A 71,854-nucleotide genomic window follows, 5' to 3' on the forward strand; every position below is an offset into this window, starting at 1 on the left:
CAATCATACTACATTTCATCACTTTATTTCATATGAAGACTTAAAGCTACAACTCAATTATCCGGATACAAGCATTGATGTCGATTTCTGGTAAGTTGTGCACTTGTGGTGACATCCAATGCTCTATAGAGCGGTAGACAGTACCACACAAGGTAAGTCCATTAACACCTTTGGTAAAGGTAAAACTCTTAGGCTAAGACCTCATACTCCTCTCTCGACATGTCCCATCTTCTCTATTTGAGAAATTGATGGTCATTAGAGCATTATGATAACTTTCCAACTGAACTCAGACATCAATGCTTACACTATAATTATCACCACTAATTCTCCTCGAATTAATATGCTCATATACTCATTCCTCATTCCTCAATCAATAATTTAAATAACATTCACAACAATTCAAATCATACTCAATTGACCAAATAAGGAATAATTCAAGTTATGACCTGCTCACCCAGCGAGTAATACTCACCCAACCACTACCCCATGCTTGCCTACCGAGTAGTACTCGCCTAGGTACTGTCCCAGGTTTGGAAATTCCTAACTTGGAAATTCGCCCAGTGAGAATTACTCGTCCAACAACTGCCCAAGTCTAGAAGTCCCTGACTTAGCAATTCGCCCAGCGAGAATTACTCGCCCAACGAGTTTGCGAATCTGCATAATTCTACATATCAGTATTCTGCAACCCATTCACCCAACAAGTTTGCAAAATTACATAGAATCTTATTTTTGCATAATTATACCTACTCGAGCCAGTCAAACAACACCATAACCTTTGCAAAGACAATTTAAGCATCATACATCCATTCTATCATACATATCCACATCAATTGCACTCAGATACACACATAGCACAACAGTTAGTCTTGTTTAGTTGGTAAAAAAAACATAATCCTCATAACTTACACATATACACATCATTTAATAGTACAGATAAAACAACCAATCACATGTCACAATACAAACATACAATTTCAATTTCAACATGCTTGTAACTTAAAAATAATGCAATTATCTTCCCTTACCTGATATCCTGCTTGAACAGCTCTATGAACGTCAAATACCTCTAACTCCACAAGATACTTTATCTACACATAGAAATATCATAAGAACGATCATGACATACCGTTATGATCACTGATCAATAGAGACTCATACTGATGAATAAAACGAGCATGCAAGCGAAAAAGAGCTCACATGCAAGTGAAAATAGAAATAGACCAAAAAGAGAGTGGAAGTTCAACTTACGCGAATAAAGAAACTGATCGATCGTCGAGAGGATCAATCCTACGGTCTTGGTTCTTCAATTAGACAACCAGAAAGACAAAACTCACAAAGAGAAGTCAGAAAGATTTAGAAAAGTGGTTCCTAGAGAGGTTATGTGTTTTAAAATAACGAAATTCTTTTATAACAATTCTATTTATGATAAAAACCTTCTAATATTAAAATAATGTCACTATTTTTAAACTACTGTCACTCTTAAAATATCATTTTCTAAGATTTTACACTCAATATCCATATGATCTGATTAAGATAGTAATGAATTTGGAGGTTTCTTCCTACACCTCCATACTCTTTTTTTCTACAACTCCCCATGGGCGATGAGGTTTCTAAACTTCCGATAATAATTCTTTTTCATCAACAAATTTTTAATCATCAATTTGTTTTGTAAAATACTTTTGGGAGAAAAGTTAATAAATTTTTATAAATATAATTAAGGTTGTTCTTTATTTAAATTTAAAATTGTATTTAAAAGTATATAATACATTTAATTATTTCTAACATGAAACTTAATTGAATTAATGAATAGCACATGGTATATACAAGATGTAGTTTATTTTATGTGATTTTGTGCTTTTTCATATTTTGTTTATTGTTTTTTTCAGTTATTATTGAAATTATAAATTCTTTTATTTTTTGATTATGCCTGTTTGATAAATTGTAAACTACATGTCAGATCTTGTCAGATTACTTCACTACCTACCTCTTAGACCACTTTTTCCTTCCTACATGTTAAATTACAAACTTTCTTTCTATACATTACTTTTAAAAACATAAATAATTTAAATTATGTTAGATAAAAAAACTTTTTTTTAGTCAATTTCAAAATCGTTATCAAACTAATTTGTAAAAATTAATTAACATTTAAAAAAATAATAATAATTTGCAATTTAATTCCGATCTAATGATTTGTATTAAAATTGGATTTTTGAAAATCAGATATATCCTATGTAATAATTTTGGAAATGTTTATGTTCGATCCAGAGCACTTCTGATTCTGATGTAAAAATAATGTTACCTTGTAAAAGTAAAATAAAAAATAAAAAAATCTAAGATTAAATAAGTGTTTTTCTGATTTTGTTATTAAATAAAGTGATTTGACCTACTTATATTGACCTACTTTAATTAATCCAAATCAATTTAATTTATTTATATTGACCTACTTTGTATGAACAATAGTTACTTGTTTACATTTCTAGGATTTGAAAACTAATAATGATGTGATTTTGAATCTGAAATAGACAGTATAAAAAATTCCTTTTGGTAGTGAAACAGACTATATAACTAAATATATTTTAATTATTATATATATGGATAAATATATTTTTTGTCCTTTTAAGTTAGTTTAAATAAAAAATGCGTAAATTTAATTTTTTAGTAAAATTTTGTTAAATTTATTTGACGTTTTAAGTATATTTCATAATAATATTTGAATTGTTTATCCTGTTTGATACATTTTTCTCAACTCAAATATTATTATAAAATGTATTTAAAATATCAAATAAATTTAACAAAATTTGATAAAAAAATTAAATCCATGTATTTACAAAGATAAAAGATTAAATTTGTATATAATTTTTAAAAGAGATTAATTTTAAATTCACTGAAATTTAAGCATCCAAAACATATTTAACCATATATTTAACCATATAATATATATATATATATTTTAAAAAATCACGCCAATTCTTCTTGTTGTAAAACAATGATTGGTGTTACTTATAAGGTTTAATTACTCGGATCATACCCATTTTGTTTCGAAAATTTCAAAATGATACCCACTTTGAACTTTGTCTCAATTTAGTATCCAATTTTGATTATTGCATCAATCTAGCCTCCGTTAAGTCTTCACAAACAGCGTTAACTACCTTGTCACGTGTTAGCCTCTAGATTTTTTAATTTTTTTTAATTTTTTTTAATTTTTTTTTAATTTTTTTTAATTGGCAAGGTATCGCCACGTGTCAAGGTACTTGGCAAATGTCATTGTCTTCATTTCAACTTAGTCCGCACATGTGTCTATTTGTTTCAATTTAGTACCCATATATGTTTATTTGTTTCAATTTAGTACCCAATTTATTTGTTTGAATTTTATTTAAATATTTTTTTAAATGGAGAAATATTGTATCTCTTTTAAGACAAAATTTATTATTTATATAAATGTTATATCGATATTTGTTACTAAAAATAAGTTATAAAATTAAGTATTGAAATTTATATTAAAGTTAATGGTAAAAGTCATGAATAACATAAGTCATTTTTTAATAACAAATATAAATATAACATTTATATAAATAATAAATTTGGTCTTAAGAGAGACATAATATTTTTCTATTTTGTAAAAAAATATTCAGACAAAATTAAAACAAATAAATTGGATACTAAATTGAAATCAATAAATATATATGAGTACTAAATTGAAACAAATAGACACATGTGGGGACTAAGTTGAAATGAAGACAATGACAATTGTCAGGTACCTTGACACGTGGTTGGGGAAGTAAATAAAGGGTAAATAGCGTAAGTAATAAGAAGGGCGAGCAGGATAAAGAAGGGCTAGACAGATATTGAATAAGAGAAGAAATAGAGGTATGCCAGTTTCCTTCTTGCTTTTGTCGGGGGTTTTGGCAGAATTGGGTTCGACTCCCATAGCCCCGCGGCATTCCCCCTGACCTCGAGATAAAATGAAAAAACGGACGATAAACTGATTGTTAAGGGTACCATTATTTCATTAGTAACGTAATTTTTATTCTATAAGAATGGGCTTCGATTCCTTTTGTCACATCAAGGATTTGACACGTGGCAAAAAAAAATTTATAAAAAAATTAAAAAAAATTAAAAATAAAAAAAAAATTAAATAAAAAATTAAAAAAAAATTAAAAAAAATTAAAAATCCAGAAGCTGACACGTGACAAGGTAGTTAACACCGTTTGTGAGGACTTAACTGAAAGTCCTACATTGATACAATAATCAAAATTGAGTACTAAATTGAGACAAAATTCAAAATGGATACCATTTTGAAATTTTCGAACTAAAAAAGGTATGATCCGAATATTTAAGCCTACTTATAATTACTTGTCATAGTATATTATTAGGTAACAATAAATAAATAAATAATGCTGATATAAATAATCTATCCAATAAATTATCCCCACCTTTTAATCAAATTTTAAAGTAAATAGTTAGATTCAATTTTCAAGCATGTAAAATAATAACACCAAGGATCTCTCTGTTTTTACATATTTATGGTAGGAGATGATGAAAAGGATAATCAAAACGCAAATAAGTCTTTCGTTTCTATCAACCAATTTTTACTGAAGGCTTAATTCATATTTTGGTCATGTGATTAAGATGTATGGTTCATTTTGGTCCCTTAATTTTGTGAGGTTCAATTTAGTCCTTCAGTTTTTTAAAACAGTTTAATTTAGTCATTTCCGTTATCTTTGGTTAAACGACGTCAGAATAGTGCAGCTGTGTCACTTTGGAATAAAAACGTGACAGGTTTTTTGATAGCTGGAGGGAGAATTGGTCAACCCTAATTTCACAATTCATCTTCTTTATGCAGGAGTTCTTCAACATTTGGTGTACAATGTCGAGGGGACACTCTTCTTCTTCTTCGTAGTGTAATTCACAGATAATGCAAAATCCAAGCTTATCCAGTCATGGTGGTGACTTTTCTTCTCACAGTGGTGGCTTTTCCTCTCACAATGGAGCACCATATTACAACTGTGGGCAGCAAACACTTCCTCTTCAAATCCACAACCAAGACGACAATGAACACTTCACCTTCGAATCTTTCTTCTTCGTTTGGTTTTTTTCGGGATTGATTATGCTTCTCCACCAAACCTCCCAATTTGATCTTCAATTCCCTATTTTCAAAGAACCCTAACCCTAATAAATTTACCCCTTTCAAAACAAAGTTAATTTTTTTAACTCAAGTCCACGTCACCCAATCTCAATACTGCCACCTAATGAATAGATGGCACAATATCACATTAAAACAATTTGCCGTTAATTTTTTTAACGATATTAACGTTGATGACTAAATTGAACATCTTTACAAAATCGAAGGACTAAATTAAACCTCAAAAAACTTAGAGGACCAAAATGAACCACGCACGCATCATAATTAGAGGAGGACCAAAAGATGAATTAAACCTTTACTGAAACAATGAAGAGATTTAAGTGAAAAATTAACTCATTCATCACTCAGTTACAATTGAAATATCCCAAAACACTAACACTTCAGAAATAAAAGTATAGAAAAGCAAAACAACATTCAGCATAAGCATCATCTCACTCCAAATCATCTTCATAACCAGACAATAACATCATTAATTACATCATGTTATTAACATTATCTGTTAGAACAAAGGAGAAATTCAACTTCTATAACCCATCACAGGGCCTTCCAAGACCAAAATCATCAACTTCTAGAACATGATCAAACACTTTCATCTCAACATAACAACTCAAAGTAACACAATCACGATTCAAACTCTGAAATGAAAAAAGAAGAAGATAACAGTCGTTTCTAACCCAGTAAAACCTTCCCTAAAACCCAGATTGTGATTATTACAGAAGAGAGCGAAAGAAAGAGAAAAAAGAAAAGAGTGAAAAATTCTAATCAGCACCTCCATAAGCCTGAAGAGCCTCCCCAGTTAGCCTGCAAATCCTCCACTCGTTCAAGAGATCGGCACCCATCTCTTCGTAAAACCTGATGGCATTCACATTCCAATCGAGCACCACCCACTCCACCCTCCCATACCCCATCTTCACCGCCTGTTTCGCCACCGCCGACAGAAGCATTCTCCCAAACCCCTTTCTCCTGTAACACTCCCTCACGAACAAGTCCTCCACGTAAAACCCTGGCTTCGCAAGAAAGGTAGAGTAGTTCGGGAAAAACAACACAAACCCCACAACCGTCACGTCATCCGAGGTCTTGAACGTGTCTCGCTCGGGGTCCTCAATGGGGAGACTCAGATTCACGAACTTGGTGATTGGTGTGAAGAAAGGGTTAGAGTCCGCGGTTGAAACGGCGAAGGGTTTGGGAGAAGCTTCCAGAAGGAAGACGGTGAATGAGTGGAAGGGCTGGGCGGTTGCGGAGAAAAGGGTGGCGGCGAGAGAAGACTCTGTGGCCGAGAAGAGGTGAGTTAGGCGTTCGAAGACTGCCATCTGGTGGATCAGTTTGTGGATGTGGGGAACGTCGAGGAGAGTGGCCAGACGAATGCGCGTGAAGAGAGGAGTGGTTTCCGGTAACGATGTGGCGGGCTCCGGAGCCGGAGTTGGGGCCGGAGGCGGCGCTGCTGCGGCCATTGGTTGAGGTTCGGTGGAAAAACTGAAGAAAGGGTTTTTGGTTTTTGATGGTAACCGTGCGAGAGTTCTAGATAGTGTGGATTTTGGTTAGATGGATGAAGAGCTTTTGTTTTTGTAATGATAACCTTTCAGAAAATGGAATATATTTTTTTATAAATTAAATTTAAATAAAAAATTATATGAAAGAAATTCTGTAAACTAATTCATATTCTACTCAAAAAAAATATACGTAAAACGTTATGTGATCATTTAAAAAAATGTATAATATACACTTTTGTCGAAGATAAAAGTTTTATTGGTTTAACTATGTTTTTTTTTTATGCTTAAATCATAACACGATTTTTATTTTAGTTATTAAGAAATGCATGTATTGAAATTTTTTTATCAATGTTATTTATTTTATTTGCCAAACGGTTATCTTTAGAATATTTACAGTTAATTAATCCAAATCAATTTAATTTATTTATATTACCTATGTTGATATAAACAATAGTTACTTACATTTCTAGGATTTGAATTTGAAATAGAGAAGATAAAATGTATATACATACATATTAATAGTTGAAATTTGGAGATCCTAACTAAATTACACGACGACACAACATATTCGAGTAGTTTCACTATTGTTCTCTTTTGTTTATATCTATCCTTTCTTGTGTTTCAAAAGGTTGATTGGTTATGAAGCAAGAATAATTGTTGTTTATAGAACCGCTTCCACGTGTCTCTTGCTACCTTATTCTCTGTTTTCTTTTTTCTCTTCTGGTTGAATCATCATCATCACTGTCACAAATTTTAGAATGTTTATAATTTATATCCACATTTTCTTTTTCACATTCCCTTTATCATATTTTTATTTTAGTTTTATAACAAATTTTTAGGCGAAGTGTATTTTTTCCCGATAAAATTTAAATAATTAATTTCTAGCTTCCGAAACTGTGTTTTTTTCTATACAAAAGTAAGATAGGTCGAATTTTATCTCAATTGATGACTTCTTTTAAGTAATGGCTTCTATGATAATTGGTATAATATATTTACTAAACTATAGTCAACATTAATTTTGTAAAATCTTAAAGAATGATATTTTAGAAGGCACACTAGTCTAAAAATAATGAAATTTGATTATTTTAATATTAAAATTTTTTAATATAGATAGAATTATTATAAAAAAGTTTTATTATTTTAAAACATACTATCTCTCTATTTCTTTAAGAATTCTGTTTTGTCTTTTTGGTCGTCTCATTGAAGAATCGAGATTGTAGAATTGATCATCTCGACGAGCTCTTCAATTTGGACGGTAAGTTTTCCATCCACAGAAATTAAGTTTTCACCCTCTTTCTGGTCTATTTCTTTTTCTATTGCATGTGAGTCCTTTTCCATTTGCACGTGTCATTTTAATCGTCAGTATGAGTATTTATTAATCAGTGATCATAACGGTAAGTCCTGATCATTCTTGTGATGTTTATATGTATAGATAGAGCATCCTATGAAGTTAAAGGCGGTTGACGTTTACAGAGTTGTTTAAGCAGGATATCCGATAAGGGAAGCTAATTATTTTTAAGTTACAAACATGTTAGAATTATAGATTATATTGTTATACTATGATTGATTGTTTTATCTAAATTGTTAAATGATTTGTGATATGTGATTGACATCTACAAAGGTTCTTGTGTTGTTTGGATTGGCTTGAGTATGCATAATTATGCATAAATCAAATTCTGCATAATTTTGCAAACTCGCTTAGTTGTTGGATGAGTTTTTGAGTCAGAAGCTCACTGATTTGGGAGTCGGTGGGCGAGCAATTCTCGTTGGGCGAATTTCAAGTCAGGGGCTCACTAACTTAGGAATTCGCTAGGCGAGCATTATTCGTTGGGCGAATTATAGGAAGATGTTTCCTCTAGACTCCCAATGATACACTCGTTGGGTGAGCAATCTCGTCGCTGGTCGAAAGTGAACTATTTGCCCAAAGAATATGTGTTCGTTGAGCGACTAGATCATAACCTTAGTAGTTGTTAATTGGCTTGTTTTAGAAGCTTTGTAATATGAGATTGTCTATATGAGGCTGAGTTGAGATTGGTTGATACTAATTCAAGGAGAAATATTGGTGGTGGTTGTAGTGTAAGCATTGATGTGGGTTCGGTTGGAAGTTATCTTAACGCTCTAATGACCATCAATTTCTCAAGTAGAGAAAGATGGGCATGTGATGAGAGGAGCAAGATATGAGTTTTACCTTACCCAAATGTGTCAATATACTAACCTTGTGTGATACTGTTTACCGCTCTGTAGAACACTGTATGCCACAAGTACACAACTTTCCAGAACTCGACATCAAGTACAAATCATAATAACACTACAGTTATTATTATTAATATTATAATGCGTTGTCTTAAAATACACAAGTAAAAATGAACATTTATTTAATAATATTAAAAAAATAATTTTGATGATTAAATTTAAAAAGGTAAATTTTGATACATATTAATTTTCATAAAATATTGCATTACCAATATTTTTAGTTAAAAAAATCAAATCTCTAATAAATATATATATATATATATATATATATATATATATATATATATATAATTATTTTTCACAAAATACCACTACAAGAATAAGCTGAATTACTCACGGATAATTATCTACAGAAAAAAGTTAGTCTGTAAATACTTATTACATACGGGATTTTTCACTGATTTTAATAATATTAATAAAAAATAGGAAAATTTGATGCATAATAAAGTTATTTACGATAATAGGGAGCATGGAAAAAAAATTCTTGGATAAGACTAATTAATCCATGGATAAAATAAACCTAAAATAAATTAAATTAAAAACAAAAAAAATAATATTCTTCTCCTAAAATCTATCCAAATTTCGTAAAATTTCTATTCAAACTCATTGCCTCCAAATATCTTGAAACCTAGCTCCCACTCTCCCAAAATCTCTAAATCTCTCAAAAATTTTGACAATGAACCCTAAATCTACAAAAAATGGGAGAATCTTGAATGGGGAGAACTATTTTTTTTTTTTGTTTTCGCAGTGCACAAGTGTTGTTGTGTGATTCTTTTGTCACAACAAAGTAAAAGGAAAAAGGGTCCTTCTCACATAAGTGCTACACCTCTTTTCCCTATTTGGTTTTTCACAACAGTGGGTGAATGATTTTTTGTTTTAGTTGTAAAGGATTGAAATATTTTATGTTTTAGCTATAAAGGAAGATTCTTGGTTTGAAAACTTTGATACTCCTTTGTAATTAACAGGTGAAAAGGTGGGAGAAGTAAAAGTTGTTATTAAGGTGAAAGTTGTTGTTGTGTTGCTGAAGTAAAGGTTGTTCCGCGTTATCAGTTTCGATTGCAAATAAAGGTTGCTCTGCGTTAAACAGACAGTGCAATCATTGCTTTGTGTTGTCCTCCTTATGCTTCCCATTGATGCTCGAAGTGCATTTGAAAAACAACTAGAACAACATCCTAGACAAAACCAAGAGCAACAACCACCACCCAACCAAGAACACAATGAGCATGCACAACACAAAGATGAAGATCATGATTATGCTAATTATTAGGATGGATATTTGACTTCATTTTGATTATGTTTAAACTTTGTTTACAATATATTTGGATGGATCTTTTATGTTAACTTTTGAATCTTAGATTGTGTTTCAATTTCATTTGCAATTTGGATGATGTTTTAGATTGATTGCATTTTGACATGTTATCTTTCATTTTAAATTTTATTATGTTTGATTTGGATAGTGTTTGAAATTAATTTTTAATTGTCTAATGATTGAACAATATTGTATTCAATAATATTTGAATATTAAAATGATTGTAATGATTAATGCATTATTTAGGTTTTTGAATAAATCCATATTAATCATCCACAGGTTTAAAATAGTCAATAATTTTACCTAATAAAATTTAGTAGTGGGAGATTACCCACAAACTGTCTGCAATGGAAATGGATAAAGATCTGTTAGCATTATTTACAAAAGTTAAATTGTAAAAAATTATCCACGAAAGATTATCGTATGTATTACCCACAGAATTTGAGTGGTGGGTAATTACTCACGGACTATGCTCCGTATGTATTACTCACGGACTAACATTTTTCCCGGACTAAAAATTCATCAAAATTTATATATGCTACTATTACATACGGATTTAGAGTCATCGGTAATTCATAAATAATTTCTAATTATCTACGGACTTTTGTCATTATCCACAAATTTGTGTGACATATGTAATTCCTATTTTTTTAGTATACCTTACTATTGTGTGTTATTCCTGTTATCATGTTAACTCTTAATTAGTCCCAAAATTTTACATTTCTCTTTTTCATCCACTAACTTATAATAATCAATATTTTTTTTCATCAAATAGTGATTATCCTATTAATCCAGATAATTAAAGAAACTTAAAAGATATTTTACCTTTATAAACAAACATATACAGAAAAGAAAACTGTACCATACACAATAAAGAAACTTAACCTAAAACGTTCAATTTATTAAGTATTAAACATAAAAATAAAAGTTATTGGATCCTCAACAAAAATTATTATACGTTAAGAAAACTACAGGTTGACAATAGAAAGAGTTAAATAGAATGTGATACTCTTAAGATAGACCATTTAACATTTAAACAAAATAATTCATATTACTTTACTTACAACTCAGTTATGGGTAATTCTTCTTAATTTTTTTTAAAAGAATTTCACTAATTTAAAATTTAATTATAAATAAAAACATATATTATTTTTAGTTACCACTGCTCATCTTTCTCGTAAAAAACAATTGATACTCGAACTTAAAACAATATATTTTCTAATACTTAATATCACAATCACAAATAATATATGATATAATTTGATGTTGTCTTAATACTAAGAACATAAGGTTGTAAATATTATAATAAGAAAATAACGCAAGATAATATTTGATAAAGTTTGTAACACACTCACTTAAAATCCATAGTTTTAAGTATAAATATTTAGATATTTCAATCGTTACCTAAATTTAAATTTCCTTATTTATAAGAAACCACTTTAAACATTCAGCAAAACAAATACAAACTTACTCATTATATTTACCTTTATGTAAATAAATTTTAAATTACAAAAAGTATATAAATTATAAAAGTAAGAAAAATTATGAGTTACAATAATATTACCAAATAAAATATGAAAAGAAAATGCTAAAAATATTTAAAAAGAATGAATAATTAATTAAAATATTAGAACAAAAATAAAAAAAGAAAAATTGGAATTACAAAATTATGAAAAAATAAAATTAAGATATAAAAAAAGAGATGCTAAAAATGTTTAAAAATAATGAATAATTAATCAAATTATTAGAAAAAATAAAACTATACAAAATTATGAACATATAAAACAATATATAAGTTGTATCAAAATACTTTGAAAATATATTTGTACCTCCATTTAAAATGGAGATTAAAAGTTGTAAATTAGTAAAAAGTAACTAAATTATAAATGAAAAAAAAATGTAAGTTATGATAACATTATGAAATAAAATTTAAATAATTTAAAGTAAAATTTTTTATTTTTATTTTAATTTTAATAAAAACAAAATTCAGTAGACTTAAAAATAATCCTATATTAAAATGTTCATTTACATAATAACATCATTATATTTATTAATATTCTGTAATTTAATACGCAAGTTTACAATATAATTCAATTATTCCGTAAAACGTGCGTATAACAAAATCTATACTATAGTTTAGTGAATCTAAATAATAGGTTCGAATACGGATATATACGCATAGTATGTAGAGACACATGCATTAAATAATCCACACAGATACAAATCTGAATACTGTTTTGAGGGAAAATCGTAATATCAAAAATTTAAATTCTAATTATATTCCTTCTATCTTTATAAACCTTCATTGAGAAAAAAAAGAAAAGAAAAGATCATAAAGCCATTCCTCAGTGATTAATTTCTATAAGCATTTGAAGTATTCCAAGTTGCTTGTGTACTTCAAAATGAATCCCTGCACTGTCTCTGTTGTATCTGTTGTAAAGTAGGAGTTTGCATCAGATTTGTAAAGTAATTTCACTCCTACAGTAAGAATCCTCATCTTGAAGATCATCTCTTGTGTTTTCTTTGCCATTGTTTCTCAATGTCCTTTAGAATATCCAGCACACCCAGAATACCCAGAAGGGGAAGACCACCGGAAAACTTACCTCCACCTCCTCCATTACCACCATTTCCATCGTCGTCTCGAGGTGGCAAACCAGGTCCATTGTTATCGAGTTTAGGGGACTTCACTTTGTCTGCCATTTCAGATAATGAAATGAATTAGCATTTTATACTCATATGGATAATGAATCATTTATGACAAAGGGTGTACTGGCATCTATAGAACATCTTAGGATATATATATATATTACTGTATAAGAGTAAAATACAATAGATTATAAGCTATAAGGTTTTACTTCAAAACAAACACAGCAGAAGAAAAACTGAAGAAGATCAGCACAACAGTCCAAAAAGTCTACTAGGAAACCCTTCTGCAACCTTTTTCCATAAATAAATAAATAAGAACACCCACAACTCTCTTCCTTTACCTTTCAGCAAAGAAGATAGCTTTGAAGCTTATAAAAGAAGTACATTTTTAAGCCTTCTAAATCCCTTAGACACTCCGAAATGTACTAGTTTGCCATAATAATCTAGTTTAGCCTTCTGCTCCTCGTACAATACATATTTGGAACGAAAGCTACCTTTTACCTCTTGACCAAAGCAAGAATTTGAAAATATATGCCGTAATTCTTAAATTATCTCAGTCCTCACCTTCACTCCTAATATAACCTAACAGTTTCACGTTATTTTAGTTATGTGGAAATTACACAGATGGATGTGCATGGGAAGAAAAGAAAAACGAAGATTACACATATAATCAAATGGTAGTGGCCAACACATTGAGAGGTTATTACCAGGTGTTATAGTCATTGACCGAGAATTGCGTGTTAGGGTCTGGGATGCACTTGCAGCTGCCGCAGCACATTTAGTATTCTGTTCACAATAAACAATCAGAGTCGTTAAAGATTTAAGCCCAGCATCAAGACTTGAACTGAAACTAGCGACAAAAATAACAATCCAAAAATCTTCTTTGATGTAAATCTCAAACTTTTTGTATTAGGATGAGAAATTCAAGATTTCAAATGATTTGAAATGCATAAGATTTGGGTCGCTTTGAGTTAAGTTTCCTTAATTTTCTAAATATTTTGTTTGGATGAATCAATTGAACTTTTTTTGAAGATTTCAAATTATTAATTTGTACAAGAAAATTTACTTTTCACTTTAAGTATTTCTTTAAAACACATATTTAAAAATTAAAATTTCAACATTAAAACTTAATATTAAGTAAAATTAGCTAATTTCTTAAATACTTGACAACATTTAATGATTTCAAAATACATTTAACTTAAATATTTAATAATTCAAAAATACAAATATTGTTGAGTGTTACATCCCTTATGATATATATATATATATAGAGAGAGAGAGAGGAGAAAGAAGTGATAGAGAAGGGAGAGGCAGTGAGTACCAACAATTTCAAGTTTTTATTTCAAATTCTATAATTTCAAGTATTTAGAAATGCTTCCACAAATTATTAGAATTTTAATTTTTTTAAAAATCATTATTTCAAAGAAAAATATTTCCAGACAAATAAAACCAAATTCCCACATAAGTTAAATTGCTGACTTAAATTTCCTCATCAAAGCATAGCATGAAAGATAAATTATTAACATGTATGAATAAATCAACACCATTTTTTGAAAACCTTACCAGACTAGAAAGTTCAAGTGGGAATCATTAACATAAAAAATAAAACAGAGCATCTCAAAACAGGTCGACAACCCAAAACTGGTTTGTATGCTGCAAACAGTTCGTACATTTTAGTTTCTCAATTTTTTATTTTAATTTAAATTAAAATAGTCTTAAGATAGAGATATAAAAAGCGTACTTAAAATTTTTACGTAAGTATACATTATTTAGTGAATTATTACTAATTTTTATTTTATTAAACATATAATCTAGTCATTTTTATTAATTTAAAATATTTAAAATCACCATTTCTCATTATTTTATTTTATTACCACAATATTGTATAATATTAAAAATCTAAATATAATTACTACTAGTTCTCTAATAACTATTACTACCGGTTTTACCACAATTAAAGCAGTTCAATCACCAGAATTATTGATCAACACAAAACACTAAGAATAAATAAACTTAATAAACAACTTAACCGACAACCAAGGGGAGTACCGAAATCACCTGTTACCCAATGCCTATCCATTTCCTTATCCCTCCAGTAGAAAAAAAAAACATCACAAAAACAAATCTTTAAATTCTCTCTTAATTAACAAGTTCTTTTGTTTCTCTGTTTTGATGTTACTTTTGAATTACAGGCAAGGAAACAGATGAGGACACGTGAATTTATTCTAGAAGGGGATGTGATATAGGATACACAATCAGAAAAAGGACTCAAAGGTGCAAGAGCAGATGTAGGAGTAGGAGGATGTTCCAAGTAATTGTTGGAAGAGAGGAGGATGGAGAATCGTATTTCAAAAGGGTGATTATTTACATGTCGGTACTGCATCATCTAGCGAAGGAGGTAGCAAAGATATATCAACACCCTCATTGTAGTGGAATGAAGGGGATACAAAGTGAATTTGTTCAGGATTTTTGTTTTTTCTGTGAAGTGGGTTGAACAATTCTGTTTTGGGGGTTAGTATCCCACTTGTTGGATATCTTGGGCAGAAACATTCTGAGATTCAGGGGTGCAAATAGAGAAAAAAATCAAGGTGAGTAGGGACCTGCAGTGACGAAAAATCAACGAGCTCCAACATAGAAAAACTTAAAAGTGGCTTGTTGGTGCGGTTTGGTGGTTTGAAAATAGAAAACCCCTTCAAAAATCTCTCTAAATTGCAACAAGGAGGGTCTTTTAATGACTCAAATACCTGTTCAGCAGCTCTCTCTTAATTGACATTTTTTTGTTTCTATGCTTTGGTGTTATGTTTGAATAGGGGTAGCGGGAAGGAGACATAGAAGGGGGTGATATGATTCTAGAAGGGGATGTAGGAAGGATAGTAGACTGAAGGGTAATAAGCTCAATGAGGGCTTGCATGTGTATGTGAGAAGATGGAAAGATGGGAAAAACGTACAGAGGGAATTTCAACTAATGAGAACAAGGAAGTAGGGGATTTAATTAAAGAATAGAAGCATAAAGATTAGAGAACTAGCTGCATTTGAACGGAAAGGATCCTGACAAGATAAGATAGAGAGGGCTCTTTATATGAATGGTTTCGTGGGTTATGGGGAGGTACTAGTACAACAGAATTCTGGGCAAGATTAGAGGTCTCCTGTATTTTCAAGAGGGTTTCCTCTCTTGTAAGGAGCCAAACTCCTATTGTTGGATAGATAATATTCATAGATTACCAGTGTTCTATCTGAACCTCACAAACTTTTCAGTTCTGACTAATTCTACTTTGCAAACAATACAGAGCATTGGATCCTCTTTACAACTACATTAAGATATACCATGCATAAAACAAACAAATAACAGATAACAAGAACCAATAGAGAAAGTGAATAAGAATAACTTACCAAAGCAGCTGCACGTCTAGTATATGATGAACTCTGCACTGTAGCAGTTTTAAGTTCTCCTTTTCTGACGTTATATGGTAAGGGTTTCAGCCCAACAATGTTTGGTCCATTACGCTTAACATCAGCTTCAGGCTGACTTCTAATACCAACTGCATGTAAAAAAGAACAATAACTTATTCCATGATTCAATCAACTTCTAAGACACTAAAGTCATGGCTTTATGTTGCTAGAAGTGAGCACTATCAAGATGTATACAATCGTAGTACCTGGTAAAAGTAGAGGTGAAAAGCCAACACTACTTGCCATAGTGATCCACTGCTTATGACCAAATGTTATCTGTTTGCATGATGAGGCAGATAACAAATTATCAGTTTCAAACAGAATATATACGATGAGCTGAGGGGTAAATGTCAAACAGGAGATGGAAAAATAAGTGCTCATAGTTGTACTTTAATTCATTCTACATCAGTGTACATATAGGCCATTTTTGAACTAATTTCTGGCAAGAATTCAGTTTAATTCACCATTGAATTATCAATGAATTATAGTGTTTTCCATCATTTGAGAAGTTGCACATAACAAGCTGTAAGAGAATATAATCCAAAATATAGTGATAAATTACAATGTAGTTTTCTAGATAAGGAGGGAAAGTTGATACTTCAAATACAATAAAAGCTACAAAAGTTTCAGTTACAGAAAAACATTTCTTTCTAGGAATTTAAATGCATCTGTTATGGTATGATGAAATAGCCCAAGAGACCCAGCAGCTAACTTTAAATAGGAAATATTGAATGAAAAACGCCAAGTCATAAAACCAAGACCTGTCCTCAAAGATTTGGCATCCAGTTGAGCACTAGACATCAAAATTAACAAACAGGAATACAGAACATTTGGACATTCATTACCAAGCTATTTCGTGTTTGTAGGATGATAAAACATTAAGAAGATAGAAGTTGAAAAAGATTACTCCAGACCAAATTTTATCAAAATATTGAATTGTCAAATTTCAATATACAACCCTAAACAAGGTAAATTGAACAAACAAAAGGGGAGTGGTGGCTATTGATTGTAGTCTCCTGTCTACAATTTTTATATGACATCAGTTTTGAATTTGACTTGACCTAATAGTTAACATAGAAAAGACCCATAGAGGTCAAAACCAGAAAGAGATAAAGTGGAAACAAAACTGAACCCGAAACTGAAACATAATCATAATAAGAAATAGGCACTGTGACCTGCTTAAACAAATTGAAATCGATCTCAAATATTTTTGTTTTCATAACTCTTAAGAAAAATGAATTTAAACCTAACTTAATCTCACAAGAACCGACTTGTAAGGTGAAATTTGCCCTCGTGTCAAGGGTTGGACTTCTCAAGCACGAACCTAGGGGGAAATCAATAGCAAGTGACATATTAGGCCCAACAAACTTGACTAAGATAAACTTTGAATGGTTGTGATACCATCTTAAGAAATGAACTTTAAGTCTAACATTGCATGAAATCAGTTTATAAGGTGATGTTTGCATTCACTTATATATTATAATTTGACCATATCTTCTGAAGATGTGGGATATCCAACAATGTTAGACTAAATAAATAATTGTTACTTTTTACAGCTGTTAACTTTTATAGCTGTCAGCTATTATTAACATTATTCCTAAGATTCAACAAATTGTTAACTCTCAGATCTTACCAATTATGATGGGATTTGAAAATTTTGCAGAACTCATTATAATTTCTAGCAATTTGAATTAAATTTTAACCAAAAATGAATTACAGTTGAGGATCAAATTCTAAAAATTCCAGAATTAGGGTGTGTTCGGGAGACATTTATCAATTTTATTAAATATTCTCTAATGTGGTAATTTTTTAAATGAAAGATTAACACAATCTTAATATCCAAATCTTTTGTTTATCTTTCCAAACATCAAACATCTCTGAATTAAAAAAAATACAAAATTTGTCCTCCCCTCCCTTCCCCTCCAAAGTCCAAAATCTCACCCCCAAACATTCCCCAAGGAAAGGATACTACAAGAGCATTATTAATCTTGATGATATTTTTCATTATTGATGTAGCAGTAAGCATGTGGCGCAATAAACTACAACTAAATTATATGTAAAACATAAAATTTTGGTTGCAAACATAGAAGCAAAATACACTGACGCAAGCCACAACAAACATAAGCAAAACGCATTTCAAAACAGCGGTCCCCAATACCATTATTGTGAGAAATTGACACAGACAATTCAAAACTCACCCTGCTCGAACAACGAACACAAACCAACAAACACAAACCCTTGGCAGCAAGAAGCAAAGAATTTCCCGAAGTCAAACAGAATTGAACCACCAAAGATAAGGATATAAGAAATAAACACACCTCATAAACAATTACAAAAATCACCAATAACACATAAGAAGGGCACAACATCATACAGACAAGGGAAACATAACTAATAATCAACCTTTCCTGGATAAGAATAAATCAAAGTGTAAATATAGTGCATAAGATTATTCTTCTTCTATTGCCTTATCATCAAGATATCATATGAAGGAATTAAGTCAATTGATTCAGGTTAAAACCGATTCTTTAGATAATGGAATAAAGTAATCCATGACAAAGAAAACAAAAGTGCGCAATTAAAACCAACATTTCAAGAAACATGCATAGGGTGTGATTGCAAGGGAGAGAAGAGAAGATTACATTCGTACGAGAGAGATGATTGTGTTGTGTTGTGGCTAGAGTTACCTTTCCTTTTGCTGTGTTTTGGGGTTCAAAAATGGAGAATGAATTTCATTGGGAAAGAAACTGGGTTAGGTATGAGATGTTTCTAGAACAAAAATAACCCATATAAATGATGTAATGATGTTATTTTAATATTTTCATTATATTGATGAATAAAAGTAGAGAATGTATCAAATTATAAACTATAAATCACAATTATATATATGTTTAAAAATATTTATTTGCTATAAATTTCAACTATATGGAGACCATTTTTTTTATTTAAAAATTGATATGAATTTAAATGCTATGATGTGATAATTGTTCAATAACTCAGTTAAAAAAAGCTACCTTAACTTATTGAAGGAAATTTAAATTTTCAAATCATATTTTATAAAAATTTAAGTTAATTTTATTTTGAAATATAAATTTTAGAATTATTAAATGGTATTATATGCTTAAATATTTGATTAATGATTGTGCAGTGTCAAACTTTTACACTATCAATAAAATAAATTATCAATCACTAATATAAGATTGTGATTATAAAAGTTTAAAAAATGATCATACATTATTGTGTGATTAAATGGTAGAGAAAAAATCTTATAGATATTTACTCATGCTTTTGTTTATAAGTGTGCACTTTATTGGATAAGTAGCTAATTTAGATAAATTTAAAATGCAAAAGAGATTACCTTATTTTTCTTTGTTTGAAAAACCAATTACTAAGTTGAAAAAAAAAAATGAAAAAAACTTTTACTTTCTGTAATTTTATAATTTTAATTTAGGTTTAATTTTATTATAAATTTATATATTTTCAATTAAATCTTTATTATTTTTATTATATAAAATAATTTAAACTTTTATAACTTTTAAATGAAATTTAATTATTTTATTTTATTTAATTAGCCTACGTGGTTAATTCAATATTTGACTTTGTTTTTTGATATATTATATAAAAAAAATTGAGTTTTATGATTAATATAAAATACTATTATAATTAATATACATAATTTTATTATTTTAATTATATATATATATATATATATTAAATATCATATGTTTTAATTAGTATAGACATAATGAAAAAACCACATTATTTAATTAATAAAGTTAAATAATTAAAAATACTAAAAACCATAACAAGTATTTAATAAATAAATTTTGAAATAAAAAATTTGTTACATATACTTAAATTTATAAAAAAACTAAAAATATAATTAAATTTTTAATTTAAAATTAATTTTATACAATTAAATATTTGATGAAACAAATATATTAAAAGCTTGAAGAAAAGTTTATCCTAATAAGACCTAAACCTCATTACAAAGGTTCATAGTGATACACCTAGGACATGTAAGATCTCTATAGAGTTTTCTTTAGCAGTTAAAATTATAATTAATTTAGATTTTAAAATAATTATGATGATTAAAAGTAACATTATATAATAGTTATCTATACTATTATATTATATAAAAGATATATTTTTTATAAATGTCATTTTTTTTAATTCTTACGTTACATTTTTTTACTTTTATCAACAAAAACATTTCCATTGTTTAACATTAATACAAAATATAATTAGATAATGTTAATGATTTAGAACTGGATATGATTCTTGTATAATATTATTACATCTTATAATCTGTTAAAAGCACAATTATTTCTGAATAGTAATTTATTAAACTTATTGCTTTAAAAGATTTTTCTCAAAACTATACTACCATGTTAGATATTTTGAAACCTAAATAAACTGATTTTGAAAAGTGAGAGAAATGGTGATATAAACCAAATTCAAAGCCTCCTTCACTATTTGTTGTGTTTGACCAAGTAACAGCGATATTCTCTCCGTTCCCGTCAGGCCGTTCCGTTGTCCTTCTCTGCAATGTCACACCATCTTCGCACTCTTCAACTTCCACCACTCTCCCCGAAAATCCCAACGACCAATCCACATTCTTTCTCCCTCCATTGCTTCCGCTCCGGCTTCAGGTTTGGCTTCCATTCTTCCGTCTCCTGCGGATGCGCGCGCCAAACCTCTCCGGTTCGGTTCAGTCATCAAGCGTCCTTGCAAGAGGAAGGAAAACCTGTTTCCCTTTACCTTCAACCTGTCTCAAGCGAAACTCACTTTGATCTTCTCCTCGATCAGGCTCAAAGGCTCCACCAAGCTGTCGTTGTGGTTTGGTAGGTTCCTTCTTCCTTAAGACTCTTTTGACTTTTCTTCAAATTTTTAATATGTTTTTTTTAGATGAGTCTTTCCTTATCAACTTGAGAAAAATATGAAAGAAAAAAAGAATTTGACTTATCTTAACTTCTGGATAGATTAATTTGTAGGCATTGTCTTGTGTAGTTTTTCTTAAATTTTTACATTTTAACATGTAATTTTAGATTTTGATGAAGGGAATTGCATTTTCTTGTTTATAAAGTATAGTTTTCTGTTACTGAAAAAAAAAGTAAAAAAAGAAGGAAAAAAAAGGAAAATGATGAAGTAACTCCAAAATATGATTTTTTTTTTCCATTTTGGTTGATACTTGAGAAGTAAAAAGCTTAAAATAACAGTATATCAAAATTAAATTATTGTTATTGTTATTCATGACTTTTTGGACTCTTGTTTCCTTTTTGAAACTTCTGATATTTCAAGTTTCAGGCTAGGAGCTTTGTAGGGAAACAGAAGTATTTGTCAATCTTATTTAGAGAGAGATTTGATCTAAAGGGAAGATAACAAGATATATGAATATGTATGGGGTGATGTGCTCTTGAGTCTGGCCTATTGTAATTGTGGGCCTTACAGAAACATTTTCTAGAAGTAATTGAGCATCACTCTATCTATTTAGTTTTTTTTTTTTTTTTGTTTAAGTGAACACATTAATCAAACTAAATTTTGGTAATCAAACCATGGTTATACTTACAGGTTTGTGTAGTTAAAATTATCATTAGTAATAGCAATTTTTTTGTCTGAACAAAAGCAATCTTAATAATTGAGAATTTAACTTGCTAAAAATCAACTAGTGACGCTCTTGGATGGGGGAGGCTATGTAATAATCAGGCACCAGCTTGTCTGTTTGATGAATGTTAGCAGTGCCATTGTTTAATCACAAGATTTAGTCTTTTATTAGTGGGCGAAGGGCGTCTTTGAATGTGTTTCTCCATAAAAGCTTTTAGAAGAGAAAAAGATAAAATTGGCTTCTCTATAAGTTAAAATTAAATTATGCACAAGTTCAAAGTAAAAATTTGGAGAAGTTACATGAGAGAGCTAATCAGCTGATGCATAAACTAATCTTAACTTGACAAGTCAAGTTCATTTTTGTTTTTCTTATTTTAATTTCCTAGAAGTTTTTATGGAAAGATCGTCCAAACAGGTCTAAAATCCAAGTAGTTTTTACTAAATGATACAGGATGCCAGTTCTATTTAATGGATCCTGTACGAATTTCTTCTAATATTAGCCAGTTTCATGGAAAAAGTGTGCCAATGGTAATCTGAGTTTTAGTTCTGAGTTTTATGTATAGTATTATACATTACATAAAATATAAACTTATTTGTTTCATTTGTCTGATTAGTGAATATTTATTTTACAATTATGGCCTTTGAGGTGAGATTCCTTGGTTTGTAGGATGGCAAATTGGTGCAGAAAATGTATATACTTAAAACCAAAATTGGAAAAGTTGGCAGCAGAATATTATCCAAGGTGAGATTACATTTGTTTTCCTCTATCGCGCAAAACTAGAATAATTTCTGAGCATATGTTCATTTATATGTGTGCTTAACCTAATGGAATCAGACTATGATACATTGACCAGTGTCAGGGAGTTTTCTTTTATAATCCTTACCGTGGACTGAAAATTTTCTCTGGTATTATTTAATGTACTATAGTCTATAAAAGTCCATCTTGAAACATAAATCTCTGTTTTGAACAAGAGTCTTTGAGAGAAACTGTGTCATGTTTGCATGCAATCCAGCTTATTTACCTACAAGTGCTTTAACTACAAGTCTTAGTCAAGGACTTGTGTAGTTGATTTACATTCGAAGATGTGCTAAATATGCTAATGATCTAGATTAGTATTTTAAAGCTGAAGCTTATTAAGCTTGCAACATATTAAAGGAAATATGAACACAACAGAATATGGGGTTTCATCCAAATTCCTGGTTTCACATCCATTGATACTTTCCTGTTTTATTGGTAGATTCAAATTTTGACTATAATAATCCAATAATGCTGAGATATGCGGAGTAATTTTTTTTTTTAAATAGGAAACTAGGAAAGTTCTAAATTAATGAGTGTGTATGTTTGTTTTCTAAATTTTAAGTAATGTAGTAAGGGAGAGTTTGCAACTTTGTCTGCTGAAGTTGTAATAGCAGAGGAAAAAGGTATAAAACTTCATGCTTTCAAAAGTTTGAGAAAGGGTTTGCAGCTTTTTTCTTTTAATAAATTGTGCTGTATATGTGATGTGTTTATAATGCTTTACCTTATTGTACTAATTATCAATAAGCGTAGAATGGGATGTGACATTCTCCGAAAACTGAAACCAAATGAGGCTGAAATCTTAAAAGAGCCCAGGCCCTCTCAACTAACGAGGTCAGGCTAATTTCATTCTCATGGAATAATAAGATTTTGTTGATGTCCTTGGCAGATAACTATTAGAGATCTTTGACTATTACTCTCCTCATTCCTCAACCTTTGTCCAGCTTTCTTCTTGGCATACTATCAATCCTATCATGTACGGATCGAGAATGACCCAGACTTCTTAACCATTCTCTCCAGTTATCACCTCAATCCCAACCCAGTCATTTCAGAACTGGATTTCATACAAGTAACACACGGTGTACTAGTGCTCAAAGTGTTTCAATCTACACCTATTTGAGAGCAGAATAGAGATCAATCCAATAACTTCAACTGACACTTGAAATCATTAAAGAAGCACTGTATTTTCCGTAACTCTTTTTGAAACCATTTCTGACAGCTAACCACAACTAAACAACAAAGTACAAATCCCCTGATAATTTTTTAGAATATCTGCGAAGAAAAATGGCAAAGGTACATCTGAACCACTTTCATCGAAGACACAACAACTATATCTCCCAAGCCATGAAACTACAATAACATAATTACGATCTGCCACATCTCTACAGTAAAATATACCAAAATCTGAACCACCAACTGTCAGATTCAACTAGCTGATAAATGTCACCAGCTACATTATTAGGCTTGGGCAGCTAGCCCTCTCTACCATCAAGCTCTATCATTACCAACCGGGTCATGACATATCTAAAATGTAACAGAAGCACTTAACCTGAAAGGAACATGGGATTGCACAGGACTGGTTTTGATTTAGAAACAAAATGAAAACCTAAGATACAATAGACAATGGAATTCCATGTGAACTTAGTACGGACAATAGATACAGCTCATGGTCGATGGTAATGCTCAAATAGTGTCTTGAAATAGAGTAATTGAGAAGCTATGTATATTGTGTATAAATGGTCCATTTTATGCTACCTGTGCTTTAAGCTAAAAATCTAGAAATGTTAACTGCAGATCAAATTGACAGCTATAACTGCAACATCATTGTAGCTGCTTGAGATTTTGAGATGTGTTTAGTATGATAATGATTGAAAGATACTCATAAGCTACTGAATCTAGGTTGATGCACAAGATGTTAATGTATTACTGAGCTATTTGTATTTTAGAGCATAGAGATGATACCTTGCATGTGTAATTGTTTGGTTATGTTATGATATTATGATAAGGCTTATCAACTCATTAATCTAGGATTTGTTTATGTGGATGTCATGCAGATTGCAGTTCTACACTGTTGATGTTAATACAGTTTCACACAAACTTGTTGCTCGTGCAGGTGTGACTGTGAGTTTCTCGTAGCTTCCCCTTATGTTCTTTCTCTTTCAATTGTATGTATTAAAAATTGTCTGATTTTTTTACATCTTGAATTTATCAATGTCTTTCCATGAACAGATGTTGCCATGTGGGTACTTCATGTCTGCCTGTTAGAAAAACCTATATAGAAACTTGTTGGATAAATATGTTTAGTTTCCATAATTTTCTTTAAATTATGCCTTTACATCATATGCATTCGTGCTTGGCGAAATTGTTCTGGTATCTTTAATTAATATATGTTTTGGAGAAGACCAATCAAACTCCTGGAAAGAAGAGTTGATCATGTGGATCAAGGAAAATGCTATAGAATTTTTCTGTAAAAGGCCTTTGTCTAAATGAACTTTCTGAAAACATGGCAGGACAATGCTGTATTTTGAATTTTGATCCATGTCCCACTTAATGGGAAAGGCTTTTGTTGTGATTATTTTTGTTTGTTCTTTGAATTTTTTACTCAGGAGCACCTGAGGAAAATGTGTGGTTTTTTGAACCTCTCACTAGCAAGATATGATAATTACAATATACCTCTGCCTGATTAGTCTAACAATTGATATGCAACCATTATATTCGTTTCAACTAAATTTGCTATGTAGACATTTTATCTTGATACTTATTAGATTCCATTTTTCATGTATTCATATGTCGTCGGCTCTCAATTACTGCAGAAAATGCCAACCATACAAGTAAGCACATTTTTGTTTGATTTGATTAATTTATTATATTCTTCTCTGTCAGTGATTTAAATGAATGTTGTTGCAGCTTTGGAAGGACGGCAAGAAACAAGCTGAAGTTATTGGTGGCCATAATAAAGCACATATAGTAGTAAGTGAGGTTCAGGAGATGATTGAGAATGAGTGACAAGTTTTAGTGCAGTGGACTTATTTTCCGCTATTTTGATCTATTTTATCAAATGGTTTTACATTACTGCATTTTTTTTTACCAGTCCGTGTATAAAATAAAAAAAATATTATGTTGCCATTTTTTCTTTTTTATTTACCTAAAACCATTACTTTTAAAGTATCTTACTTACGTTAAAAGGTGTTCAAATCCTTATAGTTGAGGTAATGTGAGATATCTCCTGATATTCGGATCTTTGTCTTATTGAATGAGATTTAAAATTTTATAGTTTCCTCTTCTAAAGTTTTTTTTCCCTTCTTTCTTACGTTAAAAACATTTGAGGTGTATGAGATGAGGATAAGTGGTCTGTTGTCAAATATTTGATGTATACCTCAATACGAAAGATGAAAGTTAGAGCTGGTTAAGCTATTATTACATCGCGAGCTCTAAAAACAATTGTCAAATTAGGACTGTTCATGTGAAGACCCTGTTCAAATGTAACAAGATTGCATGGAGATGGATTTCTTGGTGACCATCACCTTCAAATGCACAAAAAGGTACCCTGTGCTATCTTTTTCTGTTTTGAATGTTAAGCACACAATGATCATAGTCACTTTAATTTCTCATTTACTTCCACTTGACCATCTTATTTCCTTCTTACTTTTTTCTCCCGTGTATATCAAAACTTATAGTTTTCCATTCCGTTAAGTGACATGGTTGTTAAGTCTACATTGCAGTCGCTAGTGGCGCATCTCGGGTTTAGGCCAAAGGACAAGTTGGAATTTGACATGTGGGTACTGTTTATGGAAACCACAGAAGTTTTTTCCCCTCTTATAGCTGCATGGCATCCAAGAACTAACATTCAAAGCCCCAACCAAGTCAATGAATGACACGACCAATTGAGTCGTGTGTGGAGTGGAGTTGCAACAAACTTTGAACCAAGCCACAATTTTCCTTCCACAGGGTCACAAATCTTACCACCAAACTCATCCTGCTAAACAACTTTATACCTTAGTGTCAGCTTCAGCACTATTGATCTGAAGTACTCAAATCTCTCTGACCTGGAATAAATGACCTTTCTTTGGGTTTCTCTCTCTTTATTGTATGACTTTGTAATGGCTTCTCACCAGCATGACGTGGCCTGAAGAAAGTTAGTGCAATATGGCTACTTATTTCTTCAATTCATTGAAAGTCCAAGTTACAATTCTAATTAGGCTATCAAGTTTTTCCTTCGGAAGTCTAACCTTGGTTTAGACGAGGAATTTTCAACAATTTTAAAAAATTGAAATACATAAAATTTGAATTACTTGCAACTGAATTTTCTCATTTTTTTAAATAGTTTGTTTGGATTGAATAATTAAAATATCTTATATTACAATTTTTTTTTGGATAAAGCAATTTAATTTATATTTTTGAGGCAAACTCAACTCATTCTGAATCCTACTTAAGTTAGTTCGACCTTCGATCCGGACTTGCTAGATTTGACATTTAGTTTGAGTTGACAATTTGGCTTGATCTTTAGTCCTGGTTACTCAACTCTTCTTTTAACTTAGGTTCAATTTGGGTTAACTTAACTTTTGATTTGAATTGACTCGAGTTGACTTTCGACTCCTAATGACTTTGCTTGACCTTCGGTCGAGGTTGACTCAGCTTGACCTCTAACCCAAGTCGACTCTACTTAACTTTCGACTTAGGGCAACTTTGTTCAACCATCGACCTAGATCGACTCAATACAACTTTCAGTCCATACTAACTCGACTTAACCTTTTGTCTGGATAACTCATTATTGTCTTCCATAATAGTAATTATGTGACTAAATTTTTCTTTAAAAACAATACCTTAGAAGTAACACATGGCCATTTTGTTCTTGCTAAATACAATTATAACACTTGTGTCAAATATTTTATTTATATGAACTAATTTAATTAAGAAATTTCCATGAAATAATAAATAATGTAAGTTTGACCAAATATTTTCACTTGATTAAATTTTAAAAGAAATATTCAGTAAACAAATACAATAAAACAAATAAGTTTATCTTCCACGATAATCTCTACAGGAAAACTAAGATATATATATATATATATATATATATATATATATATATATATATATATATATATATATATATATATATATCACACTAGTAGAGTTTGTACATGGTAAGAAGTTTGACCTTATTTGCTTACAAATGAGTAAAGGAATGCTAAAGACCCTTACAAGAAGTGACACATGTGATTGGGACATATGAAAGTTACAACCTTTGTAATTAAGTGTATAAACTTGCGAAGTACCGAAATTATCAGTTAGTTAAGTAGATGTATGTATCTTCGTATCTCTATTCACCTTTCTATTGGACTCATGAAACTTGTATACATTTCTACAGACTTCTAAAACATTCTAGATCCTTCTTAAAATTTTTACAAATTATTTTGCTTCCTAATTTCTTCAAACCTTTTAAGTTTTCTCCATATGTTACTTCTTGATGGTTGCCAATTCTTAATATTCTTTTCTTCAAACATTTTATAGTGCTTAATGTCCACATGAATTAGTGATCTATATCTTAAGAAGGATATCCCCAACCTCATTTCAAATCACCAAAAATTTATACAAAATGCATACTCATGGGAGTGTAGTGTTTGGATGGAACAAAATTCGACCCAGTGTATTGCATTTGACATATTATATAACTTTATGACGATATTTAAGAATGCACAACTCAATAAAATATGTTTCTAATATGGGTAAATTTAATATTTTTACATCAAATTTTGTACAATAATTTTCATTAATTTATGACATTACTTTTTTTTTTTCATCACAACTTATGGAGCAATTGAGCCTAACTTTAATTATTATTACAAACATAATAAGTAATAAGGGTTGAAAAATGAAGAATCAACAAATGATTGAATAGCATTCGTGAACAAGTCGATACTTGCATGAGATGACGGATTACACCGGGACACGTGACAATCAACCTAGTGATATATATATATATAACTTAAATATATTTTTAATTTTTAAACAATTTAGTTCTCAAATTTTAAAAACGAATAAATATAATTCTCTTATTCCAATAACATTATTTTCTTTTATGTGTTAAAAATATTTTAGAGTGACATTTGGATCGAAATGTGTCAAAAATGATGTAAACAGTTTAAAATAATCAAAAACATAATTTAGTATGTAAAAAAATTCACATAGTTAAATTAGAAAGAAATAATATATATATATATATATATATATATATATATATATATATATATATATATATATATATATATAAACAAGGCTTAAATATACATTTGGTCCATATTTTTGTTCTTTTTATTCAATTTAATCTTTATTTTTGTTTTGTGTTCAATCATTTTCGTAAAATTTTGGTAAATTTGATCATTTTCACTAACGGTGTTTAAATGGTTAACGTTTTTTAACAATACATGTCACGTGTCAGTTCCTGCTTTTTTCTTTAATTTTGTAATTTTTTTAATTTCAAAAAAATTGTCCACGTGTCAAGTTACAATTGTGCCACGTGTCAATGTTAGTGCTGCATGTTAATGTGTGGTTGTATTATTTGTATTTGTTCAATTTAGTATCAATATTCGTTATTTTTATTTAATTCAGTCCCTATATTCGTTATTTTTATTTAATTTAGTCCCAAATTTTGTTAAAATGGAACAATTTAATTTTTTAAAATTGACATTATTATTAGTTATTTTTTAAATTTAATTATAAATTATAATATTTAATTATAAATTGAATATAATTTTTAGATTCAATTGTTAAATAAAATATAATTATTTAAATATTATTAAAATTTTAAAAATCTATATTAACATTTTTAAAATTGACATTTAAATCTAAAATATTTAATATTTTTATTGTATTTTAGATATTAAAATCTAAAATATTTTATATTTAAATGTTAATTTTTCAAATATTAGTTTACTTTTCTAAAATATTTTTAATATCAATTTTAAAAGTATTTTAGAATATAAATATTAGAAAAAAATATAATAATTATATTCTTATAATATTTTAAATAATTATATTCTATTTAGCAATTAAATATAAAAATTTTATTCAATTTATAATTAAGTTTAATAATTTATAATTGAATTTAAAAAATTATAAATTCAAATGTCAATTTGTAAGGCCCAGTTTTTCTGCCCTAACATTTTAAGGGTTGCCTTACAACTGTTGGGCCTAAAGGCTGGCCCAAAGGATAAAACCATTCCTAGCTGCCCTAACTCACATTTTCCACTCATTTCAGAGAACCTAGAACTGCAGCCGTCAACCTCTCTGCTAAGGTTTGCTTCCACTGTTACGTTGAGCTAAGAGAACTCGTTGCTCCACGTAAGTATCCCTTTCTAGTTCATGCTGGTTCCCTTTTAATCATCTTTCGTATTTCCAATTAGGATCCTTTGTTAACCTCATCTACTGGTTCTATTCCACCTTTATTTCAGTCTCGTAGTTCATCCCTATAGTTGCTGTGCTCATAGTCGTGTCGTTAGGGTCCTTACTAAACTTTTTCCAGGTACGGGGAAGTTAGAGTTTTGGGTCTTGAATGATTTTTTTCTAGCTGATTTAGAGTTTATTGGGTGTTGTATGAACTATATGATTGTGATGAATGTGTGAACGACCTTGTACTGTTATTTAGGTGCGAGCATGTGACTGTTGCAGGAGAAACAGTGGCGAGATCTGTTACTCTCGCCCAGGCGAGACTTGCAGGAGCAAACCAGGGGTTTCACAAACCCTCGCTTAGGCAGAGAGCTCTGGTTTTGAGCGAGGCACTGTCTTGCTCAAGTGAGAGTCACTCGCCTAAGCGAAGAGGAGTGAAAACTTTGGGACGCTACTGTGGTTTAGCCCAAGCGAGGGACCTCAGTTTTGGGCGTGGGGTTGTCTCGCTCAGGCGAGGCAAGGCTCGCCTAAGCGAGCCTGCGAGAACTCCCAGCACCTGTCGCGATCTCACCTAAGTGAGGGTCTACCGCCTAAGCGAGAGCACCCCTCTCTCCTGAGCAATAGCTCTTGGCTTGAGCGATATCCGCTGCAGGTTGGATGGTTTTCTTCAATTGGTAATTGGATTGTTGGTTTATGATGTATTTTGTATGATGTATGAACTCTGTGAAATGAAATGCATGGTATGTTTCGTATTATAAATTGGATAGACGTGATTGAGGGATCTTGGCATGCGAAATTAATGAGTGGGTTGGAAATCAAAGAGGCGTGGTATTGGTATGAGGTGAGGCCCTATATTCATGGAGGGGTAATAACCAGTGGTATAGATTCGACATGTGATACGAATGAGGATTGATTTTCAGAGGTTGGTATGAAATCATAAGCATGATTAGTGTGCTCTCTTATTATTGAATTATGATTGGTCCGTGTCAGTGTGTAATTCCTTGGAGTCTCTAGGTGAGGCTTTCGGGGTCACGCTTCAGTGGTCGGGACGTAATTCCATGGTCCCTGTTAGTGGGTGTTCATGGTGGTGCCCCATCTATATGGTCTGGTAAGGATTCAAGGTAAGGTTGCATCTTGACACTCTAAGGAGTCAGTTAGTCTCACTTAGAACAGACTGACTCCTGTGGTGAGAGTAGCAGGAGGCTTGTAATACATTAAGGGCTAACCTTGTGGTGAGGGAAATTGATTCATTGTAACACTTGTAACACATAACTTGGGGGTGAGCAGCTCGGGGGTGAGCAGAGGTATCCACCACAAGTGCAAGCATCCGTTGAAAATCCGACCAGACTATATGTATCCGGATGAGTCGAGTCAGTGTCTAGTGTATTGTTTGAAAAGTTATAACATGTTTGGATGATATATGAAATGCTTGGATTGTGTATTGGCATATAACTACTTGATGAATTGTTTTACTCTAGCTTACCCTGTTTGTTGTCTGGTTGTCTTGTATGTGGCTCTTCTCTTTTGCGATGATCATCAATTTATTGATGGGAGCAGATGTGCGAGGTCCTCGCGGTCAACAGGGGAATGGTGACTCTGCTGCTTAGCCATCTGGGCTGGATTTTCTTTTTCTCCGAGCTTTCTTTTACGGCCACGACCCATGTATTGGCTGTCCTTTAAACTTCCAGTTCGTTTCAGTTAAATTTCTGTATCTGCTTAGTTCGATATCGTTGTATGCCTTGATTCATCGTACGACGTTTAGTGGAAACTTTAAGACTGCGCTACTTTATTATTTTATTGTGACATTTCCTTTAATTACGACTATTAATTAAATGGGGTGTTAAACAATTTTAGAAAAAATATTAATATAATTTGTATAAAAGATATTAAATTTAGTATAAATTTGATAGGGACAAAATTGATTTATTTTAACAAAAATTGGGATTAAATTAAACAAAAATAACAAATATAGAGACTAAATTGAACAAAAAAAATAATACTACCACAAACTGACACGTGGCACAATTGTGACTTGACACATGGATAATTTTTTTGAAATTAAAAAAATTTAAAAGAAATTTAAAAAAATTTAAAAAATATCAGAAAAACCAGGAGCTGACACATGACATACTGTTCAAAAACGTTAACTATTTAAATACAGTTAGTGAAAATGACCAAATTGAATAAAATTTGACGAAAATGAAAACCTAATTGAAGACAAAACGAAAATGAGGATCAAATTGAATAAAAACAACAAAAGTAGGAACTAATGTGTATTTAAGTATATTTAAGTCTATAAACAGAAATCATAAAAAAAAAATCTATTATCACATACTTAATACAATGAAAAATTCAACAATTTTTAAACTTCAACTTTAAATCATTAAATAAATATTAAACTTTATTACATGTATCATGATTTTATAATTATATCATCAATAATTTTTTCCCTTTTACTAATTTCTATACAATATCTCTAACATTAATAATATTGAATATTTACCTTTAAATGAAACTATTAAAATAAATGACGTAAAAACTGCACAAACCCATTAAAATTGAGGACATTTTAACTTAAAAAAAACCAACAACTTTTCTTCTTCACATATTTCATTAAAACTTTAATTTATTAATATGAAGGAATTATCGAATTTTATATTAATAATTAAAAATGTACTATTCTAGTATTTCACATATATATTATCAAAAATGTCATTAATTAATTAATCTAATAATAAAATTAATAATTTAATTTAAATTCTTATTAGTATATACTTAAATCAATAATATCATTTAATAATATTCAACAAACATTTAAGTAAATAATTTCAACTTTATAATTTACTTTACAATAATTTTCGCTAGTATTCTAAATTCATACTAAGACTGTTATAAAGTATGATTTAAAGTAGTCATTGTTCTCAACATTGCAATTCACTGCATAATAATTTAAACAACATTTTAAAAGTTAACCTTAAATATCTTTATTTATTTCTATGTTGGCACAATTTTAAAACAATTACTAATTGTTAAATCATTATTACTGATAGTTATATTTTATAATATTTTAAATCACATTCAAAAGTTATAATTAAATATAATTAATCATTAATTATAAACTCTTAATTCTTATTAAAAAATATTATATTATATTAATTAATTAATAACTTTAACACCGTTTTCTAAAGTTACATTAGATATATTAATTATTAAATAAACTATCCAATTTCGTTTCTTAAATTAAAATTAACAACCAATAAACCTTAAATGAAGAAGTGAATAAAATAGAATTCAATTTTGAAATATTCGTATTTCGACCAATTTTCCCAATATCAACAGAGAAGTGGAAGGTAAGAAAGTACTCCTAGAAGACCCATTTCTCAACCCAAATTTTAAAAGGTTTATTCAAGAACAGAATTTTGACCCGTTTTCTAGTGCTGATTGGGGAGATTGAAAAAATAATATTCTTAGAAATATTTGTATAATTTCTTAAGAAAAAAATGTAGAGAGACAGTGAAAAATTTCTCTGAAATTCTCATTTTTTTCCTCGTATTTTTTTAGCCACAATTTTTTTTTGTCAACTCAAAAGAGGGCTAATATCACCAAAATTCGGAACCCTCACAAAAAACACCCACAACAAACCATCTTTTTTGTCTTTTTTGGGACTGTTTGGGAGAACCCGAGAACCCCATTTGCGTTTTTTTTTTTTGAACTATTTTTCCTCTACCATTCTTGCATCACTCAGTTGTTAGCTTGTCGAAACAGAGACAGAAGAACTCTACATTATTACATACGCACAGAAGTTTCATCAAGTAGACAGACAATCTACTGAAACTTCTGTATTGTTTTTGTGCTCCAAATTTTTCGTCAGTGAATACCATTCATTTTTCATAAGATTTTATAATTTCATTTTTCTGTTTTACCTTCGAGAAAAACCAGGCCAAGGTGGTGTTTCTCTCTTGGAGGAGGTTTTTACTTTAACGCCAGAATCTGAAACAACAACAACATGCTACGTTTGTTGAAATAATATTAATAATAATAATAGTTAGACTTGTGCGTCTGTTTCTGATTTTGTGGTGTTACCGTGAACCTCCATCCCCTCTTAATCCAACTTTTATCCATTGCCTAGCCCCGAATCAAAACCCAACCTTTGCCTCAACGCAACACCAAAAATATTATTTTCTTACACAAAAAAATAGAAGAAAAAAAAAACGTAGCTTTTAGCTTTGGGTATCGACTGTCGACCACCCAAATTGAACCCTTATAATCCGTTTTCTCACAAGGGGAAGGACAACAATCTAGTACTTTTCTAGGTTGCATCGAGGCCCTTGTTGTTTTTCATTGATCAGTGACAATTGGCATTAAAAAAATTGGATTTTGATTTGTGGGTGGTTGGTGGATTTGGTTTTCCCTCGATCTATTGATCCGGGGTTGTGGCTTTTGGGTTTTTGATGTTGAGAATGAATAAAGGGTCACTTGATTACTGGAGGAATTACTTTGGAGCTGCGAACTCTGACATATTTGGCATCATTGACCATGCGATCATGGTGGCTGCTTCTGATTGCCCCGAGGAGTTCAGGATGAGGAGGGATGGGATTGCAGAGAGGTTGTTTTCTTGCAGACTGAGTCGATGTTTGGGGTGTGAGCGGGTGGAATTGGCTGTCCCAGTGGATGATGACGGTGGTGAAAGTGGTGGTGCTTGTAAGAATGGATTTGAAGGGACTGGTGCTGAGTTTGAGTCTGAAGCAGGCGCAAGTAAAGAGAGCAAGGTCAATAGTGCCAGCGTTGATGATCCTGGAGTGATGAACACGAACCGAGTTAGCAATTACAGCTATGGGGAAGCTGAGGCGTTGACTGATGAGATTGAAGAAGAGTCACAATATGTCGAAGAGGTGTTCAGGATCAAGGATGTTTTGCTTAACTGTGAAGAAGAGGTATGGTATTTATTTTAGCGCATTGTTTGGTTTTTGTGTGTCCAGATTACCTCTCTACCAACTCCACCCGTACCTTCTTTGTTTACTTCTGCATCAATAGTTGTTTTTTGTGTTGCAATTTGTTTTTTGTTTGAGTTTTAATGAAGAATAAGTTTCTCTTTGTGAGAAGGGTTCTGGTTAGTTATAGTTACAGTTATGGTCATTACAACTTTTGATGTTCGATAAGTCTTGCTACAACCACAGTGGCCGTTTTCTAAAGGCCTTGTCATAGGATATAAGTGGGTTTTATTGGATGGCAGTGGAGTTCTTAAATGAAAGATTAAATTGGTTTGTGTCCTGCGGTCCCCTGATTCATGGTTTTATATTTCATGTTGCAACAGTCTGATTCAGTTTTGTTTGATTCATTGAGGAGGCTTCAGCTGATGGAACTCACAGTGGATCTTTTGAAGGTTTGATTTGAGTCATCTCTTGCTCATTCATTAAGACTGCCATTTTTCTTTCCTTCTGTTTGTTTTGCAGATGTGTTTTTCTCCTCCCATTCTCTGAAAAATTAATTTTTCCAGGCAACTGAGATTGGAAAGGCCGTCAATCCTCTTCGAAAGCATGGATCAAGTGACATTTGTCAACTGGCGCGGACTCTTATCGAGTATGAGTTGGTTTTTCTTTGATAGTTTTGTTTCATATGTATATCCTCAGTATCTATAAATGATAAATGGGTTTTTATCTTCTCCTGCATGGATTGATGTTTGTAACTAGTTTCCTTCCTCGCCAATTAGTGGTTTGTTACTCTTTGTGATATTATTTATGAACTTTAGTAAAGGTCAATGAGTTCATTCACTACTGTTTTTCTAATCCATTCATCTCACTGTCATGAATAGTTGTAGTACATGGCGCATTATAGTAGAGTGGTCTTTGGATTCTAGGAGATTCAAATAGTGGAGGGATTTTCCATAATGGCCATTGTTCTTTGTTCAATATAACAAAAATATCAGCTTTTTTACGCACAATATAAGCTTCAAAAACCCATTTTAACCCCCAAAACAATGTTATTAGTTTTTTTATTTGGATAAAATTGCGATTTCTCATCCATTTTCTAATATGCATGTTTTTCACTAGAAATCACAATAGGATTTGAAACCCTTCTTCCCTGATCATTCCACACAAGCTTGGTTTTATTTTTACTTTTGTTCCTATAGAACCAATATTTTCTAGTGTTTCTTTCTAGTTTCTTTAAGCTTCCTAATTAAATTTGGTAAATTTTATCTACTTAGTTATGTTCTCTTTCTATTAACTTTATCATCATCTTTCATATTTTGAATTCATTACCATGTTCTTATGGCCCATAGATGATTTTTTTTATTTTTTTATTTCATTACTATGTTTTCATTGCTCAGTTAAATGGTGATCGTGTGTATAAACTGTGGCATTTTACTGTTTATCATGCGTGACATTTTTAGTTTTGTTTTTCTGTTTCATGTCATCTGATATAGGATTTTTAGATTTTGTTTCTACGTGCCACTATTCCAGATTGATACCCATCTTCTGCTAATTAGACTAATGCATCGAGTCTGTGATCATGGTCATTGGTGAATACTTAATACTTTTACGGGTCCTAAAATTGTACTTGTACAGGTTGCTTGGTCAATCATGTCTCATATTTGCTCAAATGTGATGCTTATCAAATGCAAAAGTGTCCAACCACCATGTTATACTTCCACATCCTATGCAATTTAGCTGCACTTCTTTTTCTCTCTCTGCATTCTGCTTTTTTAATGACAAAATGGGTTGGTAAACGGAAACTGTTGGGTTTCTTTTTTGTGCTTTAGCATGGAGACTGTTCTAGTTATATGTTTGATGCAGATCTGAATGTAGGTGCATGACTCATGACTGATTTCAGTTCAATTATCAGTCTGCATGCTCAAACATCTCACGTTCTTAAAAATCTTCTGTTACATATTCATGCTAGTGTAGTAGTTTTGCATGAGATACAAGCTTTACATTCTAAACATTGTTATTGAATTGTAGAGGCTGGAAGGAAATGGTGGATGAGTGGGTCAAGGCTACCACAGCTATTGCAGGTATAAACATTTTATCTGCTTTCATGTGGAAGTGATCCTTAAAATCTTCTCTTCTTTCTAATTTTGAAATAAATTCATACTTATAGGTTCAGAAGGTACTCCAGATTCAGTAAATCCATCTGTTATTGATGATGAAGAAGGTCTTCCATCACCTCCTATGGATGAAGGGGCTCTATTTGCCCCTCCAACTGGTTCTATGGAACTCTCCCAGGTACTTACTTCAATGTCCTTCCTCTACCTTTCTTGTATTAATGCTTTGCAGTGTTTGATAGTTAAAATCTAACTTCAACTTCACTTGGTTGGATGTCACATAATTTGATGATGCAAAGTTCTTTGATGGCATGGATGATGATGGAAGTGAGTTGACTTCACAATTTCTTAATGCTAGTCTAGCTAGCTTTTTCTCTACGGTTCTTTGTTTGAATTCCCCACTTCTGAGATTGATGATTATGCTTTTGGTTTGCTATTTCAGATCCTCGACATAGTGGGGAATTCACCAAAAACCGTGATCATGGAAGAAGTCCAACTCTGAAGAGGAGACCTCAGGCATCAAATGAGGCAAACATTATTGCCAAGGAGGGTAAGGGTCAGCAAGCAAAGAAAAATGAGGTTGCTGTGAGGCCGAATAAACCAGTTATCGGTGATTCTGGTCCTGGCAGACCACCAAAGTCAACCATGCAGAAGAAAGGCTCTGTTGAGCCAAAGGTGCAACAAAATACAGTGAAGAATACTATCCCAAAAAATCCTCATGTTCGTCAGCTAGATGTAAGGAAAATTTTTCTTAGGTCATCAAGTTTGTAGATTGAATATTGTTTGAATTTCATTTCTTGTGTATCAGAAACCCAGGTGTTCGGATGATGCTTCAGTCCAAGTGAAGTTAGAAGCCAGTAAGAGGAAACTTCAGGAGCGGTATCAACAAGTTGAAAATGGTTTGTCTTTTCTATTCCAAAATCTATGTCTATTTTTCTTTCAAAGTATAATTTTTAGATTCTAGATCTCTTGAAGTTTGCTGATAATAAAGTTAAATCGAGCAACCTAGTGCACACTAGGCTCCCCACCTAACGGTACTGTCCTAGAGAGACTGTTTAAAAGACTTGAACTTATAACCTAAAAGAGTCAAGGCATGATCTTAGCTTTTAAGAGTGGTACGTTGGTTGAAGTACAAACTTGTATATAACCAGTGACTTTTGTAAGAGATTATGTGTATTTGCACTGGGAGGGATATCCCTTTGTTAGATTTGGAAATTTCAATACCCCAAAAAGTACTTCAAGGAGCCAAGAATTTTCAACTTGAATAGAGATTGAAGATGAATTTGTACCTCAACAACACATTTAGAATTTAGACAAGATGATGTCATCAATGTAAACTAGAAGCACAACCAAGGAAGCATCAGTTCCATATGGGAATAAAGAATAGTCATTCTTTGATTGAAGAAAACCATGATTCAACAAAGAGGAAGAGAATTTTGATTGAAGTCCATAAAGAAATTTAATCATCCTGCAAACAAGATTCTTATTAGTTGTATGATAACCAGAAGGTAATTCCTCAAAAAAAGCTCACCAGTGAGAAAAGCCTTGTAGATGTCCAGATGGAGTAAACTCCTGTTCCATGCAGCAGCAGCAACAAGAGGAAATGTATCTGAAAATTCAATCCCAACATATAGCCACCAAACAGGCTTTCTATCTGTCTATAGTGCCATCAGTGTTGTATTTACTTCATTCCTAGCCTATCTCTATCCCATAAAAGATACAACTTGGTGAAAAATTGAGGTTCATAAGTGAATGAGATTTGGTTAATGAAGATTTTGTAAAGGGGTTGAAGTTTTGTATAAGAACAAAAATTATGAATTGGATAATATTGTGAACATATTTTACATAAGCAGGGGTTCTGGTAATTCAAGCAGATTGAGGGGTACATGGAATGAAGAATTATTTGGATTAGAGTTTTCTGGGTGAGGCAGATGGATTGTTGGTTAGGAGGATGAAGTGGAAGAGTAAGAGGCATTGGATTTGGAATCATCCATGGTAACCATGGAGAACCAAGACAAATATCTATAAAGAAGAAAAATGTCAGAAACCAGAACATTGTTACCATATTGAGAATGATAATAAAGTTTTCATTGATTGAAAAGAAAGAGTACAAACTTATATAAACAGAATAACAAACTTTCACTTAATATACTCCTGATAGTATAGTCTTAAATGTTAGATTTGGTAGATGAAGCTTCCAAAACTTAGAGCTTGATTTGATTACTAAATATACTGATGAAAGTGCTTGTTGATTCTGATTTTCAGCTAAGAGGCAGAGGACAGTACAGGTTATGGAGTTGCATGACCTCCCAAAGCAAGGTATTGGCCACCGGAATCCGCATGTGAAACCCGGAAATCACAAGAAGCAATGGGGTCATGGACGAAGATAGAACAGTTAATTGTTAATTTGAATGCATTTTCATGCTTCCAGAATCTGGACAAGAACTCCCTTTGCCAGCCATTATTGAAGCTTCATCATCTCTTGACCATACAAAAACTATAATTCAGTTCACCATTCTTACCTGTATAGAGCTGTTCTGATGGGAAGAGCAGTAACCTCTGAGTCACTGTTTCATTTCCTAAGCAAAAAAAGGTTGAATATACATAGAATTTTGTTGATCCAAGATTGGATTTGGAAGAGGATTCTTGAGCAATGTGGTTCTTAATTGGGTATCCGTAGGTTCCATCTTCATGATTGGTCATTTAATTTTGGACATTTTTCTTGTCACAAAACATTCATCAGGTCTTGCCTTGGGGTCTCAACTTTTCAGCTCCATTGTCACAGATTCAAGAGTTCTTCAGAATAAACAACAGCATTTAAGTATCATTTTTTTTTATTATTAAAAGCCTTTTCAACCTTTCTTGCATGCTGTGTGTTAACTAGCATTTGAATTTAACTTTCAAGAAAATGCTCAGAGTGTGTGATGCCACAGGATATAGTGTACTGGATTACCAAGAAAAATGCTGCAACTCTACTTGGCTCTGAATATTGATTTTGAATCTGCTCTACATAACTTTTCTATCTTTCTTTATCAATTTAACTCAATTGTTGAAAATTTAAATGTTTTTTTAATAAAAGAAAAATATGTATTATTAATTCAATTAAACATTTAAAAAGATCATAGCAAATTATATTGACACCCCCTCTCTTCAAGAAATATTACACTCTATCACCAGTTTTTGACCCTACAAAAGACTCTAAAATTTGTATTCTTCTTAGTTAGGGGACCCTAAAGTCTATATGTAAAGAAAACCATGTAAAATTTGAAAACAATAGCAACTTAAGGATATTTTGTAAAACTGATATTAAATACTTGGTTCAATTACTTTTTCTCTCTTTGTCTAAAAATGTTAAATTGATTTTCAATTTTTTTAAGTTTCAATTTGATCCCAATTTTTGAAAAATTGATGCAATGTGATTATTTTTGATAAATTTTTTTAAACGGATCAAAGATTTTTCCATAAAATTAAAGTTTTTAATAATGATGATTTGATTTATTGATGTAATTAACATAAATCATTGATTAGCTTCAAGAAATCTAATAAAAAAGACCAAATTGGATTAATTTTTTTAAAAATCGGAATCAAATTAAAACTTAAAAAAATTGGAGAATCAAATTGATATTTCTAGATAAAAATATGAACCAAAAGAGTAATTAAATCTAAATAATATGAATGAATCCATAGAAAAAGAAAAAAAGTATAATACAATTTTTTTTTTTCGCGTACAATACATTATGCATTTTGAAAAGAAAATATTATTTACCAATTCAGCTCCACATGGCTTAATTTAAAAATAAAAATACATTACATTATACTTTTTAATCCTTTAACTTTTCTATTTGATTTACTAAGATATTTTTTATTTGGGAAATTTTATTTAATCATTATATTTTTAAAATGAATAAAATTGAAAATTTACACTTCATTTTTATCGAGTTTAAAATTAAAAATATTACTTTGAGTAAAAGTTTACTTTTTATTAATTTTGGTTTTAATATGTTTTTTTTTTATTTATTACTATGCACTGGTCAGCGGTTGCAAAAAGAGAGAAATTGGAAAAGTTTAAAGCGTTTTTCTTAAGATTTTAAACTGCCATAAATTTGTTTATATTCTCTAAGTATCATGATCTTATAAACAATTATTAGTGTTTAGAAGAACCATTTTGATTAATATAAAATAATAAAAAAATAAATTGAAACTTTAAAAGATAAGAGATTGAAAATATAAATGTTACACTTAAATAAAAGCCTAGAGGTATAATTGAACTTAAAAAACAACTCATGAAATTTATGCGACAAAAGAGAGAGAGTTAGATTATAAAATATTAAACGCATAAAGAGTATGCATGCATTAGTTTCATTGTTTTATATTTAAGGGACATAAAATTATAATAATCATGCTTTGAGGAATAAAACTATATGAGAGTTGTAATCATAATTGAATATTTCACGATACCAAACATAAAAGGAGGAAAAAGAAAATATGAACTATAAACTTGCAAATTGCGTCGTATAATGTTGACTATCTTCAGTGCACCCGGCAAAGTTGTATTTGTTTTTGCCTTCTAGCTTTCTCTTTTTATTATTTTTATTTTTCTCTTGTGATGTTAAATCATTTTAAATTTCATAATTATTTATATAATTGATAGGAACATTCCATGTAAAGGTATTCCATATAATGATTATTAGATTATAAATATACTAATGTTTTTTTAAATTATTTTAGAGATATTAAAATAATTTCTCTCTCTCTTAATTTCATTAAAGACAAAAAGGGTATTTTGACAAATAAATTGAGTACATACGGCAGTGGAGACCAAACTTTTGAAAACACGTTAAAAACCTTTTATGATACATCTACGATGAATTTGAATATAACATTAAATAGGCGTGATAAAGGTGTTAGAAAATAAGAATACACATTTGGATATATATATATATATATATATATATATATATATATATATATATATATATTGTATTCAGTATAGTGGTTAACTTGACCCATAACTCATGATCTATGGATTAGCTTTAACTCACTTTTGAACAAGTTCGTTTTTAGAACTTTTCCAATTGAGGGGTCAAAAAATATCAACCTCCAAAGTCCACTCTAAAGTGGTTTAACGTCAAGATTAAGGTGAATTTAGTTACAATACAAGACTTTAATTAATTTTTAAAAATAATACTTTCAGTTTGAGTTGTATATCGAGTCAGATTGTCTCAAGCTGAAGTCAACATGGACCAAAGGTTAAGATAGGCTGACATAGACTGAAGGTCGAAACAAGCCGTTTCGGATGACAATTTGAGGCGATCACTCTCGGACCGAGGGTGGAAACCTAGGCCAAAGGTCAAGAAGGGTAAAAAATCAAGACGGGTCGAATCGAATCGAAGGTCGAAAAAGGTCAATTCAAACCGAAGGTTGGGACAGTCTGACTAAGGCTAAAGGTCAAGACTAGTCGGTTCGAATCAATGGTCAAGATGAGTTAGCCCAAATCGAAGGTCAAGATGATCCAGCCCCGACTGATGGACAAGATCGGGTCAAAGGTCAACACAAGTCAACCAGTGTCTCGGGCGGTCTCGAGCCATAGGTGGAGATAGACCGACCTAGGTTAAAGCTCAAGATTGGCTGACCTGGACTGAAGGTCATGACAAGCCAATTAGGGATGATAGTCGAGACAAGATGATTATGGCCAAAGGTTGAGACAAGTTAGTTCAGGTTGAAGGTCGAGACTGGCCAACCTGGCTCATACCAAAGGTCAAGATGGGTGTGCTCAAGTCGAAGGTTATAATGGGCCGACCTAGGTTGAAGGTCAATACAAACCCTAACAAAAATTAGGTCGAGTTTGGTAGAGTTTGCTCCAATAGTAATTTGGTTGAGTCGCCCCCCTACTAAAATTCGGTTAAGTCAGTAGAGTCGACCTTAACCCTCATCAAAATTCAGTCGATTAAGCCTCAATTGAATTTTGACCGAGTCGACCCGATAGAAAATTGACTAAATTTTTCCGAGTCAACCTCGACCTCCTAGTCCATTGAGTTCGCCTCATCCAAAATTTGGTCGAGGTGGCCCTTGTCGAAGGCCGAATTCAACTAAGTTAGCCCCACCGTTAGAGAGGGGTGGGTCCAAGCCGAAGCTCGAGACGAGTCGAAGCTCAAGACTACCCAAATTGGTTGAATGGTTCAGACGGATCGGTCGGAGTCGAAGGTCGAGATAGTTGGCCTGGGTGGAAGGTCAAGACTGGTGCGACTCGGGTCGAAGATTGAGATTGGTCGGTTCGACTTAGGCCGAAGGTCAACACAGACTGACCATGGTTGAAGTTCGAGACAAATCGGCCTAGATCGAAGGTCGAGATTGACCGACTCAAATTGAAGGTCGACCCATGTTGGTTTGGGTAAATGTTAAGTCTAGGGATGTCAACGAGACGGGTAGTGTACATGTGGTAGCTCCTTCGTATCCTACCTGCTGGATAAATATATGCCCCGTACCCATACTCATACCGTGCGGGTATCCGTTATGCAGGTACTTGCATATTTTTTAATATCCATGGGTACCCGCGAGTATCTATAAAAGAAAATTTTAACAACATATTTTAACCATAAATTTAAATAAAAGTACAATGCATAACATTCATAAATTTCAAAAAAAGTGCAAATAACTCATTTAAATATTGTTGAATAGGAGTTTACAAAGAAATGATTTTTTTTAAACCAATTAATAAAAAATAACCCATTCAAAATCAATGTGTTAATGTTTTAATCATGTTTTTTTTTTAATTTAAATTAGAGTATAACGAATATGGTATCACGGAAACGGATACTATGATACTCGTAACCGTCCCATTAACATACGTGTATAAAAAATACATGTACCTGTTACCTGCGAGTATCTATTCACAATATTCATTTCCTACTTATTACAGGTATTATCCGCGAATACCTGTATGAATTTTTTTGACATCTCTAATTAAGAGATATTTAAACTAAAAGTCGAGATGGAATAATCTTAACAAAATGTCTAATACTATATTTTAAAAAGTTAATATTTGAACAAAAGACGTTTGGATAAATAAATTCAACATTTAGCTGAAAAAGCCTATACATTCAATCTCCCATTGATATTTCCATTTCAATATGTAAGAACCTATAAATTTATTATTTTATTTTATTTTAGTTTATAAAATAAAAAATTAATATATAGTTTAATATAACTTTGTTTATTTTTAATTTTTAAAATCTTTTTTTAGTGTAGATTCCATTACTTTTATTTATATATATATATATATATATATATATATATATATACTTAAATGAGTGAGGTTTGATAAGTTGGTCAAGGTGGTGCAGTGTAACAATTTATTTAAACTCGTTCTCATAAATTTATTTGGTTGGTTAAGATGGTTCATCCATCCTGCACTTCATATCTTAAAAAAGGGGAAAATTGATTGAGTGTTTAGAGTCAGAGCTTTTAATGTACATATGAACTCCTCCGTATTGGTGCAATCCGTTTTTCAAGAAAACTAAATCAAAATTTCAAAGAATATATAATTTCTCGGATATTGATGATTTGTTAGGCAATGGTCGAATTCATGTTCTTTTTAGGGATATCGGTCTTTTGCTAGGTAATGATCGAATTCAGATTCTTCTTAGAGATATCGACCATATGTTAGGAACTAGTTGAATTCAGATTCTTTTTGAAAATATATTGGTCCTCTACTAGACAATGGTCGAATCTAGTTCTCTTTTCGGGTAAGGACTTCGTACTTGTGAATGGTCGAATCCAAATTTTCTCTTTTGGATTGGGATCCTCTACATGTAACGGTCAAGTCTGTCTTTAAATCTCTTTTCTCTTACTTTTTCTATATCTCCTTTTGAAACTCAGACGAAATCAATGTTTTTATCTTTACTTATCCTTTACTTCAATAATATAAAAATGTTACATTTTCATATTATTTAGTAAAATATAAGTAAAGATGGACAACTGTCAACACCTAATTTCATCTGAATAAATTTATTTTTTGTCAAAAAATAAAGAATATAAAAAAAATTTAGTTAATGGTAAAAAAAATGAAATAATTTTCTTTAGATTTACAAACTTTAATTTTAACATAAATAAAAGGAAAATAAAATGAAGGAAGAGCCCATTTTTTTTAATTATCACACCCTTCTCTTCTCAAGAGTCCAAAAATTTTATACATATCTTCACATCTACTCATTGTTATTTACACTCCTCACATGACATGTCACCAAAAGATATTTTTAAATCTCTGTTTATAGAGAAGAGTATAATTTTAATTATAAAAATTAAAATCAATATCTTTGACACTGTTATGTTTTATTTGATTATAGTGATGTGTTGTTATCATGACCAATTTCTTTTTTATAGTTTTCATTATCAATAAGGTCATAATTACATTGGTATTTCAACGTGTGTAGTCTATCATATGAGAGGAGATAAAAAAAATTATACACTTCTCCTATTCTTTCCTATGTACACATACACATTTCCTTCTTTTTTTTTGAAAAAAAAAAAACTCTACAAAGAGGTAAAAAAAAACAGAAACAGTAGACAGTAAAGGGAGAAAATGTTATTGTAATGTAGAGAGAGTTAGTCCCATTGTTTTTTCTATTCTCAATTTTTATTATATTTTGTTTTAATATTGTACGCGTTTTTGTTTTTTATATCTCATTGTCTTTTGTTTTAGGATATTATTTTTTACGGTTCATAAATATCTTATACTAAAAATCATAAAAATATATAACTTTTTAATTTCTTTTAGTATCTGTCTGGTCGCTCGAGTCGTGTAACATCCATTTTCAAATTTTTTTTTTCTAAAAAATATAAAAAATATATAAATAATTAAAAATAAAAAATAATTTTTTTTATTTATATTTAGTATTTGTTTAGTCGCTCATGTCACGTGATATCCACTTCTAAATAATTAAAAATATCTAAAAACGTATAAACGTTTTCAAAATTATAAAAAAAAAATTTAAATCAACAATTTTGTAAATGATTCGATTAGAACTAATCATTCCTATGTATGTATAGATTTAATATTCTTAATATTTAGCTTTATAACTTTTTTTTCTTTCTAATATTAGGCTTAACATGAAATCAATTCACAATTTCAATATATTTTACTTTCTATGTTAACAGAACCTTTATATATTTTATTTCTCATATTTAAATATTTGTATTATTTTTAATATTTTGATTTATTATTTATTTTTTCACATGAAAATGAATTTAAATATTTAATAACATAAACACTTTATTTATCAGATAATATTATTTATCAGATAATATAAAAGAAGTTATCTCATTTATTCTTTTATTCTTAATTTTTATTTTATTTGAAGAACTTATTTTGTTTCGAATCATTTGAATAATATATTCTACTAAGAAAAAGAGAGTTTATCTTTCTCCAACAATGAAAGTTAAAAATACAGTATTGCAGATTTGAAGTACAATTAGCTAATATCCTCAAAAGACCTTGAAAAGTTGAAAGGTTTAGAAATGTAAACAAGTTAATTGGTGTTATTAATGTAAACACGACTTTGACTTAAGAAGAAGAAGGGTTAGAGATCTAGTTTTCTGTTGTTTTTAGTTCCGCTTTATGTGTTCTGTTTTTCAGTACCTGCTATATTTATGTGTTAGAGATTTAGTTCCGCTTTATTTATGTGTTCTCTATTGGCATCAACTTTTCTATTGTGATAAGAAAGATTTGGACATGGATAATTTTTCTTTGACAAACACCGAGTGGACAGACACGTCTTTGAAAGATGCACACAATCTGGACAAGAAAAATTATTGTTGTGCACTTATTTTTTTGTTAGAGAAAGAACAAATTGAAAAATAACGTAATAAATGACATGAACATTTCTCCATCAGCAAAAACTGTTGAAAAACCAACGAATTCTATATATTCTCCCTTCATCAAACCTCTTAGCTCAGAAACACTATAGAATCACATGCTCTTAGTCACAAACACAACAAACAATCTCTCTTCTTCAGACATGCAAAGCTTTGATTTTACTATTGCTTTCCTCGTAATTGCATTTGCAGGCCATTCATCATTTGGCTGCATTGAAGAAGAGAGACAAGCACTTCTCATTATCAAAGAAAGCTTCAGAGATCCATCATCAAGGCTTTCCTCTTGGAAAGGAAGTGATTGTTGCCAATGGAAAGGTGTAGGTTGCAGCAATATTTCAGGACATGTTGTGGAGCTTGATCTTAGGAACCCTTGTTCTCCACCGTTGTACCAAAGATATCCTCCACAAAATTGTCCCTTTTATGAAAACGTGCTTGAAGCTCAACATGTTCATCCTTCAATATTTCAGCTTAAATATCTAACCCTTTTAGACTTGAGTGGAAACAGATTTTCTAATACTTCCATCCCAATCTTCATTCAATCTTTGGAGCATCTCCAAACCCTTTCTCTCGCTGACTCTCTATTTTCTGGGAGGATCCCACATGTTCTTGGGAACCTCACAAAATTGAACTATCTTGATCTTAGTCTCAATTTTCTTCTCTATGTCGATGACTCTCACTGGATTTCCAAACTTTCGTCACTCCAGTATCTTTACCTGAGTCAGGTGAATCTTGGTAAGGCACAAAATTTGTTGCAGGTGCTCAGCATGCTTCCTTCTTTGTCCGAAATAGAGTTGGCGAAGTGCAGACTGAATGAGTTGTTCCCTCATCAACTCGTTATTAGAGCCACAAATTTTTCCAGAGCACAGGTCTTAAATCTTGCTGAAAATGAACTTGAAGATCATATGCTGGATGTTTTTCAGAACCTGACTTCTGTTACATACATGGACCTTTCTGACAACTACTTAACCTCCACTCCATTATGGTTGAGTAGCTGTACCAAACTTAGCACGCTATTGCTTAAAAATAATGCTTTCAATGGCTCATTTCCTCCTTTGCAAGATATGAGCTCTTTGACCGAGCTTCATCTTTCAGATAACAATTTTGATTCTGTTCCATCGTGGTTAGCCAGGTTGAAGGGTCTTAAAGTCCTGAATCTTCAACGAAATAATCTAAGTCATATTCAGGGATCTCTAGCATCTATTCTTGGAAACTGTTGTGACCTGAAGGAATTGTACATGTCAGGCAACAAGATTCAAGGAGATGCACTTGGAGACAGTATACCATCCGGATGCATCAGCTATGACTTAGAGCGATTGTATATGAAGAACAATGAACTTGATCGTTTCCCAGAATGGTTGAGTCTGTTTGTGAACCTACAATATCTTGATCTTTCTGAAAACAACATCATTGGTTCGATTCCTCGTGATATTGGTCAACTCAAAAAGTTGGTAACACTTTATATTCAAAGCAATAGGTTAAGTGGAAACATTCCATATAGTCTTGGTCAACTTCAAAACCTACGAAACTTAGACGTCAACCAAAATTATCTAGAGGGTGTGATTGCTGACATAAGATTGCCTAAGAGCCTTGTTTACTTGAACCTCACCAATAACCATATAACTGGGTCACTTCCCCAAGATATTGATCATAGGTTGCCAAATCTTACTCACTTGCTTCTTGGAAACAACCTTATAAGTGGTTCCATTCCTAACTCACTCTGCAAACTAGATTTGTACCACCTTGAGCTTTCAGAAAACATGCTATCAGGTCAAATTCCTAACTGTTGGACTGCTAGTCAAAAACAATTCACTGCTATGAATTTGGCATCCAACATATTATCAGGTGTTATTCCAAGCTCTTTTGGTAACCTACTCGGGTTGAAATGGTTTCACTTGAACAATAACACTCTTCATGGGAGTTTTCCGTCATCTTTGAGAAATTTGAAGAATCTTTTAATATTAGATATAGGAGAGAATCTTATGTCTGGGATCTTGCCTTCATGGATTGGAAACACTTTCTCCTCCTTGCAGATTCTTATACTAAGACAAAACAAGTTTAGTGGAACAATTCCTTCAGAACTATGCCAACTTTCTGCACTACAAATCATGGACCTCTCGAACAACAACTTGACGGGCTCGATCCCTCACTGTGTTGGAAATCTCACAGGAATGATTTTAGGAAAGAATTCTGTCACCCAATCGAGTAAGAACTTGACAGAGAAGTTGAAGGTTGAAAATAATGAATGGTATGAACAAGAGGTGAGACAGGTTGTGAAAGGAAGAGAACTTCAGTATACCAAAATTGTAAAACTGTTGTTCAACATGGACTTGTCAAACAACAATTTGAGTGGATCAATTCCTGAAGGAATAACATTGCTTTCTGCGTTACATGGCCTAAATCTATCACACAATCATCTTTCAGGACAAATCCCCAAAAGAATAGGGGACATGAAATCTCTAGAATCTCTTGACCTTTCTCATGACCAGCTTTCAGGAACAATTTCAGATAGCATATCTCGTTTAACTTCGCTGAGCCACTTAAATATGTCCTACAACAACCTCTCGGGACCGATTCCCAAAGGAACTCAATTGTCAACCCTAGATGATGATTTTATTTATGCTGGCAACCCTTTTCTCTGTGGAGCTCCATTGCCAAATGAGTGTTTTGTTGATGATTCCCAACATGACCATGAAGATGAAGATGACAATGAGGATAAACTGGAGGAAATCTGGTTTTACTTTGTCATAGCAATTGGCTATGCTATTGGATTTTTGGCTGTCATTGCAAGCTTATTCATGAGTACCAGTTTGAGACATGCACACAGCCAATGCATTGATGAGATGCTGAGAATAATAAAGTCCTTATAGTGCAGTTGGCAAGGTTTGAGATAAATATGTATAGGAAAACCTTTTTTTGGAGTCAGTTTTTATTCCTTTTGTGTCTGTTTAATGCCTTTGGATATCTTAAGTTTATTTTTGCTTCCTCGTTTGTAAAAGCACAATAATTTGAGATGTAGAATTTTCACTTTTATTATTCTATTCAAGTGCTAATAAACAAAAAAAAAAATATTCTATTCAACTTATCAAGAGATTCATGACGATAATTATCATGTATTTCTTGACAATGGTTGTATAATTAGCATATTGAATAAATAATTAATCTACTATTACAACACAATTGCGACGAGATGGCGAACAAAAAATAAAATAAAATAAATAATGGATTTAAGATAAAATAAAATTTTAGGATTCACTACTATAATTTCATCTGAAAATTATAGAAAACCATAAAAATAAAACATAAGGTCTGTAATACCGGATTTTGAGTCCGGAAGTCTATACGCACAGAGAAGGTGTACCTTTAAGTGTCCACCCAAAGGCGATACCCTTTAACTAAATATGCAAAACTAATGTGGATACTAAAATGCTTAAATTTCCCCGAAAAGAATAAAGATGAATGAACAAAAAATATTTTTTAGTTTATTGGGTTCGACAAGGATAAATCCTTGTTCATAGGTATTCTCATTAAAAATAAGAAATCAAAAGTTATGTAATTCTTTGAGAAATGTTAGTTTGAAAGTATTGATGTTTTTAATTTTTGAACATTTTATATTTATATTTTTATATTTTTGGGAAAGGAAGGGTATCGAGTACTAGGACAACACAAACGATTACATGAGTACTCACTTTTGAAGAATAAATTTTAATTATCATTTTTAAAAAGGAAATGTATTTTGAAATTATTTTAAAACGAGAAGGTATTAAGTAATAGGATGAAGCGAGCGGTTACACGAGTACTATACCTTAAAAAAAAAGACAAATTTTTTTTTTTTTTAGAAGAGACAGAATATCAAATACTAGGACGACTCGTCAGACAATTGGTTTCATACATGAACATTGGAGTCCATTGTGGAACCGAATTATATCTGTGAAGGAAAAGCTATATGGTGTCAACATGAAATATGATGATAAATATAAGAGAAGTTGGAAATTCCTCTACTAATATGGTCATTGTAATGGAAGTGCAAAAGGACTTTATTACCATCTCGACCTTGAAGTTCTTATCCTTTAGTTCTCGCTCTTGGAGTTTTCATCATTTACATCTTGATTTAAAGTTCTCATCATTATCATCTTGATATTGAAGTTCTTTGTTTTTTAAAGGTTTAATTAATCCCAAGGTACCCAGTTTGGTACTAGAGTGTCAAATTGGTACCCGCTTTTAAAAAAATATCAATTGCGTACCCAAATACGTTTAAGTGCATCAATTGGGTCCATACCGTTAAATTGTGAGAAACGGCGTTAAAAATGAGATGATGTGGCATTTGTGAACGGATACGTGTCAATTTAAAGAGTAGTTGTGGCTGAAAAAATAATTGTACAGTGACGTGGTGTGGTATATTTAAAAATCAGATTGTGTTGTGCCCTAATTGTAGAATTGGGTTTTCGCTATCATTGTGGTGGGGTTCTTCCTCTGCAGTTCTTCCTCTTCTCTTCTTTGTTCAATCATTTTGGTCTTCGTTCTTGATTGGAAGAGGTAATTTTTGGTGAATCTGCAATGTCTCGCAGTGAAGGCTGTTCGTGCTCTTCGTGGGGTTCGCAGAAGCAAAGTGTGTCCTCCACTGGTGGTTCGTATAGGGTGTTGGGTGAATGTCCTCTTTGCTTTTGTGGGGAGAACGCTGTGTTGAGAGTCGCTAAAACAGTCAGGAATGCCGGCAAACAATTTTGGGGGTGTCCTAAATATAAGGTCGGAGTAGATGTTTGATTTTAATTTAATTTTGATTGAATCTTTATTAATGTTTTTTATGTTCTCTGTTTTTGATTAATGTTTGATTCTTTGTTCTTGCAAACAGCGGAGTGGTGGGAATGAGGTATTTAAAGGGTGCAATTACTTCAAATGGCTGAATGAAGATAATGGAGATGAAAAAGATGCTACCATTGGGAGACAAAGGAGAAAGATTTACACTCTGGAAAAAGCAATTGCGATTTCTGATAGATGGGTTAAGATTTTAAGTGTAATAATAGTGTTTTTGCTTTTTGTTAATGTAATTTTAGTTTGTAAGTTAGTTCAAAAGAGTTGCTGAACTGTTGTTAGACTGACTGCTTCTGTAAGTATCAGTGGTGTAATGTTGTAATGAATTCTTAATGAACGAATTACAAGTTTGAGTGAACTGACTGTGTTCTGTTTATTTGCATTTAACATGATTTGATAATGAAGATAATCTGGAGATGAGAAAGCAAATAATATTAAAGTGGTTCATAATGCCATTTCAGTACATAATATTGTTCTTCAAAAGACCTGAATATGTAAATAATAGCACAAAAGCAAGCTGTTTCCAAAATAACACTACTACATTATAAGATAACAGCACTGAGTTTGTCAAAAAAAAGCCACTACATATTGATTTTCCAAAATAAAACAAGTGTTCCATAATTTCTTCATGGCTCTGTGATTGGTCCCCTCCTAAATGACAGTTTTTCTCTGAATGTGGTTGTTGTTGTTGGTTGAGGCACTTGAGTCTGTTCGCATGCAGAATTTTGGGTTGCTTGAGGCACTTCACTCTGTTGGCATGAAGGATTTTGGGTTGGCTGATTTGTTGATGTTGGCATAACTGGTTCAGATGCAGTAATCTGAATTTGTTGACCACCACTGGTATCAGTTGCCTGAGTTGGCTGATTTGCTTGTGTTTCTTCAGCAGTTGGAGTTGGTTGCTGCTGTGGTGGAGGTGCCTGCGGACAAGTATTTCTTTTGTGTCCAAGTGCTCTGCAAATGGCACATCTTTTACGGGTTCCACCTTGCCTGACTTGGGTGTCATCCTTCCTCAGCTCCCAAGACTTCAGCCTTCATTTCTTTTTTGGTCTTCCAGGCAACACTCTTTTAGCAGGAGGTAACACATCAGCATAAGATGTCATCTCCCACAGATGAGGTCCATTAACAGGATATATGAGGGACAAATAGGTCTCCTCGTATGTTGACTTCAAAAACCAGTGTGGGAGGTAATCCTCTGCATTCAAATTCAGAAATCGGATGACAGTGATTGCGTGACAGTAGGGAATTGATGTTATTGCCCACTTCCTGCAGCTACACTCCTGTTTATCTAAATCCACCACATATTTCTCCCCAATCATAGCAGTATGGCTAACCTCAAATAGTTGTTGTCCAGACCAGCTGCATTGAATACAAGATATAATTAAAAAACAGCCAGAAGACATTCATATTTAATGAAACATTATTACAATTAGGTGCATCAAATACATTTACCTTGGTAACCAATATTTGGTCTTTTGTGCTTCCTTGTCCAGTCTGTCTTGAATTTTTGGGCAAATTGAACCATGAAATGCATTTACCTTCTTTCTATTGGAAGCCCATCTCTGCATCAGATACATTCGAATTTCTTCCATCATGGTTATGATGGGTTTACTCCTGGAATCTACTATAGTGCTATTGAAACCCTCAGACATGTTGTTCACAACAGTGTCAAACGCAGGTCTTGATGTAAATCTGGACCTGGACCAGAATTTGATTGCAGGGAAGAAACCATTTTAATTTGAAATCAGTTTAAATCCAAAACAGTACTTATAAAAAAATATTTAAAAACATGCCTTGGGGGAATCTGTATGAGATGCTTAAAAGCATCAACATTCAACTCTTTAATCTCCCTCATCACAGCCTCCCATGCTTGTGGGTGTGTGGCATATGCTGCTTTTCGGAGTAGTCTCTTCAGATTTTTTCTAGGGAATTTTTTGCGGAAGTTGGCATATATATGACGTACACAGAATCTTTGGTCCACACCAGGCAACAGTTCTTGCAATGCTGGAAGCAGTCCTTGTAATTTTTAGAGCATAACAATTGATTGGTCAAATATTAAGGAATCACAATTAAACATCAAATACCACATGGATATAGTTACTTACTTTTTGTTGGTCTGACATGAAAGTGATCTTAGAACAAATTTCAGCTCCTCCTAGGTCTTCTATCATCAAATCAAGAAACCATGTCCATGTTTCCTTGTTCTCTACTTCTACCACAGCGTATGCCAATGGAAGCATTTGGTCATTTCCATCTCTGCCCACAGTTGTTAACAGTTCTCCTCCATATCTTCCCTTCAAAAAACAACCATCTACACCAATAATAGGCCTACAACAGAAGAAGCTATCTTTACAAGCCTTGAGGCATACATATAGTCGTTTGAAAATTGGATTGCCCTCATTCTCATCAACATGGACTTTGACAGTGGAACCTGGATTTGACCTTAACAACTCATGTGCATAGTCATAAACACGTTTATATTGTTCTTGGAATGACCCATCAATGTTCTTGTATGCCATACTCTTAGCCCTAAAGGCCATTGATCTTGAAACACCAATGTTCCATTTTCTCTCAATTTTGTTTTTCAAATTAGTCAACTTCATATTTGGGTTCTCTTTTAGTGATTTTTCCAGCCTTTCACATAACCACTTTGAAGTCATCAAACGCACATTGAATTCCCTACTACATGTGTGATTGTTGATAATTCTCCTTAACTGCCATGTACTTTGTGCTGCTTTATAAGCATAATATGCATACCACTTGCATTTACCCTTCGCACCCAAACACTTCACACAAATTCTCCTTTTGTCATTTCTAAAAATTTTTAACTTTCTCCCACTTTGGACACCATAAGTTCTAATAGCGTCAGTGAATTCTTCCTTATCAATAAAGTACGTCCCAACTTCCCAATTATAGTCTTCCATACTTTTGGACATGGAGAATATCCCAAAGTTACCATACCTATCTCTATCATCATCACTTGCATCACTATTTCCACAACTATCTAAAGTCTCGGACTCCCATTCCCTATCAGACAACCCCCTATCAAACACATTTTCACCCTTTGGGTCACTTCCTCCTTCAATAGTAACATCAAACAAATCATCCTCCAATTCCTCGGTTTCAATTCTAACATCAAACAACTCATCCTCACCCATTACTTCCTCTTCAGAATTAGTCCAACTCCTCACTTCATAATCATCATCACCCTCATAGTCTGTTTCCTCACTCTCCACAGCATGTTCTTCATCACGCTCAACCTCCACTTCACCCTCATTCTCAATTGCACCACCCACTTCAGCAGGTTCTTCATCATGCTCAACCTCCACTTCACCCTCATTCTCAGTTGCACCACCCACTTCAGCAGGTTGGTCATCATGCTCAACCTCCACTTCACCCTCACCCTTATCTGCAAGAGCTTCACCAACTTCCACCCCAACATGTTCTACATCAACTGCAGCCTCCATATCACCCTCACCTTCACCTGCAGCTTCCACCTCAACTGCAGCTTCCACCTCAACCCCACCCACCACAGCAGGTTCTTCATCACCCCGAGTCTCCACATCAACCTCACCCTCAACTGCACCATCCACACCAACTTCTGTCTCAGTCCCACCCTCTATCATATGTACTACTACAGGCTCACAGACGAAGTGCACCACATATAGGTGCACTTGACCATTTAGTGTGGCGATGTTCACCATGTGACATGCACCTCTATCATCGCTCAGTAATTCCAGCCTTCCATCCAATACAACACCTCCACCTACTGAATACCACAATTCTTTGACATTGATGTATCCCATTTCCCTCAAAATGGACATAATCTCAAAGTAACTCCATCTGTCTGAGTCACATGACAAAATATTACTCTCTCCAACGTATTTCAGTGACCCATCGTTAACAAACCTTCCCCCATGGTGAAAAACAACTTCGAAATTTTCTTCCATATGAAGTACTATATTCCTATCTATATATCCCTGTCACATATGAAAATGCCCAAACAATCAAAAAGAAATTACAAACCATTCCATCCAACACACAAAGACAGCGACAAAATGAACAAAGGGGGACCACACAGTAAACACAACACCGTCACCGTCACCGTCACATGTAATGGGGGACCAAATGAATAAAGAAATCTGAAAGTGGGGGACCAACACCGGCACCGCAATACAAATAACAACAACACAAGAATAAAAGCACACAAAACAATAAATACATTGAACAAAACCCCAAAAATTACCACAATGTCAGACAAAACTAAAAACCCTAAATGGCAGTGAATGCCTGCGCGAGTGGTTCGTCTACTGAATGGCAGGAACACATACCTTTCTTCCACCGCTAAACCCACGTCGCTGTCAAGGATGCTTCCGATCATGTACTGATTGCCAGTGAAAGCAAGCGCGAATCGATTCGCCGGTATCGTCTTCTCCCCTCTTTTGTTCTTCGAACTACACCAGTAACTTTACCAAAATTCCTTTTTAATTTTTTGCCTTCTACAATTAATTTTTACCATAACGTTAAATTACTTCTCCCACCAACAATATCCACGTCACTAATTCTCTGATGGCCACGTGTTATTTTCTTGCTTCTCAGACCAACTTAAATCAGTCAACGTTAACCACTGTAATGGCGTCTAAATTATTGGACCCAATTGATGCACATAAACGTATTTGGGTACGCAATTGATACTTTTTTAAAAGCGGGTACCAATTTGACACTCTAGTACCAAACTGGATACCTTGCGATTAATTAAACCTTTTTTAAAAGTAATAAATATTGAAATTAAGAGGATCATTCAATTTTCTGGAAGAGAATATACAAATAATTAAACATGAATCATATAAGTTTCTTAATAATATAAAATAAAAATTATATATTTTTATCTTTTTTCAAAAAATTTCTTACAAAATTATTAGTAAAAAAGAATTTACTTACAAATTTAATTTTGGAGGAAAACTTAGTTTAATTTTTTTTTTCAAAAAATTACTTGTAAATTTAAAATAGATAAGAAAATTATTCACGAAATTTAAATTTATAGAAAAAGTACCTGTTGTCTATTAAATTAAATTTTTTAAGAAAATTTGTTACAAATCTTTTTTGCAAGAAAATTTGTTACATATATTTTTTTATAAAAATTTTGTAATAAAATTTTGTAATTTTTAAGTTTTATAATATTATTTATGAAAAAATTACCAATCAAAGTTTATAAAAAAAAATATGAAATATATTTCTTGTAAATTTTTGTAAAAAATATAAAAAAAAATTTCTACCAAATATGAAAAATTCTAATAATATTCTACATTATTTTTTACCTAACTATACATACATATCTACATAATATATATAATTTCACGAAATTTAAAACATAAATTCTAAAAGGAGTCCATACGTTTTGTTTTGTTTAAGTAATGATTTATTGATATTTTACTTTAACACTTCTCTCCCGAAGATTAATAGTGTAAAGTTGAACACCATAAGGACAATTCTTCCCCAACTCATGTATATGTTAAATATATTCTGTTACTCTTCTGCACAAATTTATAGACATGAATCAAGTTTGACACTCATGAGATACACATTACAGAACTTTTCAAAAATCCTATTAGAGAGGTTTTCAGATTAACTACGGAAACAAAAAGGAAATACAGTACTAGATTAACTACAAAAAGATAATGCAAGGATAAAGACAAATATTTTACGAGGTTAAATATTTTTTAGTCTTTGAAATTAGTCAATTTTGAAATTTTTGACTAATTTAGTCTTTTATCTCTCAAAATACGTAGATTTAATTCTTTTAATCAAATTTTGTTAAGTTTATTTAATATTTTAAATGCGTTGCATAAAAGTATTTGACTTAACTTTAAAATAAAAATATGTCAAACAGTATAAACAACTCAAACAGAATCATCAAATGCGTACGAAACATCAAATAAATATAACAAAATTATTAGATAAAAATATTAAATTTACGTATTTCGAAAAAATTTAAGAACTACATTGATTCAAAATTTTAAAATTAATTAATTCTAAAATTGACTGAAAGTGAAAATTAAGGGACCAAAGTATATTTAACCATAATTATAAATGCATTATGTCAAAATGAAAAAAATAATAATAATGTAATGACAATGAGCCTTTTCAATTATTATTGTATACGTGTGGTGATTCGCTTGAAGAAGCTGGTCCACACACGATTCAAAAAAAAAGCAGGTACAGAATGAATGAAGATTTAATGTTTTCAGTCCTTTCTCACACATTTTTTGTCGTTGATTTGTGTGGAAGGGGAGAGTGATGGATATGAAGATATCATACATAGCGAAACTTGTTCTGCTCCTTGCACTAACCCTTTCGATGCTTACCGTTGGTAGAACCCAAAATACTAGCACTTCATCCGCCAGATCCTCCCGGAACAGAGAATCCTGGAACAGGACACCCATCATGACCTTATTTTCCTGTTCTTGCACCACCACCAGCAGTGGCACCACCAAAACCTTGCAAAATATTATCTTTTTTCTTTACCCACCTACAAAATTACGGTATTTCCACCACTATTCTATTTCTCTCTGTATTTTACTTCTTATTTCTTGCAATGATAGATGTTGATTTAGGGATCTTTCAATGACTATGAGAAGCTCAGATGATAAGAAATAAATGAAAATTAAGTTAATTATTGTATGTTTATTAGTATCATTTACTATGTTTTGTCTTTTGTTTCCTCTGATTTTCTTTGAGGTCCTTTTAGAGAATACACTCATGACGGCTTCAAAAATTTTTAACTTTAGTTGAAGATAAAAGAATAAATCTGATTGTGCTATTTTAATTCCCCAATTCTTGTCTTGAAACTCCATTAAAAATTTTAGACCTGATAATGCTAGAGAACTTGCCTTGACTGATCTGTTTTCAAAAAGGCGTATTATTCATCAATTTTCTTGTATTGAACGACCACAGCTAAATAGTTTGGTCAAAAGGAAATATTTTGACATTCTTAACATTGTTACAGCTTTAATGTTTTATTCTAATGTTCCTTTAAAGTTCTGGGGTGAATGTGTTAAAACTGTTGTGTTTCTTATGAATAGAACTCCTAGGATAGTTTTAAACTCTAAATCTCCTTTTGGAATCTTGTACAATAAGATACCCAAGTATGCTGATTTTAGAGTTTTTGGTTGTTTGTGGTATGCTTTTACCTTATGATCTAAATGTTCCAATAGAATTGTTATCCCTCCTAAATATCTCAGTGATTATCATTGCTATAATATTACTCATTCTTCCATCAAAGATTATCACATGCAAAATTATCTTGACTATTCAAAATTATCTAACTCCTACAGACATTATATTTGTCAAATTTCTCAACATTTTGAACCACAAAGTTAAACGCAAGCTATGAAATTTACATCTTGGTAAGCTATGAAATTTGCGCCTTGACAACAACCTATTTCAATTTTTTTTTTACCGAAAGAGTTCCGTACTTTTTCAAAATCAAATTTAACTTTTATATAAATGTTGTAATAATATTTTTATTAAAATTGATATTTTTGACAAGATTAAGTTTATTTAAATTTATATTTTATATTGGACTTTATTTTCAATTTTTGTTTTAAAATTTGAAATAAATATATTTATCTTAAATAGTTACAAAACTATTTTAAAATTTTACATTTGAATTTATAAAGTCGTCATGTTAAACCAACTCTAATATTTATATAGAGATCGTTGATAGATAAATATTTGAAAAAAAAAAGTTCAATATAAAATATAAATTTTAATTAATTTAATCTTGTTAAAAATATCAAATTTAATAAATATATTATTGTAACATTTATATACAAGTTAAATTTGGTCTCAATTTAAAGAAGAATGGGATTGCTCTAGTTAAAAACAAAATTGAAGCTAAATTAAGACAAAATAACAAATACATGGATTAAATTCATATTTTTCACATGACACTTGTCTTAACAGTAACACGTACGTTGCAAGACCCCTCATTTGGCATATGACAATTTAAAAAAAAAATTAAAAAATTGAAAATAAATATTAAAATAAAATACGAGCTGACATGTAAATTGTTAACTATAATAACAAAAATGACTAAATTACAACACATTTCCAAAACTGAGAACCAAATTGAGATTAAAAAATTTTGACTGCAAAATTGATATTTTTGAACAAAATCAAGGACCAACCAAGTTTAAACCTTAAAATTATTATAGTTGTTGACCAAGTCCAAGACTCTATGATAATTGATTTTTGTACAAATATTTTAGATGAATGAAAATTGTAATCATCTAGTAATTCCAAAGTTCAACATGATAATTAATAATTTTTAATATTATAATAAAAGAATTTTTAATTCGTAATTTTGTTTTAAAAAAAATGATTTACATGTGGAAATATGAACTGCCAAATAATAAAGCTAATGAGGGGATGAAAAGTGAAACGATATTTTGAAAAGCAAAAAGGGAAGCTGAACCCTAAACTGTTAAAAAAACATTAGAAAACACACAATGAGGTGCAAGCAGTGAAAAAAGGGGTTCAATAGTTAATTAATGGTCTATCCAAATAAGCAACAAATGGAGGTACAGAAAAAATAAAAGAGGGTGCAAAGTAAAATGAGAAAAACCCAAGAAAAAGAAGGTGTGGGAGGAAATCGGGGGGTGCAGAATGTTAGCCCAGTCCCACTTTTATCTTTCTGTTCAAAATCGGAACTCTGCTTTCTCCATATTAATGAAAGATGGTATGCAATTGTATAAATACCTGGATTCAAGCATTCTGTAATTCATGTGTTGTATCACCAAAAAGAAAACAAAAAAACTGCAAATTGGAAAAACGAAACCAAAGATGTTGCTAAATTATAGGGATCATAATACAATACTTATCAATGCATTGAAGAAAAAAAAAAAAAACTTAGCTAGAGGTACAAGTATTTGCTCAAAATGACAATAATAATGCTCAAATATTACTGGCAAAGGTACAAATTAATACATAATATAACAAAGTATCTTGGTCGACTACTGTTGCTTAACTACAATTTTTGCCACAAGCGATCTAGGGCACTGTCTGCCACAAAATGGTATTCAAAGTCAGTTCTATTGCACTGCATTAATTTTATTACCTTCAGAGCAACAACAATGAAACAATAAAAGTGATGTACTACTTGTTCAAATATATGTGATGATATTATTTTTTGTTCAAATAATAAGTCTACGTATGAAAAGTTTGTTGCAGCTAGTGAATTTGAAATGTTAATATTCTAATAACTATTGTAATTGTCATTAGTGCAACAAAGAGCTTTAATGACGATTTTTTTCGCCATTATACTCGAATTCTACAATTAAAGCATATTTAGACAAAGTAAAAAAGGGACATTTAGGCTTCATCTCCTAACCGAAACCTATACTGCAAGAATAGACTTTGGTTTGTAGACAACCGAACCATAGCACGATTAAAAAAATAAAAAGTAAAAGTAATAGGTTTCAATAAAACGCGAGCAAGAATGAGAGTGAAAACGAAAGCAAGAGCGAGAAAGACAAAGACGACCGCTCAAATGTGAACCAACAATCAATATAACAACAATGTTGTGACATCCCAAACACAACAAACCAAGACTAACACAAACTTGCAATGTTGCGACGCCCTAACACGAAAAGATGACGATGGCAACCAAGATGCAACAGTGACACTAAAATGAGAAGAAAAACAACGTTAAGAGAAGGAAGAGAAAAATAAGAACGAAAGGAATAGATAAACGAGAATTTGAGAAGGGAAAAAACGATAATGAAGACAAAAATGAACCTCAACGAAAGTTATAATGGAGAAAAACGCGAAATTGCAGCTACGAAGGAGAAGAATGCAGGGACACAATGCAAAAACAAAAAAACCTATCGCAAGTTGTAAAAATTCACAATTTTATCATATGTAGATAGGTATAGACTTCGGTTATAGATTAAACTAAAGCCAATACCCTGATTACATCAGTATAAACTTCAATTCTTTCAAATAATCAGAGCATATACCCTTGTAGTTAGGGTATAGGCTTTAGTTTAACCTAGGACCGAAGTCTTTACTTTAACACTCAGAATATAGTCTTTAAAAAATGCAGTGACATTTTTGAAATTATTTGTACAACTATAGGTTTCGATTATTAAGTTTTGTAAATATATTTTTAACTAAATTAATTTCAAAAAAAAAATATATGTGACATAATTATAAAAATTATATATTTTATATATTTTTCATAAATATATTTTTTAAAATCTAATAATATTTTTTTTAATAATTATAATAAAAACTTAATATTTTATCTTTTTATCATGAGAAAAGAAAAAGCAAAGACATATAGTGATAATAGTTTTTTTATTTTTTATCATCATAAAGAACAAAGTGGATTGTGTTATGCAAATACAAAGTATACACATGGAGACAAAATCTTTTACTTGAAGATCAATGACAAATCTTACTTGCTAAAGACAAATATTAAATGAACTAGATAAATTATAATGAATAAAAACGGCAGATAACTAATTTAGTTTTTAAAAATACTACACGTTCTCACTCTTTCACTCAGAAGCGAAATATTTATTTTAGTTCCTAAAGAAAAAGTTATACAATTATATTTGTTTGCTAATTTTTTTAAAATTACTTTATCTTAAAAGAATATTTTTAATGACCAAATTTGACGAAAATTAAATAACTAATATAATATCACCAATTTAATTTTTTTTAAAATATTTAATTAATAAACAAAATTAGATTTTTCTTTTTCAATGAATAAATTATTTACTCACAAAAAAAACTCCCCCAAAATAGAATTAGAATCTATCCTCTTTTTTTTTTCTTTTTTACATCAATCTACTATATTACTAGTCCTATTATATCATTCTTTTCATCTCAATTTTTTCTCTTAGGAGATTCAATCTTTTTAAAGCTCAAATAACCCCTGCTTTTCTAACCTAAACAAAATACAAAGAAGTAATTTAACATTATTAACTGGCTGAATAATCGAAATTTTGAAAAATAGCCGTTGGGGATTGTCGTAATGAAACTTCCAACGGCTACTTTCTCATGAGAAGAAAAAGAAAAACTATCCGTTACCCTTTCAGAACTCATAAAACTCCACAACCTTCCTTCTACGGTTCATCACACATCCTTTCTATTATCGTCCTTCACTCATTCTCTTCTCCCTCTCGTTTCGCTTGCACATATCAAAATCAATTATTCCATTGTTCCATTATCTATCCAAAGTTCTGAAAATGAACGATCTAATGACCAAGTCCTTCACCAGCTACGTGGATCTGAAGAAAGCTGCGATGAAAGACGTTGATTTGGAAGCGGGTATGGCTGGTCCTCCCGGTGTGGAACTCACCTCTTCCATAACCCACTTGGACACTGACATGGGTCTCTTCTTGGAAGAAGCTGAGAAGGTGAAGACTGAAATGGGGTCCCTCAGAGACATCCTCGGAAACTTGCAGCAGGCCAACGAGGAGAGCAAGTCTCTGCACAAGGCTGAGGAGCTCAAGGCGCTAAGGACCAGGATCAACGCCGACATTGTTGCGGTCCTAAAGAAGGCCAGGGCGATCCGGACCCAGCTGGAGGAAATGGACCGGGCCAACGCCGCCAACCGGAGGCTCTCCGGTCTCAAGGACGGCACGCCGGCGATCTACCGGACCCGGATCGCCGTAACCAATGGGCTGAGGAAGAAGCTGAAGGAACTGATGATGGAGTTTCAGGGGTTGAGGCAGAGGATGATGAGCGAGTACAAGGATACTGTGGGGAGAAGGTAATAATCTACACACCTTCTATATATCTATATTCATGTTTGCTTTTGAATTTGTGGAAGTTATGAGAAATTACTATTGAATAATTCTCCTATTTCTTCAGTCCACTGCATACCAGATATCGATGCCGATACCAGATATAGAAGGTGTATAATATAAGCCTTGATGGAGAAAAATGGGAATGCTTTCTTCTTATGAATGATTCAAATAAAGAATAAAGTTGATTATGTTCTCATCTACAATTTATGAATCCAATAATTTATAATTTATACTTGCAGAACTGTAGTTATATATTTGTTTTGTTGTATGAATTTGTTTTATGTATGTGAGGTGTTTGATAAAATGTTGGTTTTTGTAAAATCTGATACATCTGTGCATTTGAGACTTAATTTGTGTGACATGTTGTACATTTTGTAAAATCCATCAGGTACTTCACAGTGACTGGGGAGTACCCAGATGAAGAGGTGATTGAGAAGATCATTGCAAATGGGAATGAGGAAGAGGTTTTGGGGAAGGCGATTCAGGAACATGGGAGAGGGAAGGTTCTGGAAACTGTGGTGGAGATTCAGGACAGACACGATGCTGCTAAGGAAGTGGAGAAGAGTTTGCTGGAGCTGCACCAGGTGTTTCTGGACATGGCTGTGATGGTTGAGGCACAGGGTGAGAAAATGGATGACATTGAGCATCACGTGTTGCACGCTTCGCACTATGTTAAGGATGGGACTAAGAATTTGCAGACTGCAAAGCATTACCAGAAGAATAGCAGGAAGTGGATGTGTATTGGGATCATATTGCTGCTCATTCTTATTCTCGTTATTGTTATTCCTGTTGCCACCAGTTTAAGCAGTTCTTGAGTGTTTTTGGTTATTCGCAGTTTGAATGATGATTCTTCTTGATTCGTCAGTTTTATTTTGTAAAGTTTGTTCGCTTTATTAATATGTATGATTCATCTATTTTTTTAGCAGAAGTTAAGGTTTACGATTTTTCATTAGAAAGTTGTAAACTGCTGCATCTTTAATTATAGTAGTGTACTGAATTACCAAGGAAAATGCTGCAACTCTACTTGGCTCTAAATATTTGATTTTGAATCTGCTACATACCTTTTCTATCTTTCTTTATCAATTGAACTCAATTGTTGAAAATTTAAATGTCTTTTAATAAAGGAAAAATATGTATTTTTAGTTCAATTAAACATTTAAAAAGATCATAGCAAATTATATTGTCACCCCTTCTATTCAAGAAATATTACACTCTATCACCCTACTAAAGACTCTAAAATTTGTATTCTTGCTAGTTAGGGGACCCTAAAGAAAACCATGTAAAATTTGAAAACAAGAGCAACTTAAGGATATTTAAAGCTGATATTAATTACTATGAGTGAATCCATAGAAAAAGAAAAAGTATAATACAAGGCCTTTTTTTTCGCATATAAAAGAATTAAGGACTCGATCAAGTACAATACATTATTTATCAATTCATCTCCACATGACTCAAAATTTCAAATATAAATACATTACATTATACTTTTTGATCCTTTAACTTTTCTATTTGATTTACTAAGATATTTTGTATGAGATTAAATAGGCATGATAAAGGTGTTAGAAAATAAGAATACACATTTGACAAATATTATGTGTGTATAGCAGAAGGAGCTGAGATATGATACATGGGCAAGCTAGTATCAAAAGCTTGCAAACTATATTATCTTATTTAGATACCCACCTTTGCAATTAGGATATTTCCAACATTACTGCATTTCCCTTTTTTACCTTTTGTAAGCATTTTTCAACAAATATTTTAAACGTGTGAAAGTCTTTATATTAGTGTATAAAATCTTTTTTTTTTATGTTATTTAAAGTGTTGTCTTATTTATGTAAGCAGTCTTCTGTAAGGTACATGAGTTTTGGGTAGTAGAATTTTTTTTTTTTTTATTTTTACCAACACACAACCTACTTAGAGGTGTTTTTATTTTTGTTTAAACATACATGTAAATCAAATATAAAACATTATACCTAATTTGTTTTAATTTAGTTGAAACATAAAAAAACTGAACCAGACTAAATCAATTTTTACAATTTGTTTTGGATTCATGTTACAATTTTATTGTATACTTTATCATTGGTGCAAATATTCGGTTTTTTTTTTTTCACTTTTGAATAAGTTCTATTTTAGGAGTTCTTCGATTGAGGGGACAAAAAAAACTCTAGTCCCCAAAGTTCAATTTCAACTGGTTTAGAGTCAAAGCTAAGGTGAGTTTAGGCTCACTACAAAACTTTAATTAACTCTTAAAAATAATACATTCAGTTTAGCTCATATATCAAGTTGGGTTGTCTTGAGCCGAAGACTAACATGGACCAAAGGCCAAGCCAAGCCAATCTAAGTCAAAGATTGAGACAAGTTGTTTCGGATGACAATTTGAGATGATCACTCTTAGATCGAGTATTGAGATGGGTTGACCTGGGTCAAAGGTCAAGAATGGTAAAAAATCGAGTCAGGTCGAACCGAAGGTCAGGATGATCTGACCAGGACTAAAGGTCGAAACCAGTTGGTTCGGGTCAAAGGTCGAGACAAGCTAGTTCGGACTAAAGATCAAGATGGTCCAACCCTCGCTAACGGACAAGATCGGGTAGAAGGTCGACACAAGTCGACCGAGGTCTCAAGTAGTCTCGAGCTGAAGGTCAAGATAGGCTGATCCAGGTTGAAGGACAAGACGGGCCAACCTGGGCCAAAGGTCCAGACGGGTCGACCATGGAAGATAGTCGAGACAGGTCAGTTATGGTCAAAGGTCAAGACAAGTTGGTTCAAGCTGAAGGTCGAGACTGACCAATCCGGCACAGACCAAAGGTTAAGATAGGTGGGCTCAGGTCAAAGGTTAAGACAGACTAACTTGAACTGAAATTCGAGATTGATTGTCTCAAATTGAAAGTCGACACATGTTAATTTGGCTAAAGGTTGAAGTAGAACTATTTAGACCAAAAGTTGAGATATAATAGTCTTAACCAAATGTCTAATGTATTTTAAAAAGCTAATATTTCGACAAAAGACCTTTATAAAAATAAATTCACCATTTTTCTACAAAAACCTATAAATTCAATCTCCCATTGAAATTTCCATTTCAATATATAAGAATCTATAATTTTTTTATTTTATTTTATTTTAGTTTATAAAGAAAAAAAAATTAATATATACTTTTTACCATAACTTTGTGTATTTTTTATTGTTAAAATGCTTTTTTTTAGTGTAGATTCCATTACTTTTATATATATCCTCACATTTTTTATTTTAGTTTTTTAATAAAAAAAATTATTTTTTTGAATTTTTAAAATTATTTTTACCACGTGTCACGTCAGTATCATGTCACATATCAAGTCAGTATGGTAATATATGTCAAGTCATTATCTGAATCTCAATTTAGTACTTATATTTGTTATTTTAATTCATTTTCAATCCCAATTTGTTTTAAAAAAATTCAATTTCATCCTTCCAAATTCAGATTAAATTTAATATTTATATAAATATTATATTTTTATTAAATATTTTAACAATATTAAGTTTAATTAAATTTAAACTTTACATTAATTTGTTTTAAAATATGTTGCAGGAGCTCTCCATGCTTCCTTCTTTGTAAGAAATAGATCTGGCGAAGTGCAGACTAAATTAGTTGTTCCCTTGTAACTCGTTAGAGCCACAAAATTTTCGAGAGTAGAGATCTTAAATCTTGTTGAGAATGAACTTGAATATCACATGGTGCATGCTTTTAGAACCTGACTTCCGTTTCCTACAACAACTTACTTTCCACTCCACTCTGGTTGAGTAGTTGTACCAGACTTAGCACACTCTTGCTTAATAGTTGGATTTGGTTTCAAATAGGTTTTGTAATAATATTTGATTTAATATTAAAAAAAATGTGTTAAACAATATAAACAACTCAAATATAATCTTAACATAATCAAATAAATTTAACAAAATTTGATTAAAGTAATTAAATTCACATATTTTAAAAGATGAAGGATTAATTGATCCAAAATTTTAAAATTAACTAATTCTAAAATTCATTAAAAGTTAAGGAACAAAAACATAATTAACCTTAATAATAATAATAATAATAATAATAATAATAATAATAATAATAATAATAATAATAATAATAATAATAATAATGCTTTCTTTCACTCATCTCCTCCTTCACAAGATTTGAACTCCTTGACCGTGCTTGATCTTTCGGATAATAATTTTGATTCTGTTCCATCATGAGTAGCCGAATCGAAGGGTCTTGCAGTCTTGGGTCTTGATATAATTTTGATTCATATTCAATATGCTAAAAAATTAAGGTATTATTCATAATCTTGTGTACTCGATACGAAATAAAATTTTATATTTAATGAGTCTAATCTTTAATTGAAATTTAGCTTACTATTGAGTCTTTTCTTAAATTGAGTCTGGAAGCTCGTGAAAGTTTATGCAATTAATTAAGAGTTCTAGTTCCTAGTCTGTGTGAAAAGAAAAGAAGAATGTATTTGGATAAAAAAATTTTGTAATTTTTAGAAAATTTAGATATATTAAATTTAAATTATTTTTATTTTAAATGGTTTGATATTTTAAATGTTTTGTTTAGAATGGGGTTAACAAAAAAATTCAAGCAAGTCATAAAAGAAACAGAACATAACAAAAGCAAAAATCTACACACCTTCTATATATCTATATTCATGTTTGCTTTTGAATTTGTGGAAGTTATGAGAAATTACTATTGTATAATTCTCCTATTTCTTCTGTCCACTGCATACCAGATATCGATGCAGATACCAGATATAGAAAGTGTATAATATAAGCCTTGATGGAGAAAATTTGGAATGCTTTCTTCTCATGAATGATTCAAATAAAGAATAAAGTTGATTATGTTCTCATCTACAATTTATGAATCCAATAATTTATAATTTATACTTGCAGAACTGTAGTTATATATTTGTTTTGTTGTATGAATTTGTTTTATGTATGTGAGGTGTTTGATAAAATGTTGGTTTTTGTAAAATCTGATACATCTGTGCATTTGAGACTTAATTTGTGTGACATGTTGTACATTTTGTAAAATCCATCAGGTACTTCACAGTGACTGGGGAGTACCCAGATGAAGAGGTGATTGAGAAGATCATTGCAAATGGGAATGAGGAAGAGGTTTTGGGGAAGGCGATTCAGGAACATGGGAGAGGGAAGGTTCTGGAAACTGTGGTGGAGATTCAGGACAGACACGATGCTGCTAAGGAAGTGGAGAAGAGTTTGCTGGAGCTGCACCAGGTGTTTCTGGACATGGCTGTGATGGTTGAGGCACAGGGTGAGAAAATGGATGACATTGAGCATCACGTGTTGCACGCTTCGCACTATGTTAAGGATGGGACTAAGAATTTGCAGACTGCAAAGCATTACCAGAAGAATAGCAGGAAGTGGATGTGTATTGGGATCATATTGCTGCTCATTCTTATTCTCGTTATTGTTATTCCTGTTGCCACCAGTTTAAGCAGTTCTTGAGTGTTTTTGGTTATTCGCAGTTTGAATGATGATTCTTCTTGATTCGTCAGTTTTATTTTGTAAAGTTTGTTCGCTTTATTAATATGTATGATTCATCTATTTTTTTAGCAGAAGTTAAGGTTTACGATTTTTCATTAGAAAGTTGTAAACTGCTGCATCTTTAATTATAGTAGTGTACTGAATTACCAAGGAAAATGCTGCAACTCTACTTGGCTCTAAATATTTGATTTTGAATCTGCTACATACCTTTTCTATCTTTCTTTATCAATTGAACTCAATTGTTGAAAATTTAAATGTCTTTTAATAAAGGAAAAATATGTATTTTTAGTTCAATTAAACATTTAAAAAGATCATAGCAAATTATATTGTCACCCCTTCTATTCAAGAAATATTACACTCTATCACCCTACTAAAGACTCTAAAATTTGTATTCTTGCTAGTTAGGGGACCCTAAAGAAAACCATGTAAAATTTGAAAACAAGAGCAACTTAAGGATATTTAAAGCTGATATTGATTACTATGAGTGAATCCATAGAAAAAGAAAAAGTACAATACATTATGCATTTTGAAAAGAAAATATTATTTATCAATTCATCTCCACATGACTCAAAATTTCAAATATAAATACATTACATTATACTTTTTAATCCTTTAACTTTTCTATTTGATTTACTAAGATATTTTGTATGAGATTAAATAGGCATGATAAAGGTGTTAGAAAATAAGAATACACATTTGACAAATATTATGTGTGTATAGCAGAAGGAGCTATGACAAGCTAGTTTTGTTCCTTGCACTCACTCTTTCAGTGCTTGTCCATGGTTATGGTGTTGACTTTCTCAACCGTCGCCGCCGCTAAAATCACCGGCACCGTTAATCTCTGCGACCACCTTCCAAGGTTACAAAGATTGTACCAAGGTTACAAGGTCTCGTCACGAAAACATAACCATCATGTTGTCTACTATCAAAAGCTTGCAAACTATTATCTTATTTAGATACCCACCTTTGCAATTAGGGTATTTCCAACATTACTGCATTTCCCTATTTTACCTTTTGTGAGCATTTTTCAACAAATATTTTAAACGTGTGAAAGTCTTTATGTTAGTGTATAAAATCATTTTTTTTTATGTTATTTAAAGTGCTGTCTTATTTATGTAAGCAGTCTTCTGTAAGGTACATGAGTTTTGGGTAGCAGAATTTTATTTTTTTATTTTTACCAACACACAACCTACTTAGAGGTGTTTTTATTTTTGTTTAAACATACATGTAAATCAAATAAAAAACATTATACCTAATTTGTTTTTATTTAGTTGAAATATAAAAAAACTAAACCAAACTAAATCAATTTTTACAATTTGTTTTGGATTCATGTTACAATTTTATTGTATACTTTATCATTGCTGCAAATATTCGTTTTTTTTCACCTTTGTTCACTTTTGAATAAGTTCTATTTTAGAGTTCTTCGATTGAGGGAACAAAAAAAACTCCAGTCCCCAAAGTTTACTTTCAAGTGGTTTAGAGTCAAAGCTAAAGTGAGTTTAGCCTCACTACAAAACTTTAATTAACTCTTAAAAATAATACATTCAGTTTAGGTTATATATCAAGTTGGACTGTCTTGAGCCGAAGACCAACATGGACCAAAGGTCAAGCCAGGCCGACTGTTCTTATGGGACCGAGTTGTACTTCACAAGTCTCGCGTACTATCTCGATGGTCGGATGCCGAGTGAGTCTTCTGTCTTCTGAGGGAGGGGAGCCACGGTCGCGATGCAGGTGTGCCTGCAAAAGACACTTCGATGCCAAAGTCAGTGCTGAATGATGTCAGTAGTTACAGAGAATATTTAATGCGTAATCAATGCATAGGGTAGTGTGCTATTTATACCTTTTTTTACCTGTGGGTCCTACCTGGGATGAGCTTTTGGCCCAATATTCCCTTCTTGGCTATTCTTGGATCCAGTGCTGAGGGGGAAATTACCAGGAGATCCCTCAAGGGTAGGCGGTATTCAGCACTCGGTCGTGAGAATGTCTGCGGATGGTTTGATTTCATCTTATTGATCGAGATGGTTACGTCATAGGTTTGGATTGTCCTGGGTAGGGGTACTCGTGGTGCAGGATAGGCGGCTTAGGGAATTTGTTGCCGTGAAAACCTCTTGTCCGTGATGGGGATGTCTTGGAAAAGGATGCGGCTTCAGAGGTTCGATGGTGACTGCCTGGGGGAGGAGGGGCATTCTTTAGAACAAGGTATGTGGTCCGTAGTGTGTTTGGTGGTCGCATACTATGGGAGGGGATGTCTATCGAGAAGTGTGAAGAAGAGGTAGCCGACACAGGGTGTGTGGTGGTTGGGTTCACTGAGGTTGCATGCTCAGAGGCCGAGGCCGAGGCCGTGTACTTTGGGTACGGTTGGGACACCGACCTAGGCCAAAGGTCGAGACAGACTGTTTCGGATGACAATTTGAGACGACCACTCTTGGATCGAGCGTCGAGATGGGTTGACTTAGGCCAAAGGTCAAGAAGGGTCAAAAATCGAGTCGAGTGGAACCGAAGATCAGGACGATCTGACCAAGACTGAAGGTCGAGACCAGTTGGTTCGGGCCAAAGGTCGAGACAGGCCAGTCCGAGTTGAAGATCAAGATGGTCCGACCCTGGCAAACGTACAAGATCGGGTAGAAGGTCGACACAAGTCGATCAGGATCTTGGGTAGTCTCGAGCTGAAGGTCGAAATAGGTCGACCGAGGTTGAAGGATCGAAAGTCA

The 71,854-nt window shown here is 31.9% G+C and overlaps 8 protein-coding genes across 15 annotated transcripts; 5 read left to right on the forward strand and 3 right to left on the reverse strand.

The window, feature by feature from the left end:
* Window positions 1-5,574: 5,574 nt before the first annotated feature.
* Window positions 5,575-6,689, reverse strand: LOC114189936 (GCN5-related N-acetyltransferase 8-like). The gene has a single exon (XM_028078663.2). The coding sequence runs from the start codon at window positions 6,592-6,594 to the stop codon at window positions 5,902-5,904; it is 693 nt and encodes a 230-aa protein (XP_027934464.2). The 5' UTR covers window positions 6,595-6,689; the 3' UTR covers window positions 5,575-5,901.
* Window positions 6,690-12,368: 5,679 nt separating this feature from the next.
* On the reverse strand, window positions 12,369-19,073 carry LOC114190014 (uncharacterized). Of its 2 annotated transcripts, none has more exons than XM_028078757.2 (5): window positions 18,934-19,073; window positions 16,498-16,567; window positions 16,232-16,380; window positions 13,549-13,627; window positions 12,369-12,888 (listed from the first exon to the last, which is right to left on the reverse strand). In XM_028078757.2, exons 2-5 carry the CDS (start codon window positions 16,535-16,537, stop codon window positions 12,701-12,703), a joined length of 456 nt encoding a protein of 151 aa, XP_027934558.1. In that variant the 5' UTR covers window positions 16,538-16,567; window positions 18,934-19,073; the 3' UTR covers window positions 12,369-12,700. The 2 variants fall into 2 exon arrangements, with proteins under 2 accessions (XP_027934558.1, XP_027934559.1); XM_028078758.2 differs by having other exon boundaries at window positions 18,979-19,029.
* Window positions 19,074-20,714: 1,641 nt separating this feature from the next.
* On the forward strand, window positions 20,715-26,886 carry WCRKC2 (WCRKC thioredoxin 2). 7 transcript variants are annotated; one of them, XM_085675647.1, is made up of 7 exons: window positions 20,715-21,135; window positions 22,563-22,637; window positions 24,746-24,804; window positions 25,505-25,522; window positions 25,599-25,661; window positions 26,145-26,233; window positions 26,402-26,886. In XM_085675647.1, the coding sequence occupies exons 1-5, from the start codon at window positions 20,840-20,842 to the stop codon at window positions 25,625-25,627; spliced, it is 477 nt and encodes a 158-aa protein (XP_085531773.1). In that variant the 5' UTR covers window positions 20,715-20,839; the 3' UTR covers window positions 25,628-25,661; window positions 26,145-26,233; window positions 26,402-26,886. The 7 variants fall into 7 exon arrangements, with proteins under 7 accessions (XP_085531773.1, XP_085531772.1, XP_085531771.1 ...); XM_085675646.1 differs by having other exon boundaries at window positions 26,414-26,886; XM_085675644.1 differs by having other exon boundaries at window positions 20,716-21,135; window positions 24,746-24,812.
* Window positions 26,887-33,713: 6,827 nt separating this feature from the next.
* LOC114191974 (putative mediator of RNA polymerase II transcription subunit 26b) lies at window positions 33,714-39,949 on the forward strand. The gene is made up of 9 exons (XM_028081455.2): window positions 33,714-35,014; window positions 35,395-35,463; window positions 35,578-35,660; window positions 37,040-37,092; window positions 37,179-37,303; window positions 37,422-37,449; window positions 37,565-37,857; window positions 37,931-38,021; window positions 39,388-39,949. Exons 1-9 carry the CDS (start codon window positions 34,532-34,534, stop codon window positions 39,510-39,512), a joined length of 1,350 nt encoding a protein of 449 aa, XP_027937256.1. The 5' UTR covers window positions 33,714-34,531; the 3' UTR covers window positions 39,513-39,949.
* A 7,128-nt stretch (window positions 39,950-47,077) lies between these two features.
* On the forward strand, window positions 47,078-50,055 carry LOC114189532 (uncharacterized). Its single transcript, XM_028078120.2, has one exon. The coding sequence runs from the start codon at window positions 47,094-47,096 to the stop codon at window positions 49,860-49,862; it is 2,769 nt and encodes a 922-aa protein (XP_027933921.2). The 5' UTR covers window positions 47,078-47,093; the 3' UTR covers window positions 49,863-50,055.
* Window positions 50,056-53,249: 3,194 nt separating this feature from the next.
* On the reverse strand, window positions 53,250-58,244 carry LOC146884557 (uncharacterized). Its single transcript, XM_085675581.1, has 4 exons — window positions 58,167-58,244; window positions 53,903-55,781; window positions 53,595-53,817; window positions 53,250-53,511 (listed from the first exon to the last, which is right to left on the reverse strand). The coding sequence occupies exons 1-4, from the start codon at window positions 58,242-58,244 to the stop codon at window positions 53,250-53,252; spliced, it is 2,442 nt and encodes an 813-aa protein (XP_085531707.1).
* Window positions 58,245-62,925: 4,681 nt separating this feature from the next.
* Window positions 62,926-64,655, forward strand: LOC114191087 (syntaxin-related protein KNOLLE). The gene is made up of 2 exons (XM_028080254.2): window positions 62,926-63,583; window positions 64,009-64,655. Exons 1-2 carry the CDS (start codon window positions 63,057-63,059, stop codon window positions 64,433-64,435), a joined length of 954 nt encoding a protein of 317 aa, XP_027936055.1. The 5' UTR covers window positions 62,926-63,056; the 3' UTR covers window positions 64,436-64,655.
* A 3,993-nt stretch (window positions 64,656-68,648) lies between these two features.
* On the forward strand, window positions 68,649-69,324 carry LOC146884558 (syntaxin-related protein KNOLLE-like; the record flags this gene model as incomplete). Its single annotated transcript, XM_085675582.1, has 1 exon — window positions 68,649-69,324. A coding segment is annotated over one exon (456 nt), but the record flags the coding sequence as incomplete, so codon positions are not given.
* Window positions 69,325-71,854: the final 2,530 nt, after the last annotated feature.

The sequence above is a fragment of the Vigna unguiculata genome, chromosome 7 (assembly GCF_037176805.1).
Source record: "Vigna unguiculata cultivar grain cowpea cultivar isolate G323 ecotype 2 chromosome 7, ASM3717680v1, whole genome shotgun sequence".
NCBI classification, from domain to species: domain Eukaryota; kingdom Viridiplantae; phylum Streptophyta; class Magnoliopsida; order Fabales; family Fabaceae; genus Vigna; species Vigna unguiculata.

Excerpts from the sequence above, each read along its gene's own strand:
- LOC114189936 (XM_028078663.2), bottom strand. The coding sequence starts at position 6,594 with ATGGCCGCAGCAGCGCCGCCTCCGGCCCCAACTCCGGCTCCGGAGCCC.
- LOC114190014 (XM_028078757.2), bottom strand. The coding sequence starts at position 16,537 with ATGGCAAGTAGTGTTGGCTTTTCACCTCTACTTTTACCAG. Across the intron at positions 16,381-16,497 it reads TTCACCTCTACTTTTACCAG|TTGGTATTAGAAGTCAGCCT; the intron begins GTACTACGATTG and ends TTTTACATGCAG. Across the intron at positions 13,628-16,231 it reads CTAGACGTGCAGCTGCTTTG|AATACTAAATGTGCTGCGGC; the intron begins GTAAGTTATTCT and ends TATTGTGAACAG.
- WCRKC2 (XM_085675642.1), top strand. The coding sequence starts at position 20,840 with ATGTCACACCATCTTCGCACTCTTCAACTTCCACCACTCTCCCCGAAA. Across the intron at positions 21,136-22,562 it reads CAAGCTGTCGTTGTGGTTTG|GATGGCAAATTGGTGCAGAA; the intron begins GTAGGTTCCTTC and ends CTTGGTTTGTAG. Across the intron at positions 22,638-24,745 it reads GCAGCAGAATATTATCCAAG|ATTGCAGTTCTACACTGTTG; the intron begins GTGAGATTACAT and ends GATGTCATGCAG.
- LOC114191974 (XM_028081455.2), top strand. The coding sequence starts at position 34,532 with ATGTTGAGAATGAATAAAGGGTCACTTGATTACTGGAGGAATTACTTT. Across the intron at positions 35,661-37,039 it reads CTGGCGCGGACTCTTATCGA|AGGCTGGAAGGAAATGGTGG; the intron begins GTATGAGTTGGT and ends ATTGAATTGTAG. Across the intron at positions 38,022-39,387 it reads GTATCAACAAGTTGAAAATG|CTAAGAGGCAGAGGACAGTA; the intron begins GTTTGTCTTTTC and ends TCTGATTTTCAG.
- LOC114189532 (XM_028078120.2), top strand. The coding sequence starts at position 47,094 with ATGCTCTTAGTCACAAACACAACAAACAATCTCTCTTCTTCAGACATG.
- LOC146884557 (XM_085675581.1), bottom strand. The coding sequence starts at position 58,244 with ATGGGTGTCCTGTTCCAGGATTCTCTGTTCCGGGAGGATCTGGCGGAT. Across the intron at positions 55,782-58,166 it reads TATTTTGGGTTCTACCAACG|GGATATATAGATAGGAATAT; the intron begins GTAAGCATCGAA and ends CATATGTGACAG. Across the intron at positions 53,512-53,594 it reads CTCATACAGATTCCCCCAAG|ATTCTGGTCCAGGTCCAGAT; the intron begins GCATGTTTTTAA and ends CCCTGCAATCAA.
- LOC114191087 (XM_028080254.2), top strand. The coding sequence starts at position 63,057 with ATGAACGATCTAATGACCAAGTCCTTCACCAGCTACGTGGATCTGAAG. Across the intron at positions 63,584-64,008 it reads AAGGATACTGTGGGGAGAAG|GTACTTCACAGTGACTGGGG; the intron begins GTAATAATCTAC and ends AAAATCCATCAG.